At 40.2% G+C, this 61956-nt stretch overlaps 2 protein-coding genes across 2 annotated transcripts; one reads left to right on the forward strand and one right to left on the reverse strand.

The window, feature by feature from the left end:
- Positions 1-4023: 4023 nt before the first annotated feature.
- Positions 4024-43232, forward strand: znrf2b (zinc and ring finger 2b). The gene is made up of 5 exons (XM_017703914.2): positions 4024-4567; positions 25593-25688; positions 28000-28105; positions 29134-29208; positions 36236-43232. The coding sequence occupies exons 1-4, from the start codon at positions 4330-4332 to the stop codon at positions 29189-29191; spliced, it is 498 nt and encodes a 165-aa protein (XP_017559403.1). The 5' UTR covers positions 4024-4329; the 3' UTR covers positions 29192-29208; positions 36236-43232.
- On the reverse strand, positions 43121-54544 carry nod1 (nucleotide-binding oligomerization domain containing 1). The gene is made up of 11 exons (XM_017703913.2): positions 53958-54544; positions 51474-51648; positions 48820-50632; positions 48069-48152; positions 47892-47975; positions 46634-46717; positions 46093-46176; positions 44860-44943; positions 44616-44699; positions 44388-44471; positions 43121-43394 (listed from the first exon to the last, which is right to left on the reverse strand). The coding sequence occupies exons 1-11, from the start codon at positions 54120-54122 to the stop codon at positions 43322-43324; spliced, it is 2814 nt and encodes a 937-aa protein (XP_017559402.1). The 5' UTR covers positions 54123-54544; the 3' UTR covers positions 43121-43321.
- Positions 54545-61956: the final 7412 nt, after the last annotated feature.

Genomic DNA, 61956 nt, shown 5'->3' on the forward strand with positions numbered 1-61956 from the left:
CATCAATCTAACAACGCAAAGAACACTTTAATTATGCAAAGAGTTCTTTCAGTGCTCTAGGTTTCATATAGAACAAATTTCTTTCTGAAAGAACCCTTGAAGAACCATCTTTCTTAAACATATCACTGCTGTCGTTATTCAGTTTTTGACATAATTTGAAAATACCTGTTACCCTTTACCCTGTGTACAAATTTCATAATGAATGGACTAAAAGAAATGGCACAAAATGACTTGAGAAAAACTTACCTTGCTTGACTTACCTTAAAATTAAAGTATATTTTTTCCTTCTCCTGTAAAGTTACCATTTTGGAGATATAAGGGTTTCTTCTGACAACAGCGATATGCATATAACCTCAGGGCTTCCAGCGTAATGCAGGGGTTTGTGCAGGGAGATTTGTGTCCGTGTTCTCGTGCCTGAACCTGCTGCTGGAGCGCCGGGCCTCTGAAACCCTCTCTCAGGGTTTATTCAGAGTAAATGGCTGAGTGACGGAATAAGTGAGCGCCATTTGAAGTGCTGATGGGTGAGCGGCATAAGTAGACAGGCTAACCAGCAAATTACGGCTTTAAGCAGCTTCTGATGAAAACGTAATGAAATGAGCGCAGAGTTCTGACCACATGATCTCGGCTCACTGTCCTCCCAGCAGCCCAGCGATGATAAACATGCCTGATCACACACAGTGACGCCTCTCACTGAGCTGATGGAGAAATAACTCAGACTTTGAGGAAGCACATGTTCTCCTTTAGAGAACCATTTAAGCATGCAAATATCTTTTTGATGTATAGAACAATTGTCTGTACTAAAGAACCTTTGAAGACCTTCTATAAGAGTGAAGAGACTTAGATTCCTTTACAGTGGTGGTGATGGGAACCAAGGGTCGCCATGACTACAACACAAGTCTGAAATAATGAGTTTTCTTTGGGGACTGTTTTTATCACATGAACATTATAGACAGCTTTTTAAATGAAACAGTAGAAGCCATATCACCCCCTACGCTTCTTGCACACATCCCTCCACCATGAAAGGGTTTTAAGGCCAACATCTGAAAACTATCATAAAACAACTGTAATGCACTACAGGAAATGTAGGGGGCGATATGGCTTCTATTGTTGTTCATTAATACATACTGATCAGGTATAACATTATGACCACCTCCTTGTTACTGTGCTCACTGTCCATTTTATCCGCTCCACTTACTACATAGGTGCACTTTGTAGTTCTACAATTACAGACTGTAGTCCATCTGTTTCTCTGCATACTTTGTTAGCCCCTTTTTACCCTGTTCTTCAGTGTTCAGGACCCTATGGACCCTCACAGAGCAGGTATTATTTGGGCTGTGGATCATTCTCATCACTGCAGTAACACTGACGTGGTGGTGTGTTAGTGTGTGTTGTGCTGGTATGAGTGGATCAGACACAGCAGTGCTGCTGGACTTTTTAAACACTTCAGTGTCACTACTGGACTGAGAATAGTCCACCAACCAAAAATATCCAGCCAACAGCGTCCTGTGGGCAGCGTCCTGTGCCCACTGATGAAGGACTAGAGGATGACCAACACAAACTGTGCAGCAGAAGATGAGCTGTCGTCTCTGACTTTACATCTACGAGGTGGACTGACAAGGTAGGAGTGTCTAATAGAGTGGACAGTGAGTGGACACAGTGTTTAAAAACTCCAGCAGCACTGCTGTGTCTGATCCACACATACCAGCACAACACACACTAACACACTACCACCACGTCAGTGTTACTGCAGTGCTGAGAATGATCCACCACCCAAATAGTACCTGCTCTGTGAGGGTCCATGAGGGTCCTGAACACTGCAGAACAGGGCAAAAGGGGGCGAACAAAGTATGCAGAGAAACACATGGACTACAGTCTGTAACTATAGAACTACAAAGTGCTCCTATATAGTAAGTGGAGCTGATAAAATGGACAATGAGCGTAGAAACAAGGAGGTGGTCATAATGTTATGCCTGATCGGTGCAGAACAGACAGAATTTTCTATGATTGCAGTGGTAAAGAGAGACAAAGAGAAGACAGCAGAATAGTTAGATTGGTTGATTAATAGAATAATAGATTAACTGACCATATAAATAATCATTAGCTGCAGTCCTGGTCAGTGCTCATGTAGTGCTGTCCTCTCTCTGCTCTTCAACGCTGCTGATTTTCACTAGTTTGACCGGAAAAGAACTGAAGATGATGTGTGGATGGACGGGCTGCAGGCTGGAGAGGGTGAGTGCTGCCATCTGCTGGACCCTGTCTGACAGTGCTTCATCTAAACAGGACATTGCACTGCATTAAAATGTTGTGACTCTAATAATAATAATAATAATAATAATAATAATAAACAGGAATAACCTACAGGAGCAACATGTATGAGGGACATATTATTATAGTTTCTATGTACTTACAAATATAAAATACACACTATAAAAAGATGGTTCATTCACTGGTTCATTGCTTTAGTAAAAAGCAATGGTTCTATTTTAAGCCATTGGTTCTATATTTCATTTCAAGCTTAAATGGATCTCTGCATGGTGAAATGGTTCTTCATATTGATGGAGGATTGGGTTGTACTTGGTTCTACACAGCACCAAAAAGGGTTCTGCTATTGTACACAAACTTGACATTGCTATATATCAAATAAATAGAGCCATACACAATACATTCTCCATTAATCTCAAGAACCATTTCACTGTGCAAAGAACCATTTATGTATGCAAATGGTTCTATAAAAAACTCATATAGAACATATTGAATATCTGGAGAAGTTTTATTTTACATACTTAAATATGTAAAGTACTGATATGATATATTATTATTATTACATATAGGCAAGTGAATATCATACATATGAGGGGTTTATCATTATTTCATATGCGTGTTTACGTACATACGACAGAAATGGGCCCCATGATTATTACATATATTATTGCTGATGTTGTTGTTGTTGTTAGCCATAGGGATTTTGTACTGTAAACAGCTGAGTAGATATTAATTTAAAATTATAGACATGTTATAAGCTGTGGTCTCGCTTGCTTTTCTCAGTGCATTTAAATAAGCCAGAAACAGCATGAAGAGAAAACCTCACACAGTAACCAGCTTGCTTCCCTTTTCTGACTCACACAAACCTCATACCTTCCTCCTCTTCTTCCTCATCTTCTATTTCTGACCCTCTCTGTGGCGAGTCTGGTCAACTGCCCTGTTCCTCATCTCTTTCTCTCTTTCCCACCGAGGCTTTGTGTTCTGAAAGTGCTTTCTCTCTTACAGAACTATTTGCTGTGCTCTTGTAGTTCGAAGAATGGACCGCAGATGGCGCTGCTGTTTAACTTTTAATAGAATGTTATCACACAATATGCGACTTAAATCATTGTAATAACCACTGCCTGGTTATTAGTTATCATGTGCACTCTGTTTGTAGACGTTTCAGTTATAAAGTTATTTTAAAAACGTGCTTATTAACTTTACAGTCGGGCTGCATCGTCACACCAAAGTTTTTAATCACGCCCGTACTCCGGAAAACCCCGCCTCTTCTGGGTTTGGATTGGCTACCAGTTTATACAGCTAGCAGTAACGACGTCCTGCCATAATAAAGATGACAGTTATTATTATTATTATTATTATTATTATTATTATTATATAATAACACAGTTTGTGTTATCATTATTATTATTATTATTATTATTATTATTATTATTAGTAGTAGTAGTAGTAGTAGTAGTAGTAGTATTGTTGTTGTTGTTATTGCGGGAAGTAACGAATTGCTATTATGAAGAGTAGTAGCTGCAAAAATACTTCAAACACAGTAAGGACACTCTGGGGGGGCGCAGACCTCCGCCCCTCCTGCGCCATGATTGGCTAAACAGCGACGCGAGGCGCTCTAGAACTCTAGGGAGGAGTCTGACGTAATGTGGGTGTGTTTGTCCGAATACGGGTGTAAAATGTTAAACAAATTCCCCTTCCACCCACGACGCCGCTGTGTTTACCCCGCTAGGCTCTGACGTCATGTAACGTCAGGAGGAGCCGGGCCCCGCCCCTTCTTGCTCTCTCGCGCCTCCGTTTCTCTTGTGCGCGGCGTTTTTTTTTTTATTTTAATTATTACCGAGCGCGCGACGAACCGAACTACCTATTATACCCCACCGACCCCTCCCACCCCACCGAGGGGCAACATGGCGGCGGAGCGCGAGCGAGGCTCCTCGCGACCCGACCGAGCGCACGAGCTGACATGAAATACGCGTGCGCGGAGCTTTTTGGGGTTTTTAATCTTCATTTTATTTTATCTGTGTTTGAAGAAAAAAACCAACCAAACAAACAAACAGCAGCAACAGAAACATGGGCGCCAAGGCGAGCAGCCCGGCTAACGCCGCAAACGGGCGCGCGCGCGCGTACTCGGGCTCTGACCTGCCGCCGCCGTCGCGCACGCACGCGGACGGAGCTGGAACTAGAGCGAGCGTGCGCGTGCCCGCGCGGCGGGGGTCCGGCAGCAGCGGAGGGGAAGCAGGGGGCTCTGGGGGGGCGGGACCTCTGATCGGCTCACTTCCGGCTCACCTCTCACCTCACCTGTTCGCAGGTAAGAGCTGCGGACTTTTTACCTTCATGTCCAGTTGATTAGCTCCGCCTCCCTTTTCTCCGCACTCACTGGCCACTTTATCAGAAACACCCCATACAGGTGCTCAGCAGCTCCGCGATGGAGCTCATAAACACAGCCAGGCGGGCAGGAGCGGCTCTTAGAGCCTCTCTCCCATCATGCTTTGCTTTGTTTATATTGCTTATTTTAAAATAATAAAAAAGAATAATAATAATTGCTGTTTGTAGTAGTAATAATATTAGTATTGGTAGTAGTAGTGACAGCAGCAGTATAATCAGTATTATTATCATCATTCTTGTTATTATCATCATTGATATTAGTAACACCAATATTTCTATTTTTATTATTAGTAGTATTATTGTTTTTTTATTATTATTATGTTTAAAGCAATACTGATTAAAGGGCAAAGGGTTGCACATTAAGCCTTAAACAAATTGTCATACAGTACTTATTATATATTTTTACATTATTATTATTATTATTATTATTATTATTATTATTTGTAATAGTAATAATATTAGTTGCAGAGAAAGCAACAGTATTATTAGCATTAGCATTATCGTTATTATTATTATTACCATTATTATCATTACTGTTACTGCTAGTGATATTTCCATTATTATTATTATTATTATTATTATTATTATTATCATTCCTAGTAGTGTCAGTATTACTATTTTTATTATAATTTTATTATAAGAACTTATAAGAACTTTATTATAAGAACTATAATCGTAATAATAACCAATAATAATAATAATAATCATCATCATCATCATCATCATCATTGTTGTTAATGCTTGGTTGATTCTGGGTGATCTGACTCCAGGAGGTGTTGTATAAATCTGAAAGGATAGATTGATAATCTATATATTGATAGTCTTCCTCTCTAACTGTGTCCTGATCTGAACTGTCTGCTCTGGTTTGTGTGTGGATTCTGAAGCAGATCATCCTGTGCAGGAAACACAAGGCTGCAGGTTGTACAGTGTTGTGACAGTAAAGCAGAACAGTACAGTCTGCACATGAGGTTGTACTGCTGGGTCCAGATTAATGACCTCAGTCAGCATTGTGGGTGAAATTCTGAAGGTATTGGGTGAAAATATACAGGATCAAAGCTCTGCTCCTAGTGCACTTGTGGGGTGTTGGGGCAGCATGCATTTGAGTAAGGAAAGTGTGTTTGCAGTTGAGGAGGTGGTCAGTCCTGAATTCAGTGTAGGGATGGATGATATGATATGTCACCATTATCACGATTAGTTCTGTCAACATACTCATTTCTGAGTATAGGGGCAGTCATGTGCTGGAGGTTAGGGAACCAGCCTTGTGACCGGAAGGTCGCTGGTTCGATCCCCAGAGCCGACAGCACATGACTGAGGTGTACTTGAGCAAGACACCTAACCCCCAACTGCTCCCCGGGCGCTGTGGATTGGGCTGCCTGCTGCTCCAGGTAAGTGTGCTCACTGCCCCCTAGAGTGTGTGTGCTCACTAGAGTGTATGTGGTGTTTCTCTTCTCGGATGGGTTAAATGTGGAGGTGAAATTTCCCTGTTGTGGGTCACTTAATCTTAATGATGGTCAGTACTTCAAGAACATCGAACAACATTTAGACCAAATATAGCAAACCTCTAAACAACAACAACCAAATGGGTGGGGCTAAACTGCTGTAGGCTGAATGGGCGGGGTGAAACAGCTGTAGGTTAAGTGGGTAGGGCTAAACTGTTGTAGACTGAATGGGAAGGGCTTACTTGCTGTGGTGCTGAATGGGCAGGGCTAAACTGCTGTAGACGGAATGGGTGGGGCTAAACTGCTGTAGGCTGAATGGGAGGGGCTTAGTTGCCTGGTGGGCGCAGCTAAACATCTGGAGGCTGAATGGGAGGGGCTTAATTTGCTGTAGCACTGAATGGGTGGTCATGTACAAATGTATTTCTGGCTGTGACATCACAACCATGATGAATCCAAATCAAACAAATTTTGGGCTTCATTTGCATACTACACCAAACCCTGTCAAAACAAGTTTGGAAAACTCAGTTCTCCATGCTTCGGGCCCTATAAGAGACACTCACATGTGTATCATTAGGAAAGTGAAATGGTCCAGGATTCCTGATGTCAGTCAGAAACAGACCAGGCTCTCTGTTTGATATAAACAGGAAGAATTCCCATCATTCCAGTGTGCAGGACTGACAGTGTGGAGCTGTTGGCTCCCACAAGGAATCTGAGCTATGGGAAAAGCCTGGACACGCTGGGTATGTGCATGCTGTGGGGCACTGCTAAACCTGAGACTCCCGTAACCTTTGGCCTTTTGTGTGGGAATATCTTCAGCCACGTGTCATCCTGCAACTGCCAGTATGATCATCTGACACTTTTTGGAAGTGAAACAGGTTTTTATTGATGTGTGCCATCGCAGGTGGTGCAGTTTACCGCCCACGGCTTTCATTTAACCCTGTTCAGTATTTTAAATATATATATATTTGAAAGCACCTCTTACCCTTTACATTGTATGTAAATTTCATGATGCATGGACTAAAAGAAACGACCCAAAATGAGTTGGAAAAACGTCTGGTTCCACTGGCTTACATTAAAAGTCCAGGAGGCTTTTCCCTCTCCTGTAAAGTTGTCATTTTGGAGATACAAGGTTTTGTTCCGACAACAGCAATATGTAGAAATGCTGTATGAGGCCTGTATGTTGTTGTAAATTGTTCATTTATGTCGTATCATGTTGTGTACTGAGAATTTGGGTGTTTGGGATGTGCCTACACAGCGCACAGTGAAGAAAACATCTGGAGATGGTTTGTAATTTGTTTGCAATCCAGTGACTGGAATAATGTGAAGGCCTTGATTTTATAGCTCTGCTGAAACGGGTGAATTTTCCTCTTTTCCTGTGGTACCTTCAGTAAAGCCACAAATACGCTAGACTTTGGATCTGGTTGGATCATAAGATTGTCGACAAAAATCCTCCATGATGGTACAGTTAGCAAGCTAGCATGCTCGCTAACCATACACAATAACAACACAAAAGTGAAAATACAGTTTGTAGATAATCAGAGACGCAGGAGGTGGATGTGTTCCAAACGTGGACGTATTCCAAATTTCAGAGTTGGTTACGTGCTGCTGCAGTAATAAATCAATCAATCAATCAATCAATCAATCAATCAATCAATCAATCAATCAGCCTTTATTGTGAGTCAGAATTACATTGAGGGTGACCCTGATTTACGATGTAGCAAGTTAAACAGAAATTGAAAATAGTTCAAATGAAATTTATCAACGAAAAAAAAACTAAATCAGCAAGATAACAAGCTTTTAAAGAAAACATGAAAACTCAAATAAGAAATGCACATAAAATAGCAATAAAATATATAATGACAGCAAATTCAAAGCACAAGAACAAATAAATAAAATAAAAATAACTATAAACATTTTAATAATTAAACTAATTTGAACTAATTTGAACATAAAGACTTATATGTGCTAGTTGTAGAGTGGAATTTCATGTTTTATTCATATATTTTCAAAGCCTTAGCTTTGCACTGCTTGCCTTAATGTATTGTCATTATAGCAAGTCTAACATCGCAATTAGTAAGCTGGCAGTTAAACCACAAAAGAAAAGACAATGATAGTTTTCTGACTGACTGCGTATCATACAGTCTCTGTTCCGTGTGTTTATTTATAGCCAGTGGAGAAGAAAGCATAAAACTGTCATGAGATGCTGGTTAAAATAGCATTTCCTCCATTTATGACAGCTAAAACAGCAGCGCTGTGGGTCGAGGGCTTGAATTCAGCCTGTCAGTATCATAAAATTTTATCTGACGGATTAATTGTCAGATAAATAGTGCTGATTAACTATTTAATCATTATTTTTTAAGTTGCGCTGACATTTAATGATATACTGCACTGTCAGTAATTCATCTTGCCTATTATCTTAAATTCTATTGTGAGTGTAGTGACCTGGTACAAGGATTCACCAGATATTTTAACGTAACCATTGAACAAAGTATTTTTATGAGCCCGTGTCGCTAATGTCAGCTGGTTAGCTGGTTTCCCAGCTAAGGCTAATGCTAAACTTTCAGCCTTTCAAGGAAACCATGCATCAATTTGTAATGGAGAATTAATTAGTTTTTATAAAATATAATTAAATAAAACGTAATACATTAATTTTGACCATACACCACAGACAGGCACATGTCTCATATATAGCACATGAATGCTGTAATTACAGACCCCCTGCACTCAGATATGCTATTTATTAGGATATATATATATATATATAGACATTTGTGTGAAATGTGTTAGTAAAGTGCTCACTGGGTGTCTCTGCTGTCCTCACAGCAGCATATCTAGCAACTTTCAATTTGCATAATCATGCATATTCATAGCTGTTTGCATACTTAGCAAGTTTTACATGTTCAAAACTCTAATGCCATTTTTAGTAGATTCTTGGGTATAAGCTAGGTCTGAAGGGAGAAAGAGGCCTTAACATGTCTTTAATGACAGTGCAAACACGTACCCTGATAACAAGAAGATAGTGGACCGCTGTAGACCCGCTGATGGCAGAGCTGGTGGTCCACGGCTGTGTCTGATCCACTCGTACCAGCACAACACACACTAACACATCAGTGTTACATCAGTGTTACTGCAGTGGTGAGAATGATCCACCAGCCAAATAGCACCTGCTCTGTGAGGGTCCACTGGGGTCCTGACCACTGAAAAACAGGGTAAAAGGGAGCTAACAATGTATGCAGAGAAACAGATGGACTACAGTCTGTATTTGTAGTCAAATCAAGTCAAGAGGCTTTTATTGTCATTCCATCTGTGTACAAGTACACAATGGAGTGAAATTACGTTCCCCCAGGAACAACACAGTGCAACATACAACAAAGAGTACAAAGTGCAAACGTGCTGACATAAGTGTGCAAACAAAACATTAAAATAGAAACAATACAATAAATATGGTCAATTAAACAGACATTAGGCGCCTGTGTAAATAAATGTGGTGTGACAATAAATGTGATTTGATTTGATTTAAATGTGATTTGATGTGAATCGGTCACCCTCTATGGCTAGAACCATTCGGGCCTGGCGTGAAAATGAGGCCATGTAAGTCATTAAATACTAAATAGCAAAATAATTGAAAGGCTTCATAGTTTATAATACAAAATAAATCAATTTTATGGTATAGATTACAGTTTTAGTGGTATTTTAAATGTTTGCATGTTTAAATGAGTTTGCAAACAACTTATCACCCAAGCATCTACTGCATCCAGTCCCAAATAGCTGAATAAAGGAGAACCCTCATGATCTCCATTTAACGCGTGGTCAGATGGAAACTGTTTTCGCAGAACAGAAAGTAACTTCTTTTAGTGGACGCTTATTATATCTGCTCACTCTGCTGCTGAAGTCCTTTAACCCCTTAAATAGCCAGGACCTGCCGGCAGGCCCAAAGTTTTATTACACGCTTCTATAACCTAAGCATAGGTCAGCGAGTTTGCATGTGGTTGCTGAATAATAAGTCTTAGTATATAATAAGCCTGAGATTTTAAGTGGTTCAGTCACTGAATGTTAGCTGAATTCTGTCTGTTTCATTATAGTTCATTGTTGTTATGATTTATTGTCAAAGTCTGAAAAGAGACATAATTTCATCTTGTGGTTTCAGTGAATCTTGAATGATTTATTGCAGAACTGCCACTCCACACTCATGCCCCATACAGCCCCTACTAACCTTTTATTGCTCCTACCATCCTTATTGCTCCATACAGCCCTCTTTCCTATTCCCTAATGCCCCCTTCTTCCCTCTACTGTCCCCTACTGTACATAATTCCCCCTTCTGCCCTCTAATGCCCTCTCATGGCCCTAGCTGTCTCTCCTGCCCCCTTCTGCCCCACTGCCTTTTTCTTCTTCCCTCAACTGCCCATGACTGTACATAACACCCCATACAGCCCCATACTTCCTTCTACTGTCTATATTGCCTCATACAGCCTCATACTGCCCTCTACTGCCCCTACTGCCAGCTACTGTCCAACACTTCCCCATACTTTCCCTATTGCCCCCTTCTGCCCAACTACCACTCACTGCCCCCTACTGCCTTCCATCTGCCTCAACCTTTTGCCCCATACTGCCCTGTACTACCACAGCCCAGTTCAGGCAAGTGTATGATAATTGTGGGGTATAGCGATTTAGCATTGTGGTAATTGGTGGAAAATAAGTTTCCATCATGTTAGCCTTGTAACTCGAGTGTAAAACTAAAGAAGGAAACTTCAGACACCAGAAAGAATATTGTGGTCACTTTGTCATGGTAATACAGTCTTGTTCTCAAATCTGCCCCCATGTTATTGCTTTGTTGTGGTTCTAGCCAGTTAGATAATTCACACTGTGGTGGGGCTGATATTATATTCAGATCTTAGAGAGTGTTGCCTTCACTCAGAGGGAGATTTAGGCCTTTTTAATATACAACCCCAATTCCAATGAAGGTGGGATATTGTGTAAAACATAGATAAAAAACAGAATATGATGATTTGCAAATCCTTTTCAACCTATATTCAACTGAATACACTACAAAGACAAGATATTTAATGTTCAAACAGATAAACTTTATTGGTTTTTGCAAATATTCACTCATTTTGAATTTGATGCCTGCAAAACGTTCCAAAGAAGTTGGGACAGGGGCATGTTTACCACTGTGTTACATCACCTTTCCTTTTAACAACACTCAATAAGCATTTGGGAACTGAGGACACTAATTGTTGAAGCTTTGTAGGTGGAATTCTTTCCCATTCTTGCTTGATGTACAACTTCAGTTGCTCAACAGTCCGGGGTCTCCGTTGTCGTATTTTGCGCTTCATAATGTGCCACACATTTTCAATGGGAAACAGGTCTGGACTGCAGGCAGGCCAGTCTAGTACCCACACTCTTATACTACGAAGCCACGCTGTTGTAACACGTGCAGAATGTGGCTTGGCATTGTCTTGCTGAAATAAGCAGGACGTCCCTGAAAAAGACGTTGCTTGGATGGCAGCATATGTTGCTCCAAAATTTTAACTTGCACTTGTAGATGGAGCGACGAACTGTGTTCACTCACAGTGGTTTTCTGAAGTGTTCCTGAGCCCATGTGGTAATATCCATTACAGAATAATGTCCATTTTTAATGCAATGCCGCCTGAGGGATCGAAGGTCACGGGCATTCAATGTTGGTTTTCTGCCTTGCCGCTTACTTGCAGAGATTTCTCCAGATTCTCTGAATCTTTTGATGATATTATGGACTGTAGATGATGAAATCCCTAAATTCCTTGCAACTGCACATTGAGAAATGTTTTTCTTAAACTGTTGGACTATTTGCTCATGCAGTTGCTCACAAAGTGGTGAACCTCGCCCCATCCTTGCTTGTGAACGACTGAGCCTTTCAGGGATGCTCCCTTTATACCCAATCATGACACTCACCTGTTTCCAATTAACCTGTTCACCTGTGGAATGTTCCAAACACGTGTATTTTGAGCATCCCTCAACTTTCCCAATCTTTTGTTGCCCCTGACCCAACTTCTTTGGAACGTGTTGCAGGCATCAAATTCAAAATGAGTGAATGTTTGCAAAAAAAAAAAAGTTTATCAGTTTGAACATTAAATATATTGTCTTTGTAGTGTATTCAATTGATTATAGGTTGAAAAGGATTTGCAAATCATTATATTCTGTTTTTATTTATGTTTTACACAACATCCCAACTTCATTGGAATTGGGGTTGTAGTTGACGGGAGGGGTGGGAGGACCGGTGGCATCTGCAGATCACATGGTTTCGGCAGCAAGCCTTCACATGAGCTTCAAGCTGAATATTTCATGTTCCAGATAGACTGTATGAATATTATTCTGCTGTTAGGCCAGTGATGAGCTACAAATGGTGACCCCCGGGGCCCAAGCACTTTGAGCCTGTAGTGAATCTCTTAGCAAATCTGAGCGCTTTTTAAAATTTTAGTCTCAGATTTACACAGATTTATGCAGTTAAACAGGTCGGAGATTAAACTTCCTTGGAATGACAGCTGTATGAGTTACCTTGCGTTTACACCGGTGGCTACTTTTCTCCTTGTTACTCAATTCTCTGGTTGCTTATCACCTGTGGGCTCACCTGTGGGCGCACCTGTGGGCGTTTCTGAACTCAAGTTGACCTCTGGAGACCCTGATTTCCTTAATACCAAGCAAATGCCATGACAGTATGCCATACTTTACTGGCTAGCAGATACAGAAAGTCACCAGATCAGTTTCCTTCCCACAAGGTTGTGTTCATACCACAAATCAGATGTGTTCCAACTAAAACATAAAATAACAAAAGGAAAATCACTTTTCTATAAACATAATCCTTTGATGTATCACTGTCTGTGCAGTTATTATGAGAAGAAAACACTGTTTAGTTTTGCCGTCTGGTTGCCATCTATTTGGCAAATTGGTTAATCATTCTAGGGTAATACTGAAATCGCTCTTTAAGTATTCATTGCACAGTATCATGGGAATTCAGGATGCTGTAATCAATAACAATATAAGATATTGCTCTTTTTTAATGTCACATCAACAATCTAATATTTTCTTTTACTAGGTAATGTTACACCGGTCAGCTATAGTGTTTAGAGTTAGTTTTAGCATTAATATAGCTCTAGTGTTAGTTTTAGGGTTAGTGTTAGTTCTGTTGTAGCTCTAGAGTTACTTCTAATGTAGCTGTAGCATTGATGTTTTAGTTTTAGTATTAATGTAAGCTCTAGTGTTTATCTTTAGTGTAACCCTAATGTAACTGTTAACTCTAGTGTAGCTCTAGTGTTAGATCTAGTGTAGCACTAGTGTTAATTTTAGTTCTAATGTGGCTCAAGTGTTAGTGTTATATCTAGTGTTAGTTCTAGGTTTAATTTTAGTTCTAATGTAGGTCTAGTGTTAGTGTTAAATCTAGTGTTGTTCTAGGGTGAATTTTAGTTCTAATGTGGCTCAAGTGTTAGTGTTAGTTCTAATGTAGCTCTATTGTTAAATCTAGTGTTGTTCTAGTGTTAGTGTTAGTTCTAATGTAGTTCAGGTGTTAGTGTTAAATGTAGAGTTATTCAAGGGTTAATTTTAGTTCTAATGTGGCTCAAGTGTTAATGTTATAGTGTTAGTTCTAATGTAGCTCTATTGTTAGTGTTAAATCTACTATTGTTTTAGTGTCAGTGTTAGTTTTAATGTAGCTCTAGTGTTAATGTTAGTTCTAGTGTAACTGTTAGTAATAGTAACAGAAGTAATAGTGCAAGTTCTTATGTAGTTCTAGTGTTAGTGTTAGATCTATTGTTAATTATAGTGTTAGTCCTAGTTGTAGTGTCGCTCTGTGGTCGCTATACTAAACCCCCCAAACCAAAGTACTGTGTGGTTTCCCAGTCATGTACTGACTGACCAGTACGAGAGCTTATTCAGATGCTCATTATAGTCAGTTATCTACTCACTATGACTACCCTCTGTTTGTCTGGGAAACACACATCCTGCTTTTTCTAACAACACACAGATCACACAGAGGCTCATCTTTCACATGGACTGTTTTTATCATTACTCTTTACTTTATATTCTATTTATTATATTTTATTTTACTTTTCCCTTACCTCAGTACTTGTTAATAGTCTGTGTGCTGTCTGCTCTGCTCACCAAGACAAATTCCTTGTATATGTAACACACTGCATGATTCTTATCAGGTGTATTTTTCATGTTCTCTGATATGTCTTTACTACTTTGTTAACTGTCTTTAACTTACATAAAAAAAATCATATTTCTCAATTTCTGACACCACTTGAACGCAGTATTAGCCACTGTTAAGACGACAGCCTGCTAAAAGGTGATTGGCTGATGAGAAAGGCGTTTCAGACCAGCGAAGCAAGATGCAACATGGGAAATGTCATCTACAGTGGATGGGGTATCGCAGAAATTTGCATGATATTTGCATGTTAGGGCACTCCTTTTGATAAAAGTCCCATCAGGTACATCCCAGGGGAGTTTTGGGAGAACTGTTCATAATGTTGAAGACATGCAGCTGTTTACGTCTCTGAGCTCTGCTCCTTTATCACAGGGCTGTATAACACTTTATCAGTGTGTTTTAAACAATTGCTGGACATTTTTTATTCTGTCCCTTTAAGAATGACGACGTTTTCCATTTTGTTTTTGTTCCTAGCAAAACACTGTTCATCAGTGGTGGACAAAGTACACAAATCATGTACTTGACTTAAAGTAGAGACATCCAAGGTAAAATATTACTCCAGTAAAAGTAGAAGTTCCTCCCTTTAGACCTCCACTTGAGTAAAAGTACAAAAGTATTTTCCCTCAAATGTACTTAAGTATCAAATGTAAAAGTACTAAAAGATTAATTATGACTCTAATGACCTAGTATTATTTTTGTAACAACACTCTTGCTTCATCAACTCATTTTAGGTGAAAATACTCATGTGTCACTCCTGATAAAACATTCTTTTAATAGAATGTCATTAATTAGTCTGACACTGATGTCTATTAATATTATCATTAGCAAACAATTTCCATTAGGTAGAACTGAGTGGCTCTGAAAGAACTTTGCAAACAAGCAAAGTTTCAGTTTAAGATTTATTTGCAACTTAGTTACAAGTTTAAGTTTAATAAAAACACAGATTCACAAATGAGTTTTCCTTTACTATATTGCATCTGTAGGTCTCTGTTCATAAACATAAATTAGCAAATACAAATTTTCTATAAAATAAAATAGTGTTTGTATAAATTCAGAAAAAAGACACAAGTCAGTCACGACTGCATGTGTGTACATATTTCTATATTGTGGTCTATTTACAAAAAGTTAGGTTAGATTCCCACTGGGTCGGTATGTCCAACAGGTCAAAACAAGCCCAAAACAAAGTGACTGTGCCCTGATTGGTGTTCTTGCTTTGTGCTTCTTTCCTTTTGACATGTTACGTTTTTATATACACATAAACTAAAAGGAACGACAGATTTCTCATAATGTAGTGGAGTAAAAGTAAGATATTTGACTTTGAAATGTCGTGGAGTGAAAGTTAAACGTCACCAAAAATGGAAATACTTTAATACAGATACACGAAAAAAACTACTTAAGTACAGTAACAAATTACATTTACCTCATTACTGTCCACCACGGCCGTTGATGTCTTATCATATTTATTCCTCACGCTGGTTCGGAGCGCTGATTGTAAAACAGTAGCACATTCACATTGAGCTCTCAATACCAACTACGCTCTTGAAAAAGATGGTTCTTCCAGGGTTCTTTATTAAAGACAGTGGTTCTGTTTGGAACCCTGAACATTCAGAGAACCACTAGCATGTTTAAATAGTTCTCTGCATGGTGAAATGGTTCTTCAGATTGATATAGAATGTGTTGTAAATGGTTTAATATAGCACTAAAAAGGGTTCTTCTATTGTGACAAAATTCACATCGTAACAATAGCAGAACCCTTTTTGGTACTATATAGAACCATTTTCAAATAAGTTCTACATAGAACTATGTACAACACGCTTGGAGTGTTCAAGGTTATATATAGAACCATTGTCTCTACTAAAGAACCCTCGAAGAAGCATCTTTTTTAAGAGCGTAGGAATAAATGTCAGGTGTAAATTAGCAGAAAGTCAATTCAATATTATGGTTGTGGTATAGATATAATAATATATAGCTTAAAGGTTTAAGGATGAAAACTTTTTTAGAGTAATAAAAGCGTTCATTACAGATAGTTCCAAACCTGATGTCGGTCAGAAACGAAATCTGACTCTAATCCTTTAACAAAAATAAACCCCCAAAAACAAAACGTCTTTGTTTTTAAACTATTGTTCCTTTGTGTACAGCTTTAAGCTTTCAGTTCCACATTTCCCATCATGCACTTACTCATCTTTTTCCCCTTTTATTTGCTTTTACTGGAAGAAGAGGAACATGTTCCTGGCCTCTAGGCTGGTTTTACTTCACTGCTCTGTTCCTCTTTCAAACACAAGGCACTGTAGCTGTCCACTTTAAATTATCTCTGCTTATGTTCAGCTCAGTCTGAGTCTCCGCCGCTCCACACAGGCAGGGCGTCTCAGCCAAAACACCCTGATTCTAACATTCCTGACTGTTATTTGGATTTGGATTATTTGGAGCAGTGATCGCAAACCCTGTATCTCATCTAAAACACAAGTGTATTTCTGCATAACTCATTGTGTGAGGTGTAAACAGAGAGGTTCAGAGTGGTTTGATGTGAAGTGGTTCAGATGTCTTTACAGTGGTGCTGATAGGAGCCAGGGGTCGCCATGACTACAACACAAATATAGACACTTTATTTACCATCCAAAACCACCAGTCAGGGTTGGGAGAGCTACTGAAAAAGTTGTAGTTAGCTACTTTGTTGCTACTTTCTCAAAATTTGTAGCTAGCAACAATTTAGCTACTTTTCCAGAAAGAGTAGTGGCTACTTTTCAGCTACTTTTTGAAAAGTAGCGGCTACTTTTTAGCTACTTTCAAAGCGCGATTGTCAGAATGTTTGTTTGTGAATCTCGACCTGACACATCAAACAAGCCCAACTGAAAGTGTGAACAAGACACTGCATTTAATCCTGTGCCAGAAAGAAACACACAATTGAAAAGGTGCAAATATACAAAAAGATCACCAGAAAGTGTAACCAACAATTAAACTTACACACCCAAAGGTGTGATATCCAACAAAAATTAAGACTTAAGGCGGTCGATCATGCCAGGTTTTTACTAACAAAATTCAACAACAATAACCAAATACAAACCAGAAAATTTTGTGCAAAGTCTTGTCTACTGTTGAAATAAAACTGCTCCAATTCAAACATTTCAGCAAGATGCACCAATCAGGCATAACATTATGAGCACCTCCTTGTTTATACGCTCACTGTCCATTTTATCAGTTCCACTTACTCTATAGGTGCACTTTGTAGTTCTACAGTTACAGAATGTCGTCCATCTGTTTCTCTGCATACTTTGTTAGCCCCCTTTACACTGTTCTTCAGTGGTCAGGACCCCCATGGACCCTCAGAACAGGTACCATTTGGGTGGTGGATAATTCTCAGCACTGCAGTAACACTGACGTGGTGGTGGTGTGTTAATGGTTGTTGCACTGGTCTGAGTGGATCAGTTTTTAAACACGTCAGTGTCACTGCTGGACTGAGAATAGTCCACCAACCAAAAATATTCAGCCAACAGTGTCCTGTAACCACTGATGAAGGACTAGAGGATGATTAGCTCATACTGTACAGCAAGAGATGTCATCTCTCTTTTTACATCTACAGGGTGAACCGACAACGCCGGCGTGTCTAATAGAGTGGACAGTGAGTGGACACAGTGTTTAAAAATGAGCGTAGAAACAAAGAGGTGCTCATAATGTTATGTCTGATCGGTGTACGTACAGACATGCACGTTCAGAGTCTTTATTAAATTTCAGCAAATCTTTAGCCTCAGAATCCTCATCAGTGACTCTGGCTCTGTTTGGGTGAGAATCAGCCCTGAATAATCTCTGCACTGCTGCAGAGCTGCTGCAGCTGCACAGAAGAACTAGATTTTTGGAGTTAGCGCATAACTGCTAGTTCACCAACCTGAAGACTGACGCACAGACTGCTGAATCGATAATTTGGAGATGAATGGACTTTACATTAATTTACATTTACAAATCACTGGTTTTCTGATACGCTTAATGTGCAGCAACTTGCGAAAATGAAGTCAGCTTCTCTTTCTCCGGCTTCTTGTTCGAATTCTCCCACTCCACCATAAATGGCGCAGCAGTACAATCTGACACCTCAGGCACCATTTAAGGTGGAACAGGACAATTCGAACGAGAAGCCGGAGGACGAGAAGCGGGTTCAACCTCATAAAATGTCAAACATTGAGAGACATTTTACAAGAAAGTCGCAGAAAAGTTTCCCGAGATGTGAGAAAAGCAGCTACAGCTGAGCTGAAGGTTAAAACAGAACAAAGAAAGTCTGAGTTTGCGTTTATATTTTTAGCCTGTATATCAGCACATAATGAGATATACTTACAGCCAAGAGGGTAAAACGGACATAAAATGTTGTGTCTCCCAAGGTGGTTAGATTTTTGCTGAAAGAACGGCTCTTCGTAATATTTCGTTTGCGACCCCTGAGTTAAGCCTGCTAGTAAGGGGTGATCGGCGCGTGGGGCGAGCGCGTGTCCATTTGCTCGAGCTGTCTGCGGCTCCGTCAGGATTGCACACCGTCAGGATCGCCACCAGCCCAGTAAAGCTTCACAAAACATTTGTAGGCACTACAGGTACTAGCTACATTTCATAAAACTGTAGCGGCTACAGCTACTAGCTACTAATATTTGTAGTTAACTACAAAAAGTAGCACGCTACTTTGCTTCTCCCCATCCCTGCCACCAGTGACCCTTCACGAGTCTTCTGAGTTTATATGGAATGTTGATGAGTGAAAATAGAGGAAAATCTGAAATAATAAGTTTTCTTTGGGAACTATTTTGCCTCACAGCGCCCTGCATGTATCCCTCCACCATGAATGGAGTTTACGTTCTCAAAACTATCATAAAACAGTGTCTCAGTCATCAGGCAGTGAATTCATAACCATTTCATGTAGTAAGGAGTTAGGGAGCTTTTAGAGGTGGATGTCCGGTTCCAATCACCACGACTGTGAACAGTTCTGACTCAGTAAGTTTGTCTAGAACGGAGAACCACTCTTAACGACTCTGTTTACATCTTAACCAGTTAAAACATGTCTTACAATAATATTTGTTGGAGATGATCATAATGTGCTGCCATCCACTCACCTACTCTGGTTGTTGTTGTTTACAGGCTCTGTAACTGGTCTTTTTTGATACATGCATGCGTTTATATCGTAGACACTCGATACACATCATATACTTAGAAATAAGTATCATGATGGAATTTTTCACAGTGATAATAATACATATTCATATTGCCCAGCCCTACCTCTAACCTCAGGAAACAACCCTCTCTCTTTTGTTTACACACTGTTTGGTGCAGATGTAATGATTTTTCTTCCCATGAGGCCGTTCTTCTCCAGCATCAGGTGTGAGGGTTATTGATCTTCCTTCTCTGTGTGTGAAATATCCCCCTGCTTGCTGTCCGCAGGCTCAAACACCTCCTTCCCCATGAATCCCTGCCAATACACATGCTCAGGGCAGCTGGAAGAACTAGGGCTAGTCGATAAATGACTAAATACTTAGAGGAGATATAGTCAGGCTGGGCTGAGAGTCAGCAGGCCAGACCACATGATACAGTACCATCTCAGTACAGTGTAGTTTCTGTATGATATATTGTGATTTTAATAAACATTTAAGTGAAAAATCAAATCTACAGTTTTTTCGCTGGAGCTATGAGGATAACACTGCTAACAAACACTAGAACTCCCTTTAGTAAAGAAAATGGCTTTGCATGGAACCATGAAAACCCAAAGAACTCTCTGCATGACTGAAGTGTTCTTTGCATGATGAAATTGTTCAGATAGATGGAGAATGTGCTGTTTTGGTGCTATGTAGCACCAAAAAGGTCAAGTGTCAAGCTTGTAACAATAGTAGAACCCTTTTGGTGCCGTAAAGAACCCTTTCTGAAATGGTTCTGCTGTAAACATGATCTATGAAAATGGAGAGATGTGTTTTTGCAAACAAGCTGTTCATGTACAACACATTCTCCATCAATCTGAAGAACCATCAGGCGGAGGGTTCTGTGTGTGTTCTTGGTTCTAGATAGAACCATTTTCTTTACAAAAGAACCCTCTGAACAGCTGCCTTTTTTAAGAGTGTTCACTACAGCTGCACCACCTTAACAGAGAGCTGAATGTGGTTTGAGCAGGTTGACAATGTGAAATTGGAATTTCCACATTACAATTAAAATATAAAAAATAAATGTAGTACTAGTAAAACTTTTTCCTGCTAAAATTAACTGTGAAAATCTAAATGATTACAATTAATACTAAAGCGTTAAATGCTAAAATATAACTGCTAATAACAAGGCTTTAGCACGCCAAAACGCAAACCTATTCACTCAAAAAATATGGTTCTTCAGGGGTTCTTTAGCAAAAAAAATGGTTCTATATAGAACTATGAACTATCCTATATCCGATCTGCTCTTGGTTGGTTAGTGTAGTGGTTAACACCTCTGCCTTCTACGCTGTAGACTGGGGTTCAATCCCCCACCAGGGCAAGCACCCTACACTATACCAATAAGGGTCCTTGGGCAAGACTCCTAACACCACCTTAGCCTACCTATGTATAATGATCAAATTGTAAGTCGCTCTGGATAAGAGTGTCAGCCAAATGCCGTAAATGTAAAAAGCTAAAACCGCTCACCACTCAGGAAAATAAAAACCTGCACAAGCACGGCGATCTTCACACTTACTAAATCTCCTCCGGTTTCTGTAGGAAGCGTCGTGTGAGAACAGTTTTCTGTACGTACCAGATACTGTATTATTTTGTATTCTGTACCAGATTAAAGTATTAAAGATCTCTGCAGTTCTTGCTGGACCAGCACTGATGGCCGGTTTAGTGTTCTGTAACATTGTCAGCAGGAGACAAGACTGTTGCAACACAAGATGTTCAAACACAGATGTTCAGAAAAAATAAACGTTATAAACAAATCTCGTGGTTGGGTTCGTCCAGGCTGCAGATGATTTTGGCCCGATGGCCTGTGTACTTACATATGGAGCTGTTTGATAACTGCAGTTTCCTTCCAGAGAGTTTTTATAGATGTTTAACAGGTTAAAGTCCTTTAAACAGAGGCATCTTGGCTTGTCAATTAAGAGGAAACATGGCTGTGTTACTGACACTGGCAGAGCTGGAATGTTCTGGAAATCATGGCTGGAATATAAACATCAGAATAATAAAGTTAACCCTTAATGTATGTTTGACTTTTCCCCAAAACAGAATGGATTTACAGATTTTCATCAGGTCTGCAGTTCATGATTATTTTTGCAATTGATTAGGGCTGATTATTGATTATTATTCAGCTTAGACTCATATTCACAAATCTAGAACCTTCAGACCTAGAGTTATGCTGTTTTCCTCCTGAAACTGGTTATGTACTGTATTACAGTCTGTCAGATTGACTGTGTGGGTCATATGAACATTATAGAGGCTTTTTTAAATGAGACAGTAGTAGCCACATTGCACCTTACACTTCCTGTAGTGTATTACAGTCTGTCAGAGTGACTGTGTGGATCATATGAACATTACAGAGCTTTTTAAATGAAACAGTAGAAGCCATATTGGCCCCTAACCTTTCTGTACTGCATTACTGTCTGACAGAATGACTGTGTGGGTCATATGAACATTATAGAGCTTTTTAAATGAAACAGTAGAAGCCATATCGCCCCCTACACTTCCTGTAGTGTATTACAGTCTGTCAGAGTGATCCACACATACTGTGAGGATCATATGACTATGATTGAGCATTTTTATTATAATGCCCATTACTTCATTTTGAACTATCAGAAAGAAAATTATAGCACTTCATTAAAAAGGTTTCAACTTTTAAATTTTTACCTGTTACCTGTACTGTAGCCATTAGCTGAACATTAGCTAATGTCAGCTAACCATGTTAGCTAACGTTAGCTTAACCCCTTAACATTCACAACTTTGATTACCCACTAATATGACTTAATTATAACTCTTTATTAATTTTTTAACTGTTTTTCATTTAGTTAAATAAATATCTGGAAATAAAGCCTGAGGATGTGTACAACCCCAATTCCAAAGAAGTTGGGTCAGGGGCAACAAAAGGCTGGGAAAGTTGAGGAATGCTCAAAAAACTCCTGTTTGGAACATTCCACAGGTGAAGAGGTTAATTGGAAACAGGTGAGTGTCATGATTAGGTGTAAAGGGAGCATCCCTGAAAGGCTCAGTCGTTCACAAGCAAGGATGGGGTGAGGTTCAACATTTTGTGAACAGCTGCGTGAACAAATAGTCCAACAGTTTAAGAACAACGTTTCTCAACGTGCAATTGCAAGGAATTTAGGAATTTCATCATCTACAGTCCATAATACACTCCAATAATCTGGAGAAATCTCTGCAAGTAAGCGGCAAGGCAGAAAACCAACACTGAATGTCTGTGACCTTCGATCCCTCAGGCGGCACTGCATTAAAAACCAACATCATTCTGTAACGCATATTACCACATGGGCTCAGGAACACTTCAGAAAAACACTGTCAGTGAACACAGTTCGTCGCTCCATCTACAAGTGCAAGTTAAATCTGCCATGCAAAGCGAAAGCCATATATCAACAACACCCAGAATCGCCACTGGCTTCTCTGGGCCCGAGCTCATCTGAGATGGACTGACGCAAAGTAGAAAAGTGTCCTGTGGTCTGACGAGTCCACATTTCAAATTGTTTTTGTAAATCATGGATGTCGTGTCCTCCAGGCCAAAGAGGGAAAGGACTGTCCAGATTGTTATCAGCACAAAGGTCAAACTTCAGCATCTCTGATGGTATGGGGGGAGTGTTAGTGCCCATGGCATGGGTAAATTGCACATCTGTGAAGGCATCATTAATGCTGAAAGGTACATACAGGTTTTGGAGCAACATATGCTGCCATCCAAGCAACGTCTTTTTCAGGGATGTCCCTGCTTATTTCAGCAATACAATGCAAAGCCACATTCTGCGTGTGTTATGGGTACGGGTACGTGCAGGTACTAGACTGGCCTGCCTGCAGTCCAGACCTGTCTCCCATTGAAAATGTGTGGCGCATTATGAAGCGCAAAATATGACCCCGGACTGTTGAGCAACTGAAGTTGTACATCAAGCAAGAATGGGAAAGATTTCCACCTACCAAGCTTCTATAATTACTGTTCCCAAACGCTTGAGCGTTGTTAAAAGGAAAGGTGATGTAACACAGTGGTAAACATGCCCCTGTCCCAACTTCTTTGGAACTTGTTGCAGGCATCAAATTCAAAATGAGTGAATATTTGCAAAAAACAATAAAGTTTATCCGTTTGAACATTAAATATCTTGTCTTTGTAGTGTATTCAATTGAATATAGGTTGAAAAGGATTTTAAAATCATTGTATTCTGTTTTTATTTATGTTTTACACAACATCCTATTTCATTTTAGGGAATTCCTTACATTCAAGCAAAGTCCTGCTAGGAGCTGTGAGATCGGTGTTCAAATATTATTGCCGTCACTGGACACTTAATGACTGTTAGTTCAGGGAGCTTCCCTGGACCACAGCCTGGAACGTCCCACAGCTCAGCAGAACCTCAGATACCCACAGCCTGAGTCACCAGAACTCACAGAGATGGACAGATGGTCTCTCTTTCTCTCTCTCTCTCTCTCTCTCTCTCTCTCTCTCTCTCTCTCTGTCTATATATATATTTCCCTCTCTCTGTCTCTCTATCCGTCTCACTCTGTCTCACTCTCTCTGTCTCTTTCTGTCTCTCTCTGTGTCTCTCTCTTTGTCTCTGTGTCTCTCTTTCTCTCTCTTTCTCTTTGCCTCTCTCTGTCTCTCTGTCTCTCTCTCTCTCTCTCTCTAAAGTTAATAATAATAAAAAAATTTATGAAACTAAATACAAACCAAGATTAATGTATGATAATGTAATAATTAAGAGGAGAAAGTGTTAATCATCCATTAATAATATAAAAGTATATGTAATAATAAAACAAAGCCTATTGAATATGTGTATGTAGTTTATAACAAAAAAGAGAAAAAAAGTTAATTATCAAATATATTGATATATTAAATACGAAGAAAAAAGGGACATCTATATTACAGATATACATATATAACTGTGAGGAAAGGCTGTGGTTTGGCGGTCACTCATTGTCCCAGAGCATATGGCATATCTGGCTGCAGTGGACGCTGATGGACCATCTCCTAATATAATTACTAATTTATCCTCATCTACCAACGTCCTGAAGTTGTTTATCTGTTTTTCAAATTGGTTAAAAAATTTATTTCTAATAGCCTCATATTTTGGGCAGTTTAGTAGGAAGTGCGCCTCTGTCTCTACCTCACCTGTCCTGCAGTGACCACACACTCTCTCCTCTCTCGCTAACCAGGACATTTTAAACCTGCCTCTCTCAATGGCCAGGCTGCGGTCACTGAGTCTATATGTCTATATTTGGTGAGGATCCGTCTCTCTCTCTCTCTCTCTCTCTCTCTCTCTCTCTCTCTTTCTCTATATCAGCCTGATATGGTTTTATCGGTGCTTTAGCTCAGCAGTGAGTCAAGTGACTCAGCAGTGACTCCCTCATTGCTTCCTGGAGTTTACTCTGATGCTCCAAACTCTCTGGGGAATTGTGGGAAATTGTGAATGGTTGTGGGGAATTTCACAGAATTTGAACTGTGAGTAATTAATGATAATTGTTGCAAATTGTAACTATGAATACTTACGGGGAATTGTGGAAAATTATGTGTAATTGCAAAGAATTGTGCGAAATTTTGAGGAATTGTGGGACATTTATAGGGAATTGTGAGTAACTGTCATGAATAGTTGAAATATGCAACAGATCTCATAGGGAATAGTAGGGAATTGTGACAATGTACAGTTGGTGTGTTAACATTCCAGATTACCGAGGTGCTCACACACACACACGCATACACACACACACACACACTCACTATTTCTCAGTTTATTTCTGAGCGAAACAAATTTATGCTGAAAAGAATGTGCTGGTATCTCTGTGTTCATGTCTAATAAAAATACTCCAGTGCAGCAGAATCAGGAATAAAGCTCCACATCATGAAATCTCAGATTTCTCCACCAAATGACTTCATTTGATTATTTTAGTATAACGCAGGGCTTTTGTTAAAAACACACTAAATACACAAATGTAACTGCAGCAGCTGTTAACACTGCAGTGGAATATAGACAATGAACACCAGACAGCCTGATGCCCCTGTTTGGGATTTTTATGTCTGAAAGTAGCCTGATATTTATATTTTGACAAAAAATGTTGCTGTGTTTGATTATAGTTGATTATAGAAAATCGTGATGATTGTAATTGATGCACTTGAATCCTGATCTGATGGATACATTAACTCAGCCTATCCTGTGTGTCTCTGTCCAGGTGTGAAGTGTCCAGTCTGCTCCAAGTTTATCTCCTCAGATGAGATGGAGCGCCACCTTACGGTGTGTTTAGCGAAGCCCAGAGTGACATACAATGGTAAGGCTGTGTGTGTTTGTTTTCCTGCAGGGAGTTTCTCGGCAGGGGGCCAATATTTAAAAATATCACAATATTATCTTGTTAATCATCAGCATTATTTATTACATTTTTCATATTCACTATTTATCTGGTAATGGATGTAAGTAACCGTCGGAATGGGTGTTGTGTTACCATGGAAATGGGTTTATTGTAAAATAATAGGCAGGTTAAGCAGCTGGCCTGCAGGATGTAGCTGTTAGATAATGCTAAGTTAGGTCATATACAGAGCATTTTGTGTGTAGTGTCACTGGCATCAGATCTGAATTTAACAGCTGACAAAAAATTGGAAATTAGTATAACAATAGAATTGAGTGTAGTGTAACTATGGAAATGGGTGTAGTGTAACTATGGAAATTAGTGTAGTGTACAATGGAAATGAGTGTAGTGTAGCCAAGGAAATGGGTGTAGTGTTACTGTGGAAATGAGTGTAGTGTACAATGGAAATGAGTGTAGTGTAACTTTCAAAATGGGAACAGTGTAACTATGGAAATAGGTGTAGTGTAAATGTGGAAATGGTGTAGTGTTACTATGGAAATGGGTGTAGTGTTACTATGGAAATGGGTGTAGTGTAACCAAAGAATTAGGTGTACTATAACTATGGAAATGAGTGTACTGTAACTAACGAAAAAGGTGCAGTGTAACTATGGAAATGAGTGCACATCCCCACTCACACTCCCCATCATCAGTTTGAAAGTTGGGGATTAAAGTGGATGTTGAAAAATGGGGCATGTCCCTCCGTCCCCTGTGGAAACCACACCTCTGTCTGCTACAGTGGAGGCTGCAGTTAGGCGAAGGTCAACAAACTCCACTAAACTTCACTGTGCCAGCCAGAAGTGCACAAAGCCTCAGGGTCTGGCTCGAGTCCACAGGGTCAGGGCTTTGAGGAGCAGCTCCTTTGTTTGTTTAACCCCCTTTCAGGCTTCTAACTTTGTGATTAAGGTTGTCTATCAGTAAGTTCTGAATCCAGTGCATCGCACACACAATTTCAGCTCTCAGAGGAGAGAACAAGAAGATTTTCAGCTTCTCTTAATCAACAATAAGGTGGAATTTTTATTAACCGCAGGGGAACCGTCCCTCACGCTTCCAGAGAAATCCTAAAGAGTTGGAATCTTTCCTGCAGGGCCCCTGAGTGAGCGTCTGTTTAGCAGTGATTAAACATCGCCCTCTGCTGGCCGCTGTATCCATGTTATTGGGATTAGTTTAGTCGTGTGTAACCACACCCCTATATATACACTATATATATATGTGTGTGTGTGTGTGTGTGTGTGTGTGTGTGTATATATATATATATATATATATATATATATATATATATATACATACATGAGAGAGAGAGAGCGAGAGAGAGAGTTCACAATCAGATTGCTCTGTAAAGACTCACTAAACAGCAGATTCGTGGCCTCATCAAACTCGTCAACACTGTTTCAGTATTTCAGTTTGCTGGGTCACATGTGGTCACTGAGTTCCTCTCTGATGGTGTAACACTGTAATATCGCTTCCTGCCTGGAGATCACACCAAATTAGTTCTGCTGACAGGCAGGTTAAGCAACTAGCAATTTAAGTCGTTTAAAGAGTGTTTTGTAAGTAGCATCACTGGCACCAGATCTAAACTGATTTTTAACATTTACCCATAATTCAGTAGTTGAGATTTCTATACAGTGGTGGTGATAACAACCAGGAGTCACCATCTTCCTGGCCTCCAGCGTATTTCTGCATAACTCATTGTGTGAAGTGTAATCAGAGAGGTTCAGAGTGGTTTGGTGTGAAATGGTTCAGATGTCTGTACAGTGGTGGTGATAGGAACCAGGAGTTGCCATGACTACGACACAAATATAGACAATGTATTTACTATCCAAAACCACCAGTGAACCTACATGAGTCTTAGGAGTTTATATGGAACATTGATGATGGAAAGTAGTGGAAAATCTGAAATAGTAAGTTTCAGGGACTTTTTTTGCCTCACAACTCCCTGCATGTATCCCTCCACCATGAATGGAGTTTAAGTTCTCACAACTATCATAAAACAGTGTCTCAGTCATCAGGCAGTGAATTCATAACCATTTCATGTAGTAACTTTCTGTAAGGGCGCTTCTAGAGGTGGACATCTGGTTCCTATCACCACCACTGTGAACAGTTCTGACACTGTAAGTTTCTCTAGAACAGAGCGTTTCACACCAAACCACTCTGAACCACTCTGTTTATTTGGTGGACTTCCCCTTTGAGGCACTAATATTTCTCTCAACTATAAGACACTGTATGTTTCTCTTTTCAGAGGACGTGCTGTCAAAGGAGGCTGGAGAATGTGCAATATGTCTGGAGGAGCTGCAGCAGGGCGACACCATCGCTCGCCTGCCCTGCCTCTGCATCTACCACAAAGGGTAACACAGCCCTGCGCTTTGCGGGTCACCTATCAGTGTCCATATCAGAAATCTGACATCTTCTCTGAACTTGCCTGAGCACAAATCTGAAGGAACTTTTAACATCTATTAAACCACCCTGCTAAAAAATACAATAGAGAGCTGGTTCATGCTGGTCTTCTGCTGGTTTAGCTGGTCAACATGGTCATACTGGCTGACCAGAATATCAGCATCGAATCACAACATAGAAGAAAGAAAGAAATGTCAGAAGAAAACCTTGTATCTCCATTTATGTTGTTTTTCAGTTTATGACATACTTTGAAAATACCCGTTGTCCATTAAGTTTCTTTGTAAATTTCATGTTGAATGGACCAAAGGAAATGGCTCAAAATTACTTGAAAAGATGTCTGGTTCCATTGACTTACATTCTCCTGTAAAGTTACCATTTTGGAGATACAAGCTTTTTTTCCTACAGCAACGAAATGCAGGGCACATGGCTAAAAAGTGAGATTTAATTACTTAATTCAAGTAACGTCTATTAATTAAAGTATTCTATATCCTTTGAGGCTGATATATGTCAACAAGCTCTGTTCTGATTGGCTACCCTCATACAAAAAGCAGCCCAGACTGAAACACTCCTTATAACTTCTGCATAAGTGGGCGGGGCTAAACTGGTGTAGGCTGAATATCTGAATGCATTGTTTTTTGTGAAATCAGAAAGAGTTATTTTACAACAGGCTGTTTTTTCAGCTTATTTTCCGTATATGGTCTGTAAGGGTTGAGGAGAGAACAGTACACTTTGAAATGAACATTTACATAATTTAGCAAATTATGCTTTAAAAAAGCAAGGAAATTTGGTTTTCCATGATGTGGAAGCAGCTCAGCTCTGCAGAAATTATGAATTGAAATTTGAAAAATGATCACTTTTATAAATACATGAAGTTCTACACATAAACTGTGTGCTCTGAATGGAATGCTAAGCAGAGTAAGTGGTTTGGCTGGGTGTGTGTGTAACTGTAGGTTTAACTGTGTTAACTCTCTCCACACAGGTGCATTGACGAGTGGTTTGAGGTGAACAGATGGTGCCCTGAACATCCTTCAGATTAAAATTCAGACTAACACAGGTAATGAGGTTTGTTCATAAACTAAAGAAGAATCTATCTCTGAGTCTTGGGTTCAGTCCCATTTCACCCCTCACCCCTACCACTCAGCTCTGTTTTGTAAGTTCTCGCCTAGGTATAAGGTGTCTTGATTCTTGTTGAGATAGAGGGGTAGGGTGAAGTGTTGGGGCTAACATGACCCTCCAAACAGAGGTTTTTCAGAGCCACTCCAAACAGAGTGATATGAGAAAAAAAGAAAAACAGGCAAGAAACCCACAAATATAAGAATTTTCTCTGTTAAAAATTTACGATAACCATCATATTATCTTAGTTAAATGTTGTTTCAGTGTATTATGGTCCTTTTCTTCATAACATGCATAAAAGTCACTAGTAGTGCTGATGTCTCAGTAGCTTGCTAGGCTAAATTTCCCATTCCACCTTAAATAATGCAGCAGTTACTTTCTGGCGCCTCAGGCATCAGAACTGATTCAAATTCGAACGAGAAGCTGGATAATATCTGACTTCAGCTTCATATCACTGAAGAATTAGGGGTGGGTGATAATAAATAATTGCCCCCTTCTTTGAAGGCATATGGTGCCCTAAATGTAACAGTGAGGAGCTGAACTTTACCCTCCTCTGCTGTCACTGCAGACTGGTAGCCTACAGAGCAGCGCTAGAAGCTGTTGAAGAAGTCTTCTTCTTCTTCTTCTTTCGGCTGCTCCCTTTAGGGGTCGCCACAGCGGATCATCTGCCTAAATCTTGCCCTATCCACTGCCTCCTCTACTTTCACACCAACCATCTCCATGTCATTCAACCATAAACCTTCTCTGAGGTCTACCTCTTCTCCTTCTACCCGGCAGCTCCATCTCCAACATTCTTGGACCAATATATCCACCATTACTCCTCAACACATGTCCAAACCATCTCAACCTGGCCTCTCTGGCTTTATCTCCAAACTGTTCCACCTTCACTGTCCCTCTTATCTGCTCATTTCTAATCTTGTCCATCCTTGTCACTCCCAACAAAAATCTCAGCATCTTCATCTCCGCCACCTCCAGCTCAGCCTCCTGTCTTTTAGACAGAGCCACAGTCTCCAAACCATACATCATAGAAGGATGCACTTCTGTCTTGTAATTCTTCCCTTTCACTCTTGCTGCTATCTTTCTGTTACACATCAGCCCTGACACCTGTCTCCACCCACTCCATCCTGCCTGCACCCTCTTCCTCACCTCTGTTTTGCACTGTCCATTGCTCTGGATGGTTGACCCAAGATATTTGAAGTCATCCACCTTTGAAGTCATACACCTTTGCGTCTTCACCTTTCCACATGCCTCCCTCTCATTCACACACATGTATTCCGTCTTATCTCTACTGACCTTCATTCCTCTCCTCTCCAGTGCAAACCTCCACCTCTCCAGATTCTCTTCCACCTGCTCCCTACTATCACCACAGATTACAATGTCATCTGCAAACATCATGGTCCATGGAGCCTCCTGCCTGACCTCATCTGTCAACCTGTCCATCACCATTGCAAACAAGAAGGGGCTCAAAGCTGATCCCTGATGTAACCCTACCTTCACCTTGAAACCATTTGTCACTCCATCTGCACACCTCACCACTGTCTCACTATCCTCATACATGTCCTGCACCACCCTAACATACTTTTCAGCTACACCTGACTTCCTAATACAGTACCACAGTTCCTCTCTTGGCACCCTATCATATGCCTTCTCTATATCCACAAAGACACAATGTAGCTCCTTCTGACCTTCTCTGTACTTCTCTACCAACACTCTCAATGCAAAAATTGCATCTGTGGTACTCTTTCTGGGCATGAAACCAAACTGCTGCTCACTGATCTGAACCTCTCGCCTTAGTCTTGCTTCCACAACTCTTTCCCATACCTTCATGGTGTGGCTAATCAACTTTATACCTCTGTAGTTACTGCAGCTCTGCACATCACCCTTGTTCTTAAAAATGGGGACCAATACACTGCTTCTCCACTCATCAGGCATCCTCTCACTCTCCAGAAATTTGTTAAACAACCTGGTTAAAAAGTCCACTGCCTTCTCTCCTAAACATCTCCATACCTCCACAGGTATGTCATCTGGACCAACTGCCTTTCCATTCTTCATCCTTTTTAAAGCTGCCCTCACTTCCACCTTGCTAATTCTCTGCACTTCCTAATCCACTATCTCTCCCCCTGTTGTCCTCCTCTCTGTCTTGTTTTCCTCATTCATTAGTTCTTCAAAGTATTCCTTCCATCTACTCAACACTCTCTGTTCACTCACTAGTACATTTCCCTCCCTATCCTTTATCAGCCTAACCTGCTGTACATCCTTTCCAGCTCTCTCTGTTTAGCCAAACGATACAAGTCCTTTACTCCTTCTTTACTGTCCAGCCTCTCATACAGGTCATCATAGGCCTGAGCCTTTGCCTTTGCCACCATTCTTTTTGCTATGCGACTAGCCTCACAGTACTCCTGCCTACTTCCTTCATCTCTCTGGTTATCCCACTTTTTCTTAGCTGCCTTCTTCTTCTGAATACTCTCCTGTACTTCCTCATTCCACCACCAACTTTCCTTGTCTTCTTTCCTCTGACCAGACAAAACACCCAACACATTCTTTCCAGTTTCTCTCACCACCTTAGCTGTAGTTTCCCAGTCATCAGGTAGCTCCTCACTGCCCCCAAGGGCCTGTTGCAATTTTTCCCTGAACTGCCTGCAACCATCCTCCTCCTTCAGCTTCCACCATCTAATCTTTGGCTCTGTCTTCACTCTCTTCCTCTTCTTTATTTCTAATCTCATTCTACAGACAACCACCCTATGCTGCCTTGCTACACTTTCCCCTGGTACCACTTTACAATCTCCAATCTCCTTTAGGTGGCATCTCCTGCTAAGGATATAATCCACCTGTGTGCACCTCCCTCCACTCTTGTATGTCACCTTGTGTTCTTCCCTCTTCTGAAAATACGTGTTCACCACAGCCATTTCCATTCTCTTTACAAAATCTACAACCATCTGACCTTCCACATTTCTGTCTTTCACACCATACATACCCAGCACCTCTTCATCCCCTCTGTTCCCTTCACCAACATGTCCATTGAAGTCTGCACCAATCACTAATCTCTCCTCTCTAGGGACACCATCTACCACTACATCCATCTTTCTTCAAAATTCCTCTTTCTCCTCTAACTGCTAACCAACCTGTGGTGCATATGAACTGACCACATTCAAAATCACATCATCAACCTCCAACTTCAGGCTCATGATCCTGTCTGACACTCTCTTTACATCCAGAACACTTTCCCCAAACTGTTCCTTTAGGATTATCCCTACTCCATTTCTCTTCCTCTCTACACCATGATAGAACAGTTTGAATCCACCTCCAATGTTCCTGGCCTTGCTTCCTTTCCAGCTGGTCTCCTGGACACACAGAATATCTACCTTCCTTCTCTCCATCATGTCTGCAAGCTCTCTGCCTTTACCAGTCATTGTCCCTATGTTCAGAGTCCCTACTCTAACCTCCACACTCCTGCCTTTCCTTCTCTCTTGCTGCCTTTCCTTCTCTCTCTTCCTCCTCTCCTCTTTGATGGTCTTCGACCTACAGTAGTCCAATTTCCACCGGCACCCTGCTGGTCAACAGCACCGGAGGTGGTCGTTGTTAACTCGGGCCTCGACCGATCCGGTATGGCAATCATATTTGTGATCCGCATGATAGTTTTGGCACAAGTTTTACGCCGGATGCCCTTCCTGACGCAACCCTCACCATTTATCTGGGCTTGGGACCAGCTCCAGAAGTACACAAAGTACACCCCTCATGGCTGGTTTAAGCTGTTGATGAAGTAATGCTCTTTTTATTTGAGGGTCCCATTTCAGAGGGACAATTTCAACTACTATCCTATAACTCAGTCCCAAGTGGCCAGGAGACACTCAAAAGCAAGGGGTAGGGGTAAAAGGAAGTGGGACTGGGCCTTGTTCTCACTTGAAGGCCTTTAGTCTGGTGCTAAAAAACTTCCCATGCAGAATGTTTGTCTATAACTCCTACCTTTTTTAATTCCACTTTTGTACCCACTGTATCACCACCTACACTCTTAAAAGTGTTCTTTAATAAGACAATGATGCTGTCTAGAACCATGACATTCAAGACGCCATTTGCATGGTGAATCATAACACCAAAAAGGATTCTTTAATTGGTACAAGCTTGATATCATAACAATAGCAGAACCCATTTTGGTGCTATACAGAACCATTAAAAAAGAACTATATACAGCACATTTTCCATTAATCTGAAGTCAAGTCAAGAGGCTTTTATTGTCATTCCATCTATGTACAAGTACACAGTGGACTGAAATTACGTTCCTCCAGGAACAACACAGTGAAACAAGGAACACAATGCACAAAGTGCAAACGTGCAGACATAGTGTGCAAACAAAAATTAAACTAGAAACAATAAATACGATAAACAGACATTAGACACAGTAAACAGACAGGACAGTGCAGCACTGACACAGCACTTATTCTGGACATGAGGTAGTGGAATAAGGTGCAGAGATATTAACATGCTGTAATCTGTGAGTCACGCAGTCAGATGACAGACAAAAACACAGCAGTTACTGAGGTAAAAAAAACCTGAGTAAAACAGTGTGAACACAGTGTAGCAGCAATGTTCCAGATAAAGCATCAAAAGAGTTGTATGTGTGGAGTGTGTGTGTGTGGGGGGGGGGGACAGAATGAAAAAAGGAACCTTGGCTACTTCTGCTGTAAACATACCTACCTCTTATAGCAGTGCTGCAGTATCTAGAGTAAGGATTTACAGAAAAAAACCCTGCTGATGATTAAATTTAAGAGGAACTTTAGGAAACAAAGGGACCAGTGAAGCATCATCACCAAAATCATTTTTAAAATGCCCTGTACGTGTGAATACACTTTATCTCACATTTACTTTCAGGAAGTCTAACTGTGATTGTAGGACTTCATTTGTAGTCAGTTCATTTATGAGGTCATGTGTGACTGAATGCTTTATTCAGAGAATAATTTGCATATATTTTGTATCAAAACTAAATGCTTTTTTGACTGGTTAAAAAAAGCCCACAAAGATTTGCATTAAATTAGTAAGACTTGCTTTAGGAAAATTGTTTATGTCTGCAAACATCCAGCAGGGGGCGCTCTCGATGGTTCTACTCTTCAACAAAAACACCATGCTTAGTTTCTCTTCTTTTATTATTCCCTTTTCCTGAGTAAAGCACAGATAAAACCAACCCAAACCAACACAGACTGCAGAAAATAAGGGGTGATGTGAGTCGATGGTAGAAGACTACGCTGCTCCTTCAGCACCAACCAGCTCTAATCAGATCAGATTTAAATTCCAAAACAGATTATTCACAGTAGTTTGAAAATGAATTATTTTGCCCAAAACTGAGCAAATAAAGAAAAACTGAATACTAGGAAGCAAACGTTAGCCTGCCAGTTACACCCTAATGCCTGCATGTCATTCAAGCCCAGTGGCATGCGAGTTTATACTGACTGTATACTGGGGCAAATGTTGGGGAAATGCTGCTGTTTGCACTTCACTGTATTTTTTTTGACATTATTATCATTAATGTTTTACATTATGCAGCTGGCCATTCTCTGTTTGGAAGGGAAACCATGTCACAAAGTTTTAGGGCCTAAAAAGATGCTTACAATTTCAGGCACAGCTCCAAAAGTCAGTATGTACATGAGCTAAGATTAAATAACACTTTTCCTTTATGATTTTCAGATTTTTCTTTTTTATCCTGTTTCATAATTGCTCTGCATCTGTAAAACAGCTCATCACAAAACTTTTCAACATTTTTAATATGAAACAATAAAAAGTTTAAAAGGTTTAAACTTTGTATATAAAATTAGTATAAAACAGATTCATGTTTACTTTTTATATAATTAATGTTTTAACACATTTATATATATATAAATATAAATATATATATATATAAATATAATTCATTTTAAAAATTCTTTTGTCGCAGAGATTTTGACCACTGGTGTTATCAGGACTCTTATGTTACATTATAACATAGTATTTTCAGCTCTATTTTATTCTTTGGGTCAAGGCTCATCAGAGAGGAAGCATTTCAAGTCATGAGAAGATGAATCACACTCACTCACTATATTTCATTAATTCATTACATGTGTCACATGTTTTATGTGCTTTAATGACTGGGTAACTAAAATTTTGTCTAAATAATGCCAATATATATCATTTTTATTACTGATTTTAAATAGTTGCACAAGCTCACCTTATTAGCCAATGAGTCGATTTAAGCCGATTTATAGAATCCTCAGGTTTAACCAGAGTGTCACTGGTCACTGGTGTTACATCACATTCACACAACACCAGTGACTGAAAAACATGTTTGGAATTAAGCTCCTTTTTGCATTCATGATAACAAGCGATGTTAATGGGCACAGGAAAAAAGTGGTTTTATAAAAATGTATCCTCCTGAATTCCCACTCCAAATGGAGCACAACTCAGCTAAAAATGAAAAATGTTAAAAATAAAGGTAACTGGGTACGTTATGCTATAGCTAACTTTAACATAAGCACAAAACATTACTGTTCGATTTTGAGATGATGCTGTCTAACAAAAATCTAGGCTCTATAGTATAATGAGTTAAAGTATAGGTATTTTTTCACGGCATGGTACCGGCTCGACTCAACTTGTTGACTGCTAAGAGAGAATCGTTACTGTCACCCTAAATACATATGCTAACGTTGGCTACTCATGTTTTGTCTTTGAGCAGGCAGACATCGTTTTTCAGCAGTCGTCTGTCTTGCTGCAGCTTCTGGATAATATTTGCCTCCTTCACATAAGGGCACCTTCATGGGGCATGGGTATGACAACAAGCTACATTGAGGGGGCGCTATATCTGCAGTGGAAAACGTAGAAGCTGGAACCAAATGCTTGTCAATTTGAGCCACCATGCAGTAGAGAAGTGGCTCATAGTGTTTAGTGCTCAAAATGTTGGATGACGGTAAACAATACTGCTCACAGCCATTTTTGGTTTGTTTCAGGGATTCTAACATGCAGTGAAAAGTGACGTAGCCTCGTAGCAGACAGCAATGTGAAGTCCACCTCCTGTTCCCTTCCCGCATGACTGCTGGACTACTTGTCTGTAGCCGCTACAGGAGGGTCAGCTCACTACCTTCCACACCAGCCGCCATATCAAATCAGAGTGCCAAAACTGACTGAAGCAATCTTCAGGGAAACTCCTTCCTGTGCTCGTTCTTCCTTCCTGATCATTTCACCGCAACCCAGGAGCCACTGAGGGTCTGCAGGACATTTCTGAAACTGGACGCTGGACTCTGTTGCACAGATCTTCAATCAGGAGAAGGGGACAGAGGCCATTCTTCAGTACATTGCATTTGGAGACACTATAGTGCCATCTATAGACACTACACCGGGCTGTCCAGGCAGTGTCCCTCATCCTGCTTATATTAGGCTCCGCCCACCCTTCAAACCCAACCATCCAGAGCCAACTGTCACACTTTAAGGAATACTCCAGGGTAGTCTTTCTGCTAAATCTGTACAGTTGATTGTGATTAACTACAGTACCTTTCCCTGAACTCAGAACTCACCGAGGTCAATGCCCAGATGCTGAATTCTGCGAGTAAATGTTTAAAATACATGACCAAATGCAAATTAGTAGCTATTCTACTCTGAAGGTAATTGTGTAGAATCCCACTACCTAAAACGGGAGCAACCTAAAGCAAACCTAATGACCCGGTTTAGATCTAGCTGTCATACAATTTTAACCACTTGGGTTCACACTCAATCAAATGCTGATCAATATGCAAATCAGCTCATACAGAACAACCAGCATAGTGCATGCTCACACTGAAGTCATGTGTTGCAGTGTGTATGGCTCCGCTGGTAGCTGGTCCTCATCGCTGCCTTTTTGGCCGATGGGTCACGTTTAATCAGGCAATCAAATGTGGAATTTGAAATGTAATCAATGCATAGCTGAGGCTGTGCCTCAAACATATGTGTAGAGGTGGGCAATATGGAAAAAGTATATTATTGTGATAGTTCAAGATATTTTCACACAATAAATCACAATATTTATTTTTTCACACATTTGAACCATTTAAAATATGTTATAAAAACTGTGAATATAATGATTTTTATTCAGTATTTAGCACTAAATCCAGTTAAACTTGACTAATTTTACTGTCTTTATAGTGAAACATGCAGTTGGACAGTGTCTATAGGTACTGATGATACACCCGATATGTTCAGAAAAGCATATTTATGATATTGTGACATAATTTATCAAGATAAAGATGTATATTGTAATATTGCCCAATTGAAATGCAAACATAACAGTGAAAAAAGAAATGAGATTTAAATGTTTACACATTGACGTACAAAATAGTCAAATTGAATATCTCAGATTTATAGCTGCGTTTACAAACACCGACTGAAGAATTCATGAATGTTCTTGCAGAAATACATATTTTATGTAAATGTTTACTAATGGAATTCATCATCTGCCTTCTGATTTCTAGTAGAACTATGTTGTGAGTCAAAGATTTTTCTGGTCTTTTCGAAGCTCAGGGAATCGTCATTGTGTAAATTCGGCTGTGTGCTACAGACACAGCAGAAAAACGCTGGCGTGTTCCTCCGTGGCCCCTCCTACGACTGTCCGCTAGTGCCTTCATCTTCAGATCCCAAGGGCTGGTCTGGGAAGGGCGGAGGTCCAGCTTTTCTTAGCCCCTTCCATCCTGGACCAGTCACATGTAAGAGAACTGGAACCAGCCATAGTGAGATTAAAAATGCCCCGCCCCCTCCCTGTCATTCACAGATGTTTCCATGGCTCTCACTCTCACTTCCTTTAGACCTGTAGCAATATCAGTCAGGGGGGCGTGGCTCCAGCCTGATCGGCCCAGTGCGTGTTTATCACGTTACAACTGATATGGTTTATGGGTTTGTGTAGCTGCCTAGTTCAATAATTATGTCATATGTATGTGAACAATAGTGCAATACTATCACTATCTTGAGCCTTAATTCAACAAGGAGGATGCTAACCTCAGTGTGGATGATGCTAGCCCTGCTCTGACCATCACAGTTTGTAACCTTGGCTCATCAAGATACTGATGACTTACTTGTTCCAGATTTGGCCAGTTTCCTTCATCTGTGCCTCCACATCTCTTCTGCTGGTGTTCTCTGTACCTCTGTGGTGTCTTAGTTAGTACTGCATAGATATTTGATCTGACTTTGCTCCTGAAAAGAGTTTGATAGCTTTCTAATCATTGCTGTGATTGTTCTCCAGGTCTCTGAACCATAGAGGTTTGATGTTAGGATGGAATATTTTTAGTTTTTTTAATCAAATTTTCATAAAATGTTAAATACCACTTCCTGTGGTGAACCATCCAACATAGAGCATGCCAAACTAATGCTAATCCACCAAGGAGGACGTTAAACCCAACCCTAATGCTTATCCACTATGGAGAATTCTAATCCCAACTCTAGTCCCAGTCCACCATGGTGGATGCTAAACTTAACCCTAATGCTAAACCACCATGGATAATACCAACCCAACCCTAATCAACCACAGAACATGCCAAACTAAATGCTAATGCTAATCCACCATAGAACATGCCAAACCCAACCCTAATGCTAATCCACCATAGAACATCCCAAACCCAACCCTAATGATAAACCACTACGGATACTAAACCCAACCATAATGCTAATCCACCATGGAGGATGCTAAACCCAATGCTAATGCTAATCCACCATGGAGGATGCTAAACCCAATGCTAATACTAATCCACTGTGGAAGATGCTAAACCCAATGCTAATACTAATCCACTATGGAGGATGCTAAACTCAGTGCTAATACTAATCCACTGTGGAGGATGCTAAACCCAATGCTAATACTAATGCACTGTGGAGGATGCTAAACCCAATGCTAATACTAATCCACTGTGGAGGATGCTAAACTCAGTGCTAATACTAATCCACTATGGAGGATGCTAAACCCACTGAGCCCAGAAATGGACTTTCTTTGAAACGTGCACAAGTTCAAGTGTTCAGAAACACACAATTTGTTCCCCCCATGTGAAAATTTCTCGCACTTAAATTTGACGTGTGCATGTGCAACTTCCTAGTGCTCACATGAAAATATTTGATGCAAACATGAAACTAGAGCTCACGAGAGTTTATGGTACACATGTTAAACTTTCCATTACTGCCAATTTCTGATATGCACGTGTTCCTTTCTAGTGCTCATATTAAAATTTAAGTGTCCATGTGAAAGTTTCTAGAGGTCATGAAAATTTCTGGTACGTGACAATTCACATGACAATTTCCAATTTGCCCGTTTAACTTTATAGTGCTCATGTAAAAATTTCTGGTGCACACACAAAACTTTCTAGTGCTCTTCAGGATTTCATGTTTGCTTCTGTAGCTGCGTCTGCTGTGCCATTGAGTCTCAGATCAGAGAAAAATCTGTGTTTTAGCTCCTTTTGTATGCCAGTTATCCACACTTGAAGAACTTGATGAGGGTTTTAGAACTTCTCATGGACTTGCTGTTAACTTCAGGAAGTACATTTCCTTTGTTTCTTGGTCTATAAGGGCAAATCCACAGAAGCAACTATAAGGGATTAGTGTTTACCGTGTGGGTTGTTAGGCTGTAGGACAGGGCATCGCGCAGTGGAGATACTGCAGATGACGTTGATAGCCAAGCGAAGACGGACACTGTTTCTTTAGCTCAGGTGGAGTTTACTGTGAAGGCCTGGTGTAGTACTGTATGAGGAAAGTGCCAACAAAGCTGTGAAATGCTGCTAAACTGTATTTTCAAATGGGAAGATGACGCAAAACTCATAAGCATTTAAGGATAAAAGCTTTCTCCTAGCAGAACTCCGGGCAGGACGTTCCTCATCTTTCCAACGCTGTTGTGGACTCATGGTGGACAGGCTGCACTAGAAAGTACCTTTCATTCTGTAGCATAAAGCAATTAATAAATTTGTTTGTTTCGTAGGGTTTTCTTAAATACTGTAAGATCTTTATCCAGTCAGTTCCATACATATTTTGACGCCAACAAAGTTATTGTTATTATAGTTGTTTACCACCGCGTATCAAGTCGACTACATAATGACAGTGCTTAAAGTGCAGACTTTCAGTTTTAATTTGAGAGTATTTGCAACCAAATCAAGTAATTGGTGTGAATTACAGCCATTTTCATACATCCATCCATCCATTTTCTAAGCCGCTTCTCCATCAGGGTCGCGCGGGGGTGCTGGAGCCAATCCCAGCAGTCATTTTCATACATAGTCCCCCATTTTTAGGGCCTCAAAAGTAAATGAACAATTGGCTGCTCAGCTTTTCCATTGTCATCTATGTTTACTTCCTTCGTTATTTCTACATAAAAAGACTACCACTGACATTTGTAGAAATCTGTTGCTGTTAGCTCACATTATAATGACAAAAAAAGCTTCACTTCCGGTCATTAGGCTGAAAAATCTAAATAAATCCACCAGAGAAAGAGCAAAAACATTAGATGTGGCCTAATCAGGTTTTTGGTACCTTCTTTAAAGAAGAAAGAATGCACTGAAGACTGTGGTGAATGGCATGAGAGGTCTTTCTCTAGTGAAGAAAAATCCTTTGACAACAGTTGGCCAGATCAAGAACGCCCTCCAGGGGGTCGGTATATCTGTGTCAAATCCACCAATCAATAGAATACTTCACCAGAATAAATACAGATGTCTTGAATACCATAGCAACCACCTAGCAACATGCTAGTACCCGTCTTGAATACTATAGCAACCACCTAGCAACCACCTAGCAACCACCTTTAAGTGCTTAAGCTGTGCAGTCATGCTACATTTTCTTCAAGAAATACACCTTCCTAGTTTCATTTAAGCTTCAGTACTTTTTGCTGTGGCACAAAACTAAAATAATAACTTTGTCAATGTCCAAACATTTATGAGTCTGGCTGCATATTCTGCTGCTTTACTGGAGTCTAATCTGAGCCTTGAAGTCTAAAATCCTTTAAAGATCAAGAACGTCCTCCAGGGGGTCGGCATATCTGTGTCAAATCCACCAATCAATAGAAGACTTCACCAGAGTAAATACAGATACAATACAAATACAGCAAGTTGTAAAGTATTGGTAAACCTCAAAAACAGGAAGGCCAGATGAGAGTTTGCTACAAAAACATCTAAAAAAGCCTGTGTAATTCTAGAACAACATCTTATGGACCAATGAGATGTAAATCAACTTGTACCAGAATGATGTGAAGAGCAGAGCATGGAAAAGGGAAGGAACTGCTCATGATGCACAGCATACCACCTCAACTATCCAGCATGATGGAGGTAGTTTTATGGCCTGGGATTGCATGACTGCCAATAGAACTGGTTTCAATGTGTTTTTGGTGATGTGAAGGGCAAAAAAACAGCAGGATAGCTTCAAAAATCATTGGACGGTTCTTCACAGTGCAGATGGTCCACGACCTGTAGACTTTATAGCAAAGAAGTGGAATATTCTGCGATGGTCAAGTTAATCATCTGACTTCAATCCAATTGAGCATGCAGATTTTATGATTGTTAGCTTGTGTAATTACTTTTGAGCCTCCAAAATTGGTTGGGGCTATGTATAAAAAATGGCTGTAATTCCTACACCAAGTACTTTCAAATGAAAATGAACACGGACTGCAAAATTGCTGTTTATTCTTTTTACCATTATTATTATTTTTCTGCCAAATCTAGCAACCATGTTGAATACCATAGCAACTGCCAAGCAGCACTCTAGCAACCAACTTGAACACCATAGCAACCATTTAGCAATATGCTAGCAACCACCTTGAATATCATAGCATCCACCAAGCAACATACTAGCAACCACCAGGCAACAACCCAAAAACCACCAGACATATCATACCTACAACCTAGCAACACAGTAGCAACCCCATAGCAAAGAGATGGAATACCATAGCAACCACCTAGCAACACCCTACTAACCACCTTGACTGCCATAGCAGCCATGTAGCGACACCCTAGAAACCACCTAGCAACACTCTAGCAACCATGAAGAATGCTATAACAACCACCCAGCATCACCCCAACAACCACTACACATATCATACATACAACCTAGCAAAACTGTAGTAACCTCATAGCAAAGACCTGGATTACCATAGCTACCACCTAGCAACCATCTTGAATACCATAGCAACCACTAAGGAACACCCTAGCAAACATGATGAATGCTATAACAACCACCCAGCAACACCCCAACAACAACCAGACATATCATACCTATAACCTAGCAACACTGTGGTAACCTCATAGCAAAGACCTGGAATACCATAGCAACCACCTAGCAACACCCTAGCAACTGCCTTGAATACCATAGCAACCACTTAGGAACACCCTAGGAACCACCTAGCAACACCTAGCAACCATGATGAATGCTTTATTATAGCCACCACCAAGCAACACGCTACCAATCACCTTGAATACCATAGCAAACACCTAGTAACACGCTAGTACCCATCGTGAATGCCATAGCAACCACCTAGCAACATGCTAGTACCCATCTTGAATACCATAGCAACCACCTTTAAGTGCTTAAGATGTGCAGTCATGCTGCATTTTCTTCAGGAAATACACTTTTATAGTTCAAGCTTCAGTACATTGTGCTGTGGCATAAAACTAAAATAATAACTTTGTCAGTGTCCAAATATTGAGTCTGGCTGTATATTCTGCTGCTTTACTAGAGTCTAATCTGAGCCTTTAAATCTAAATCTACCTTCTCACACATTTTATTGTCTTTTACTGGCCTACTCTAGCCTGTTGTCAGCATCATGCCTAATTTGCTAAGCTGAGTGGACTTAAGCTGGACTGAAGGCCTCTTCACCAGCCCTGCTTACGAAATACAAAGAAAGAGCATCAGGCTTGAGGCACACACATTTTTAATGATTTAGATACACAGTAAGTTGTGACATCATTCCATTTGTGTAAAAATTCTGTACAGAAATATGACATTAAAAAATTGCATTGTTACTCATTTCAGTGTCTGTGTTTCTGGATGACGTGACAGGGAAGGTCTGTAGTGGTCTAACGAAGACAGCACTTGGCTGACCTCCCTCCATCTTCTTAGTGGAAGTAAAGTCTTTTCTCACTCTCAAACTGCTTCTTTTCCTCCTCAGAGACCGGATTTCCCTTCAGGCTGTGAAGAACAGTAAGCATTAAAAAGGACAATCTGTTCATTTTTCCACCTACACGAGTCTTCTGAGTTTATATGGAATGTTGATGATGGAAAATAGTGAAAAATCTGAAATAATACATTTTCTTTGGGGACTATTTTGCCTCACAGCTCCCTGCATGTATCCCTCCACCATGAATGGAGTTTAAGTTCTCAAAACAATGATAATACAGTGTCTCAGTCATCAGGCAGTGAATTCATAACCAGTTCATGTGGTAACTTTCTGTGAGGAGCTTTTAGAGGTGGACTAAATAAATAAATAAATAATATTAAATTAAATATAATAATAAATAATATTTAAGTAACCAAGTTGGGTGTAGAACCACTTTAAAATAGATAGTTCTTCAAGGGTTCTTTAAAGCAAAGGGAATGGTTCTGTATAGAACCATAAGTTCTATAAAGATCCATTCCATACTCTGTGTGGTGAAATGGTTCTTCAGAATGATGGAGAATGTGTTCTATATGGTTCTAAAGAGCACCAAAAACACATTGTCACACTAGCAGAACCCTTTTGGTGCTACATAGAACCATTTTCAAAAAAGGTTCTTTATAGAACTGTATACAAAATGGTCTCCAGAAATCTGAAGAACCATTTCACAATGCAGGGAATCAATTAAGCATGAAATAGACCTATTTAAAACGTACGGTTCTATATAGAACCATTCCCATTACTGAAGAACCATCTTTTTTCAGAGTGTTTGTAAACATTGTTAAAGTCTTGTCGTACTATAAAATGACCCCATTTTGAATACGCTGTTTCTGTGATGTCACAAAAAGTGACACATTTGCATATCTCCGCCTACTCAAACTGAAGTTATAAGTTTGTGTAGAAATGAATTATGACTGTTTTTGGTTCATAAAGAACACAAAAGTTATAAGTTGACCTCTGGGATAAAATACTAGGAAAGGCTTTTGAATATATTGAGTATTTAAAGTGTGTGACATTTCTGCTCTTACATGATTTCTTTAATGGTCGTGTTGCTGGCCAGACCTTCAAACAGATGCTTGGCTCCTCGAGCGGTCAGCTGATTGTCTATTAACCTGCAGAGGTTTCAAATGTAAACATGTTTTACTGCAAAGCTGAAGTTCATATGTATGTCTACTGTCGCCGCTCTGAATACAAGCAGCTCATAAATAAGTGCCGTATTATAATGTGTGTCAGTGTAATAACCTATGGAGTCTTACAGGAGGTGAGTGAGCGCCGAGTTACTCCGTAAAGCTTCGCCCAGGTCTGATGCAGCGTCGTCTGAAATTTGGTTTTGAATCAGCCTGAGAAAAATAAAGCGGAAATATTTAATTCTGAAGAAGTAACAGTGTAAATTACAGTGATTCTGAAAATAATGAATACATTAATTATTAATACTGATTTTGTGTGATTTGATTAATGTTCATAAGTGAGCTGAATGCACTGTAAGAATCTGAGCTGCACCAGAAGATATGAAGGCTGGAGTTCTCCTTTAGTGCTCTCGCCAGACTTCTTCCACCCCGAGAGGAGATGCCATTCGCCGAAAGACTGACAACAACAAAGGAAACAGATCATTTACAAACTGTTTTGTACAATTAGTTTCTCTGCATACTTTGTTACCCTTTTCTTCAGTGGTCAGGACCCCCATGGACCCTCACAGAGCAGGTACTGTTTGGGTGGTGGATCATTCTCAGCACTGCAGTAACGCTGATGTGGTGGTGGTGTGTTAGTGTGTGTTGTGCTGATTCGAGTGGATCAGACACAGCAGTGCTGCTGGAGTTTTTAAACACTGTGTCCACTCACTGTCCACTCTATTAGACACTCCTACCTTGTCAGTCCACCTTGTAGATGTAAAGTCAGAGACTACAGCTTATCTGCTGCTGCACAGTTTGTGTTGCTCATCTGCTAGTCCTTCATCAATGGTCACAGGACATTGACCACAGGACACTGTTGGCTGGATGTGTTGGCTTGGTGGGCTATTCTCAGTCCAGCAGTGACACTGAGGTGTTTAAAACAATTACCCTGATAGCAAGAGGAAAGTGGACCACTGTTGACCTGCTGATGGTAGAGCTGGTGGTCCACTGCTGTGTCTGATCCACTCAGACATAGCACAACACACACTAACACACCACCACCACATCAGTGTCACTGCAATGCTGAGAATAATTAACCACCCAAATAGTACCTGCTCTGTGAGGGTCCATGGGGGTCCTGACCACTGAAGAACAGGGTAAAAGGGGGCTAACAAAGTATGCAGAGAAACAGATGGACTACAGTCTGTAACTACAGAATGAAACTATATGGTCAGTGGAGCTGATAGAGTGGACAGTGAGTGGAGAAACAAAAGAGGTGAAAGAGGTGGATTTGTTTATTTTGAATATGTATATATATATATATATATATATATATATATATATATATATATATATATATATATATATATATATATATATATATATATTTAAATGTGATGTTAAAAAAGTGGTTTTACTTAACTATAAACAAGTATGGTTAACAAATAACAACTACCACGGCCTCCCAAAGGCTACTTAACGGCACGTTTTGTTTTCTCTCTCTGTAAATCTCACACCAGAGAGGGAAACATCACGCCCCCTAGTTTTCTCAGTCAGATTTGAATTCGAAGAGGAATCGATCAATCGCCTTTAATTCAGCTGTATGAAAGGCAAGTGTGCTCACCTGAGGTTAGTCAGTTTGGGGTGATTCTTTAGAGCTTCAGCAAAAGCTTCTGCACCTTCATCTCCAATACTGTTCCCCCACATTCTACAGGGGATACAACAGCACAAGTTACTTTCAACATCTGTCTATTGTACATGCAGAGCATATTCATTTAAATCTTAATTTTCAGATTCAGCTTTCATAAGGACAGAGTCTCTGGACACCAGGTCAAATTCCTTTTGTTGATTTGCCGTAGTTAAGTGCATGTATGAATTTGGCTGAAACGCCCTATAAATTCTCATCTTCCATTTCCACGTTTACGCAATCCCCAAAATCACTCCATCTCCTCCCTGTTTGTCAGTTCTCTCTTTCAGTCCTAGTGGGAGGAGGTCTGGCCTTTTACCTCCAAGCAGACACTGCCCAAAACTCCAGCCCTCAAAGTTCTCCCTTCATGTTACCACCATAAGATGAAGACATGGTACAAACAAATATGTCAACCAATATAATTTGACCAGGGGTGCCCAAACTTTTGACTGTACCTAAAAAAAAAGCATAGTCTTACCCTACATCGAAGATAGACTTGCTCTTCTGAATAGCTTGGGCAAGAAACTTTGCACCCACACTAGTGATGTGGTTGCTGCCAAGCCTGCACAGATAATACATCACATAAATACATATACTTACACATACATATAGTATCCATCAGTTTACTTTTATGTAGTTACTAGAAATATACTAAATAAAAATATGCTTGAGTATGCCTGGCTTATACTGACAAACATACACTCTAAGTATATTTGGCCATATATTTGTGCTTTTGATTGAGGTATAAATAACTTTACAGGAGAAGGAAAAAAACTACTTTACTTTCAATGTAAGTCAATGGAACCAGACATTTTTCCAATTAAATTTGGGCCGCTTCTGTTAGACCATTCAACAAGAAATGTACGCTCAATGTAAATGGAGATACAAGGTATTGTTCTGTCAGCATCAATAATTAAGCATTCTTGTCTTATACATAAAGTTTACTTGGTTTGCAGTTTGGGTCGGAATAGCTCAGATTCCAATATAACGCAAATTCCAATATCAAACTATATCTTTGATGTGTTTTGGTTTGAACTACAATGTTGATTTGGATTTTATGTTCTTATATTTTGGCGTCATATATAATATTTGTTTAAAAATTCTGATTTATGAAGACAAACGAGTATGTCTTGTGAATTTTTATATGTGTAGTCCACTACACACTACTGTTCATACTAGTTTACCTTGTGTATTTAATGTACACATAAAGGTAAATTTGCAGTAACAAAACGTGGTACACTTTAAAGTGCAAAAAAGTATACTGAAAAGTGTACTTTCATGAACTAAAAAGTGAGATGGAAATATATAAGTAGTACACTAACAGTAGTATAAGCTCATTTTAGTGTAGTACTCAAAGTTTACTACTCTTGCACCTAAAGTACATTTAAAAGTATACTTTTATAAATTAAAAAGGGGCCCAATTTAGTCCAAGGTAGCATTGAAATAGTACATTTAAAAGTATACTACTAGTACATTGATATTAGTATACTTACTATACAAAGTATACTTGGGAAATACACTTGAACTTTACTTAAGTTTACTTACTTAATGAGTGTATGAATATATAAGTATACTTTTTTGTAAGAGATTACAGACGATCTATATTATTTGGCATTTCATGTGTTTATTTTCTGATCACTGAGATGAGCTCTGCGGACATTTTTGCAAAAAAACACTACACTACACTGTTGTGAAAGTTGTTAACTGAATTTTGAAACAATTTTACAACAACTTACTTCAAGGTCATCAGATGAGGACATTCTTCGATTATCTGAGCAACCATTTTGGCTCCAACATCTGTGATGTGATTCTTGTAAAGTCTATATTTAATAAAGCAAAGAAATGAGGGTCATTTACTTTATACTTTATATACACTGCGTTAACCAAAGCTTGCCTTGCTTATGTCAACTTACCCCAAAACTCTGACGATTTTGTGCCTGATAAGTTCTCTGGACAAAACCTCAATACTACTGTCAGTGAGCTGATTCACACAAAACCTGATAAAGATAATAAGACAATGTCTGCCAATAAGATTACTACATTATCCTGTACAAATAACCGCTTTATCAAAACCTTGTCCTGTTTTTACTTTATTCCACCTTTAAAATTTGCTGTTTGCCCTTATACACTGTATAAACAATTCAAAAATGGACCAATAGTAATATTCAAAAATAATTATTAACAAGAAACAAAATTATGTGTAATTGGTCAGTAACTCTACCAATTTCTTCAATGGCATAATTAAATAGTTAAGATGTCAACAGAGTTGTTCAGAGTGGTTTGGTGTGAAATGCTCCGTTTTAGAGAAACTTACAGAGTCAGAATTGTACACAGTGGTGGTGATAGGAACCAGACATCCGCCTTTAAAAGCTTAGTTACTACATGAAATGGTTATCAATACACTGCATGATCTCTGAGACACTGTTCTGCAATAGTTTTGAGAAGATTTTTAGGCATAAAACATATTTATAAATGCAAGTAAATAAAACATATTTGTGTTGTAGACATGGCGATCCACAGTTCCTATCACCACCACTGTAAATAAGACGGTAAATTAACCATTTCACAACAAAGCTCTCTAAATCATACAGAAAAAAGTATTTCTCTACATTCTTAACATCATTTGTCCAAAGTAAAAATTTGTTCAGCTCAGTTCCTTATTACCTGACCACAGTCATTTTGCTGAAGGAAGGTACCAGCTGCTTCACACCATAGTCACTGATATTATTGTTGTCCAGATCGACTCCCAAAGACTTCTTGTGGTGATGCAGCACAAAGTTCAGGGCGCTGCAGTCAGCTGAGTAGATGTTACAGTAGGCGAGCTTGATGTAATCCGCAGAGATTCCTTTGGCCGTAAGCCGAGCAACATCCTCACTGTGGGTCTCAAATATGCACCTCAACGTCCACAAGAAGTTGGGCATCACATGTACCTTACTGCCCTTGATATCTGTGCTGGGGTACCGAGGAAGCCCCCTGAGATGAGTCTTCACGCTGGTAGACAGGTAAGATTTTAGGGACACATGCTTTTTCTTCAAACTAAGTGGTGATATGAGATGCTCCAGGAATGCCGCATTGGATTTGGACAGGAGACCACAAAGAAAAAGGTTGGTAAACTGAAAGTGCTCATTGGTTTGGAAAGGGTCTGTATCTCTGGCACATGAGGACCTTCCCAAACAAGAGAAGCAGGACAAACGGGATGACTTATTGTACTCACACTTGGCGAAGAACTTCAGGATTTCATTGGGACTGATGTCCGAATCGAGCACCAGAGAGAAGGCGGTCAGGAATGCCTGGAGCGTCAAGTGGAGAAACTCGAATGTAGCACCCCCTCCGCAAGCGTCATAGTGACTGACAGGCCTCAGGAACCCAACCTGAAGGTCCTCCTCGCTGAGTCCACAGGATGTCAAGTCCTCCTCGCTGTAAATGAAGTTGCTCTTCTCCAGCCCTAGAAGGGCAAGCTTAGCAAAGGCCACGAGTGTCTTCAGCCCTGCTCTGAAGGTTTCTGCAGTGCTGCGTGTGCTCCTCTTCAGCAGTCCAGGCCTTTTTGTGATGCGGCCCAGGAACACCTCAGAGAGTAAGAGGAACACGTTTGTGAGGGTGATGCAAGAGTCCGGAAGCTCATAGTTGTCATACATGGATTGAAGGTGCTTGAAACTCTTGAAGATGATCCAGCTGAACAGAGGGATAGAGCAAAGACCACAAAGGTGGGGATTGGCGTCCAGCTGCACGGACACCACTTCCTTGTGCTCCTGCTTGGGGAAATGCAAAGCCATGTATCTTTTGAGATGGTCTGGTGAGAACCCTCTGAGAACCACTTTCTTTTGGATGACCCTGCTCTGAACCTCCGTGCCAGTGCGTGCCGTCAGAACCTTGCGGGAACCTCTGAGGAGTTTCCCGCAAAGCAAGTTCATGAGAACCAAAAGTGGATGAGTTTTTTCCTCAGGTGAAACCACCTCTGGTACATTGTCCATATCAAAATCCATTTGGATTTCATCATATCCATCAAAGGTGAAAAGTACAGTCTCTGGAAATCGTAGGATGTACCTGAAGACCTCGTTGTCAGGGTCCCCATCTGGATAGCAGTTGTGCTTGAAAATAAGATCCTTCACAGAGATCTCATCCGTCTCCTTGAAGGCACTGAACATCCTGCATCTGAACTTGAAGAAGAACTTTGCTGTGGTGTTCAGCTCCCTTTTTGACCACAAGTTCTGGAGTTTCTGGAGCAGAATGGACTTGCCCACACCGGCATCACCAGTGATAAAAATGGTCTCGGCCTCCTGGTTAAAGACACCTTGTTCTCCTAGAATATCGTCCAGACTCTCCAAGTAGCCCAGACTCTCACCTTTGTCGTTGAATAGCTCCATCTGCGTGTCCGTGTAAAGTTCATCCAGAAGAGTTTCCTCCCGCTGAGAGTACGAGGTGAGGAACCGGGTGTCCCTCCCAAGCTCACTCCTCAGCTTCTCACTGTATTTGCTAACTGGGAATATATCAGAATATTAGTGCATCAATTGTTAACTTAGGGCTTTTTTAGACAGGTGTGTATTTTTGGTCCCAGGACCGTTTGCTCTATGAGTTCAGTTGGTCAAGTACGAAAGCTGGTTTCAAGCCCAGGAGTGATTCAGAGAACTGATCTCTGGTCCTCCTAAAATCAGTGGTCTGTGCTTTTTTTAGTTTTCCCACAATTTTCTCACCAATTCAGTTGTATCCAGTTCTATCCACTAGTTAAGACTCCCCCAATCACACAATACCACCAGCACTAGGAGGGTGAAGGCCAGCACAGGCTTCCTCTGTATGGCAGGCCTTTGGGCTCAAAACATGTTGGAATCTCTGTGTTAACATGTATAACATAATTTTGTATTAACATGTAAATGCTCTTTGTGTTAACAGGCAAAATATTTGCATGTTAAAACATGTTAAGACACTAGTTTTCAGTAACTGGATTTTGTTGCCATTGGGAAACCTTTGTGAATGATGATGCTTTACCCACACCTACTGGTGTGGCATTATTGCTCAAACAACATACAGAACAAACAGATCAAAAAATGGAAAAAAACCCTTTTTAAATTTATTTTAAAACACATTCTGAACAAAGTATTTTGGTAGAATTTTTTTAGCATATGTCATTGAACAGCTGAATGCGCTCGGAGGAGACCACCAGTTCTGTTACATTAGCTAACAGACATCTGCCTTGACTAGTATTGTGCTGAGTAATGGGGCGGGGTGGGGGGATATGGTGCTGAACCGGTCCTGGGTGCGGACTCAAGTATTCAGGACAAGTGTGAAAAATTCTCTTAATTATTTGGATCCAGCTCACTCACTCGGGTCTGTGTTGATCACAGGTAGATCTTTGATGGAGTCTGCAGGCTTATACTGAATAGTGTTGAACCACGGTCGGAGGTCAACGTATGCATCGTACGCCTCATGGAGAATATGAATGAAATACGCACAGGCTTCTTCTCCTTTGCTCTGGACCAGCTCCAAGATTTTCCGCACCTGTTCAGAAACACGTGTTCATGTGTTTGTACACATAAAAAGTCATTTTCAGTTATGTAATATAATTCGATAACACCAGCTGTGATTATACAGCTGAAAAAACATGATAAACAAACCAACAGAAATACTGTAAAATGACTTACTCCAAATGTATTTTTACATTGACCTCCATTTAAGGCTAGGGGTGGACAATATAACTATATTTCATCATTATCGTGATAAATTATGTCACAATATGCTTCTCTAAGCATATCTTCTGTACTGTACCGCATGTTTTGTTATAAAGTGAACAGATTTAGGCCTGTTCAACTGGATTTAGTGCAGCAGCTTGTAAACCACTGATTACAAATCGCTGTAGTTTTTATTTATTTATTTATTTTTACATGTGACACTACATTTTTATTTTATCTGTGCCAAATGATAAAATCTCAGAAAATCTAAATACCGTGATGCATATTGTGTATCTTGAAAATGTCTGTCGAATGGAATTTGCATTGTATTGATTTTTTAATTTTAAATAAGTTACACATCCTCGAAAGAGAACATACGTCAGCACATTTTAATACACAATTACTGTTTAATTGCTATATTTAACATATTTTTCAAAAACGCAAAATATAAAATGTGACCTGTGCATGAGTTATAGCACACAATATACTGTATGTTTAACAGAATTTGTTTAAATATATATGCACCCCGCAACCTAGAAGGATATGCGGTTCGGAAAATGTGTGTGTATATAGCGTATATGTTGTGTTACACAGCCTTTAGGAGGCTGTAGTGGTTGTTATTGGCTAAACTTGCTATACTCATTTATAGTATAGAAAAACATCACATTGTGTTTTAACATAAAACCTTAAAGTCCAGTCGCCCTTTGCATCATTGTATCAACGTTTCATGATGAGCAGACCATCAGAAATGCTTCACAATTACTTACAATATTCAGTTCACCTCTGAATCTCAGAATAAGCCGGTGAAGAAGTCTCAGCTCAGACAGGCTGAGGGCTTGTCTCTCTGACTCACACAGGTGAGTAATGCATTTAAACAGCACCGTGAGTGATTTTCTCATGAATGGATCAGACACAGCAGACAAAAATGGAGATACTCCATTATGCTCACTGTGACAGTATGTATGTACACATGCATGTAACAAGGCCTCTGGGTCCTGTATGAGTAAAGTGGGTGGGACGTATGCTGCACATGCCCCCAACTCTCATGACTGGCTTTCTTTTCTAATATAAATTTAAGCTTTATAATTTGGAGGGCTTACCTGGTTATTTGTAACATATATACAGAGAAAAAAGAGGCAGTAGTGCTACAACTTAAAAAATACTATAAAAACTCTGAACATAGTGATTTTTATTCAATATTTGGCAGACTGGACTAATTTTGTTTGTTGTCTTTGTTGTCATGATTCCAAGATAACAACTTTTGCTATCTCAAGATCACAAAATAATTAAGTCACCATCTCAAGATAACAATCTAGACAATTCTAAATACCTCATGGCCTCTCTGGACCTATGGAGCCCCACTGGTGACATCCTGTAAGTCGTGGCTACGACTTCGTAAGGTGTGGGAACGAGATCATGCCTTATTAAGATGTTGTCAAGGTTGAATTATCTCGTTCCCATGCCTTACTACATCATGGCCACAATTTAATAAAGCATGGGAACGAGATAATTGAGTTGTGGCTACAGTTTAGTAAGTTGAGGGAACGAGATCATGCCTCATAAAGATGTGGTCAAGGTCACCTTGACAAGGTGACCAGTGGAGCTCCATAGGTCCAGAGAGGCCATGAGGTATTTAGAATTGTCTAGATTGTTATCTTGAGATGGTGACTTAATTATTTTGTGATCTTGGCATGGGAACAAGATAAAGCTGTGTTCAAGGCATAATTATCTGATTCCAGCATCTTACTATGTCATTCGCATGACTAATAGAGGTGTGGGAACGAGATAATTAAGCTTATAATTTATCACGATTACGCTTTATCGCGATGCCGATATACGCGATCATACCGCCCAGCCGTAACGTATATATCGCTATTGTCGGAACAAAATCTCGTATCTTATAAATGGTAACTTTACAGGAGAGGGAAACAACTTACTTTATCTTTAATGTAAGTCAATGGAACCAGACGGATTTTTGGCCATTTTTTGGTCCATCCATCATGAAATTTTGACACAATTTACAGGACAACAGACAATTTTTAGTTGTGTCAAAAAAAAAAGAAAAAACAGGAAAAATGGAGATACAAGGTTTTGTTCCGACAGCAGCGATATGTTCTGAAGTGTTTAGTTTATCAGCACCTGGTCAGTTTTGGTGGCCGAGCGTTGTATGATCTCGATGTCCTCATTGCAGATGAAGCCATTGCTCTTCAGGTTGTCCAGAACACACTGCGTGTTCTTCACGTGCTCCACTAGAACCTCCCTGTGTTTGGTCAGTATTCTCAGAAACAGAGTTCCGTCCATCATCGCAGCCCTTCGGACATCCGCTCACTGCCAGCTGACGGGACCTGTCACTCCTGCCATCGAGCTCCTCGAGATCCTCACCCAAACACACTCCTCGCAGACCAGCGGGGTCCGGCAGGGGCTCGATCTGACCTCAGCCTTGAATTACAGCAAAAACCCCGGAACGAGCTGGACAGGAAAGCGAAAGTGAAACCTGCGGCTGAGAAGCTCAGATCTGGGACGGAGTGTGTTCAGATATGGTGAACCCAGCGAAGCTGCTCTGCTCGCTGTGTTTTTCGAGGAAGTGAAACTTTAAAAAATGGCTGGTCGCTGTTGAAACGTGATCCCGAGCGACTCTCCCTGCTTCTCTTCTCTGCTGCTGCCACCTCGCTGAAAACACGAGGATCAGCTGAGCTTCTGATTGGAACTCTCCGTTCCACCTTAACGTCCAGTCCCAGTGCTGCTCTGTAGGCGACCCAGCCAGGGGGGGGGGGGGGGGGGGGGGGGGGGGGGGGGGGCAATTATTTATTATTGCCCACCAATAACTCTTCAGTGAAATGAAGCTGCAGTCAGATATTCACCAGCTACTTGTTCGAATTTTCCTGTTCTACCTTAAATGGTGAAGCAGCTATATTCTGGCGCTTCAGGCGTCAATATTGCCGGACTATTTAAGGTGGAACGGGAAAATTAGCTAGCTACCGAGATATTAGCATATTATTAGCAATGTTTACTCTTGTTATGAAGAAAACGACCAAAATACACTGAAACAACATTAAAATAAGATATTACAGTAGTTATCGTAGTTCTTAACAGAGAAAATTCTCACATTTGTGGGTTGCTTTGGTCACTCACACAGCCATCTTGATGTTTGGAGTCTCTGAAAAACCTCCGTTTGGAGGCTAATGTAGCCCTAACACTTCACCCTACCCCCCTATCTCAACAAAAATTGGGACACCGTACCCCTAGACAGAGGGCTAAGGGCTGAGTGGTAGGGGCGAGGGGTGAAATGGGACTGGGCCTTAATGGCGCAGCAGTTACATTGTGGTCGTTGCATTAAAGGTTGCTATAAATTGTATTAAGGTGCACATGGGACCAATCAGCGTTTGTTTACCCAACACCATAGAAAAGATATTTTCCGATTCAGCGGAGTTGAAATGCATTTGTTTATTGATAAGATTTTAGAACTGAATTAAGGCTGTACTCTGGTTTGAAGCACCGCAGATGAGAAAATTACTTCACTAAAGTATAATTAATGACAATTTCAGCAGCGCATGCAGAGCTTACGCATCCCATTAGTCTGCCCCAAAAGTGCTTTTAAACATGCTGAATACCTGTAGCGACGTTTATTTCCAAAGGATTTTTGCTGATAATGTCATGTTTCAGTTTGTCATTGTAGGCAACTAAACCAAAAATGTTGGCAGTGTTTATGTAGAGGACTGAAAAATAAAAGGGTTTATTAGTTTCAGTAAAATAGGGACCCTCATATTTTTTGTTATTTATTTATTTGATTTGATTTAATTACATTTTGTTTATTATGAACATTAGTACCCTGTTTATTGTTGGTGACAGAGCTCAGAATGTAAAATCATTTAGTTTTTTAAGACAAAGGAGCTATATTTATTTCACCCATTAGAGGGCGCTCTTAGGTTGAACCAACAGGAAAACGGGCTACGTGGGTAAAAGGTCGAGAATACACCTTGCACCACAGGCTGACGACCCTCACTTCTGTGTTGGTTTTCCTTGTTATTTTAGACGTATGAAATGCTCTTGTTTTATACATTCGAAACAGTTCAACTGTATGCTAAGATGTTCAGGAAGCATTGTGTCATACCACAGTTCATATAAGGGGCATCTTTGTGAAGTTGTATTGAGCGAATGTTGTAATGTGAGAAATGCGAGTGCTTAACAAACAAGTGGTTAAGTAGATAAGATAAGATAAGATAAGTTAAGATAAGATAAGATAAGATAAGATAAGATAAGATAAGATAAGATAAGATAAGATAGGGCTTTATTGTCATTCACATCACATGTGGTACATGAGGTGGAACGAAACATTGTACTCACGGTCCAGTTAACTCCCAAAGTGACAAACAATAAACAATAAATAGAAGGTGCTTAAAGGGGAGGACAGATAACAGCAGCATGGACCACAGCAGTATGAGTATGAGGTAGAAGGTGTACATCTTAATACTGGTAATGTATAAAGTGCCCTGTGTAGGCATGATATAGTGGAGGCATTGATTCAGTACAGCAGCAATAAATAAGTGGACATGAAGTGCCATTGCAGTGATTGTTCAGTTGGAATTTAAGAGTCTTACAGCTTCAGGGTAGAAGCTGTTCCTCAGTCTGGTAGTTTTGCTCTTAATGCTCCGCAACCTCCTACCTGAGGGGAGCGGAACAAAAAGTGTGTGTGTTGGATGGGTGGGGTCCTTCATGATGCCATTTGCCCTTTTCCTGCATCTAGAGGTGTAAATGTCCATGGTGGTGAGAAGGCTGACTCCAAAAGTCCTCTGTGCTGCCTTCACCACCCTCTGCAGAGCTTTCCTCTCTGCCATAGAGCAGCTTCCGTGCCACACGGTGATGCTGGAGCACAAAACGCTCTCGACCACACATCTGTAAAATGAGGTGAGGAATGAGCTCCCAAGTCCAGCACGCCTCAGCCTTCTGAGGAAGTATAGGCGCTGATGTGCATTGCTGATCAGGCTGGAAGTGTTATTACTCCAGGTTAGATTGTTACTTAGGTGTACGCCCAAGTACCTATAACTGGAGACCACTTCCACTGCAGAACCTGTGTCCTGTGTAGGGGGAGGGGAGGGATGGTATTGCTCCTTCTGAAATCCACAATCATCTCCTTTGTCTTCTTCATGTTGATGCAGAGATTGTTCTCACTACACCAACTCTCCAGGTGTTCCACCTCCTGCCTATAACCAGACTCATCACTATTTGTGATGCATCCAACCACTGCCGTATCGTCCGCAAACTTTACAATATGACAGCCTGGATGGACGGCTGAGCAGTCATATGTGAACAGTGTAAACAGGACGGGGCTCAGCACACAGCCCTGAGGGGAGCCGGTGCTGAGGATGATGGTGGAGGAGGAGATGTTGTGGATCCTCACAGACTGCAGCCTGTTAGTCAGGAAGTCCAGGACCCAATTACAGAGAGAGGTGCCTAGTCCAAGTGTGTGGAGTTTGTAAGCCAGGGTCTGGGGAATCATTGTGTTAAAGGCAGATAAAGAGCATATGGACGTAAGAATCCTTATTCTCCAGGTGGGTGAGGGCAATGTGGCCCACAGAGGAGATGGCATCCTCTGTGGATCGGTTTTTCTGGTACGCGTACTGATGTGGATCCCCAGTGACGTCGATGTTGGCTTTGATGTGGGTAATAATCAGTCTTTCAAAACACTTAGTGACTATCGGGGTGAGGGCTACTGGCCGATAGTCATTCAGTTCTGTCACTGTGGAGTTCTTGGGGACTGGGATGATCTTTTGAGCGGTCTTCAGGCAGGTGGGGACAACTGCTTGGATTAAAGAGGAGTTGAAGATGTCTGTCAGCACCTCAGAGAGTTGGTCTGCACAGCACTTCAGCACACGCCCTGGAATGTTTTCCGGGCCAGTAGCTTTACGGGGATTAATCTTTGTAAGGATAGCAGAAACGAACTGTGTTTTTCATCTATATTTTCTGTAATTCTGTGTTCTTCTGAAAATCCAAATTATGTACGCACAACATAAGAGATATTTTTTAGAAAGTAGTTTCTTTTAGTCATTTTGTGCATCTGTGAAAGCAACATTTAATTTCTATATTAACCCATATGTTAGCTATCTGTTAGCAGCTTGTTCTGAAATGGGAGCACCCATGAAAACAATGAGGTTTGTACTAAGCTTTTCTTATTGTGATGTGTGTTCCAAATATGCGTTCTTAGTAAGAAAAATAGCTCAGCCTTAAAAATGCAATATCAGCTTTATTGCTAAAAGCAGTCTGTTTTCTGTTGATGTTTATTTGAAACAAAGAAATTAAGATAAGGGCTTCGGCAAATAAGTAATCCAGAGAGTCAAGACAAGGCAACAAGGACAATGGTGACATCCAAACCACGTCAGATGCTTATCTGGGACATTCACAAAGAATTACCTACACTGAACCTGAGACAGCTGCAAACCCTTGCGGTGGCCTTAGAGAGTGAACAAACAGAGGAGGCTCCAAATGTGTCTACACTCAGTGAGGCAGAACTGTATTACTACATCACAGACTATTTCAAAAGTGAGAAGTTGCAGAGGCTAGAGGATGAGGGCATGTCATGCTTGCTCCTCCTCTGTGACATGATTAGCCAACTTATAGTTGGTAATGATGCAACCCAACTGAAAAGTGAAAGCACACAGACACTGCAAAGCAAAAGAACAGCACAGCTAAATGGGACCCCAGGTCAAAGTGACAAGACATCTTCAGATATGCCAGTGGCAACACAAGGCACTTGCATATCTGCTGATTTCATCAGCATGTCAGCCAACATGTACAGAGATACTATTATGCACATTTCAGCTGGTAGAGGCTCTGTGCCTATGTATAGGAGAAGTATATCATCAGTAGGGTCAAATCAGGTGGTAAGGCTGAAGTAGCAGCTTTTCTGCCCTGTAGAGAGTTGGAAATTTAGGGGGGCCAGATATCAGACTCAGGATCCAAAATCAATTACAATAGTATTTGTAGATTGATGAGGGTCTGAAAGATGGATTCACAGAGTCAGAAGTTATTAAGTTTGTACTGAGAGTCACAAAACCAGGTACTTTCAAAGAGTTTCTGACAGATAAGGTTGAACTTACAGTTGGTGGGTAAAAGCACCTACTATGATTTCATATTTGAGACAAAAGTAGCACCGCGCTCTATCAGGAGTTGAGCAATGCTGCAGTTTGAGAGGGAGACACCTCAACAGTTCGCATACTGAATAATGGGTCTCAAGCAACATGTACTTCTTGCATCACAGCAGTGTAGCTCTGAGTTCAATTATGACAGAAGGCTAGTTCAAGGCGTGTTTCTCCATACACGGTATCAGGGTCTAAATTAAAAAAGCAACAACATTAGATGTGACATAAAACCCTACCTTACTGATCCACAAGTGACAGATTTCATCTTAGAACAGATAACTAAATCTGCGACAGAAGAGGCAGAAAGATAACAATGCTTGACTTCCACAGGGATTACAGAGACCAGTGACAGTTCAGCTCAAGAGGTTAACACTGACCAGATTAGTCAGACTAAATTAATGCAGGTCGATTGTGAGTTACAAACCTGCTATCATGCAGCTGACAGCTCAAGTGTCAGCACTAACTAAAAGTCTAGAGAAAATGGTGACCTCAAATAGTAGTGAGATGCCTGCTACTCACCCACAGTCCGCTCCTAAAATCCAGCCACCAAGGGTTGCCGTGAAGGTCAAGTATCAGTAATGTATGCAACAGGGAAGAGAAAAACGTACCCATTGTTTTCTCTGTGGCCAAGCTGGGCATAGAGCCGTAGGGTGTCTTAAGAAGTCTGGGTCGGAAAATTGGGTCACTGGAAATGGACAGCCAGTGACCTATAGCAACCAATTGTCCCACTCCAGTCGTAGTTGCAGTAAAATAAAACCCCCAGCCGGTGGCACCATTCAAGCTGGGTTCCCTAAAAGATGTGTTTTTATAAACATTTGATGAGCATGTGGAAGATCTCCAACGTGTATTTGAGCGGATATGTGAGCATGGAATAAAACTGCGGCCAAAGAAGTGTGAATTATTTAAACAACAAGTAAGATACATAGGCCGTTTGGTTTCCAGTGATGGGGTTCAAATTGATCCTAAAGATTTAGAGGCAGTCCTGCAGTTGAAGGAGAAGACAACAGAGGTCTATGATGAGTGTGAGGTGAGTGGAAGAGTGGAAGAGGAATCTGTCTTGTGAAGGTCTACATGGACTGTGGGACCAAAAGAACTATTCACATATCAAAATCTTGGCCAACCCTTGTGTCAGCCATGGACACTGGGAGTAAATGCTGTATGTACTATCTCAGGGTAGCTTACACAATGTCACCAGAATTTTGTTTCTATCCTCAGGCAATGGCTTGGGTCCTGTAGACTTGACTCTAATGTAAGATGTCCAGAGCCATCTTAAAAAAGTAGGGGAGAGTGTAGAGGACTGAAAAATAAAAGGGTTTATTGGTTTCAGTAAAATAGGGACCCTCACATTTTTTTGTTATTTATTTATTTATTTGATTTGATTTAATTACATTTTGTTTATTATGAACATTAATACATTGTTGTTTATTTTTGGTGACAGAGCTCAGAATGTAAAATCATTTAGTCTTTTAAGACAAAGGAGCTATATTTATTTCACCCATTAGAGGGCGCTCTTAGGTTGAACCAACAGGAAAACGGGCTACGTGGGTAAAAGGTCGAGAATACACCTTGCACCACAGGCTGACGACCCTCACTTCTGTGTTGGTTTTCCTTGTTATTTTAGACGTATGAAATGCTCTTGTTTTATACATTCGAAACAGTTCAACTGTATGCTAAGATGTTCAGGAAGCATTGTGTCATACCACAGTTCATATAAGGGGCATCTTTGTGAAGTTGTATTGAGCGAATGTGGTAATGTGAGAAATGCGAGTGCTTAACAAACAAGGTTAACAGAGGTTAAGTAGCAGAAACAAACTGTGTTTTTCATCTATATTTTCTGTAATTCTGTGTTCTTCTGAAAATCCAAAGTATGTACGCACAACATAAGAGATATTTTTTAGAAAGTAGTTTCTTTTAGTCATTTTGTGCATCTGTGAAAGCAACGTTTAATTTCTATATTAACCCATATGTTAGCTATCTGTTAGCAGCTTGTTCTGAAATGGGAGCACCCATGAAAACAATGAGGTTCTTTGTACTAAGCTTTTACTATTGTGATGTGTGTTCCAAATATGTGTTCTTAGTAAGAAAAATAGCTCAGCCTTAAAAATACAATATCAGCTTTATTGCTAAAAGCAGTTTGTTTTCTGTTGATGTTTATTTGAAACAAAGAAATGAGATAATTGTATTACAATCTTAATTTCAATACAGAGGTTCTCAGACTTAGGGAAATTAAGATGAATATAGGCTTGACTTCAGATGTGAATGTAATGTGGAAATGCATTTACTGGAGTTACAAACGGTTTTGTGTATTTAATAGCACTGAACATGCACAAGACATTTCTGAGTTGAAAAAAAGGTTGAGAATAAAGCTTGCCCCACTGGCTGACAACACTCACATCTGTGTTGGTTTTCCTTGTCACTTTAGAGAGACAGAGAGAGAGAGAGAGAGACCACCTCCCGCCATCATACAGCCATTCGCTGTTATGATACCATATTGTGCACAGCTCAGGTTCCCCTAGGCCAACATTTACAATTGTTGACACTTCTTACCCGTTCTGCTGAACTTTGGCAGAAAAGGAAAATTACTGATAGCTGAAATGCTATCTAATAAAATGTACACCTTGGAAACTTTTTTTTCAGATAAATAACTCATTTACACTTAAATTTAAGGTCATGTGACACAAGTTGTGACTCAGAGATGGAAGCTTCTTTATCAATAAAACAAAATGTATGCGACAACATTTTTTCATACTAATCAGCAATGGGGAATGAATACAGTGATAGAACACACACAACTGTGCAAAGCTGCATTGCGAACACACACAGGCTCTGAAAAATAGATTAGAAGTACAAAAATAGTGAGTATTTGATTAAAAATTACATGTTTAATAAGCCACAATGAATGATTTAAGAAAAATGTAGGACTTAGTAGAAAAAGAAATCTCTTCTAAGTGCCAGGAGACTTATATGTATACTATATATAGTATACTATATAGTATATATAT

The sequence above is a fragment of the Pygocentrus nattereri genome, chromosome 24, assembly GCF_015220715.1.
Source record: "Pygocentrus nattereri isolate fPygNat1 chromosome 24, fPygNat1.pri, whole genome shotgun sequence".
NCBI lineage: Eukaryota > Metazoa > Chordata > Actinopteri > Characiformes > Serrasalmidae > Pygocentrus > Pygocentrus nattereri.

What these genes read in the sequence shown, in the direction of transcription:
- znrf2b (XM_017703914.2), top strand. Translation starts at nt 4,330, where the DNA reads ATGGGCGCCAAGGCGAGCAGCCCGGCTAACGCCGCAAACGGGCGCGCG. An exon ending in CTCACCTCACCTGTTCGCAG is followed by an intron (nt 4,568 to 25,592) that starts GTAAGAGCTGCG and finishes GTCTCTGTCCAG; the next exon opens with GTGTGAAGTGTCCAGTCTGC. An exon ending in CTCTGCATCTACCACAAAGG is followed by an intron (nt 28,106 to 29,133) that starts GTAACACAGCCC and finishes CTCTCCACACAG; the next exon opens with GTGCATTGACGAGTGGTTTG.
- nod1 (XM_017703913.2), bottom strand. Translation starts at nt 54,122, where the DNA reads ATGATGGACGGAACTCTGTTTCTGAGAATACTGACCAAACACAGGGAG. An exon ending in TCGGCGCTCACTCACCTCCT is followed by an intron (nt 44,472 to 44,615) that starts GTAAGACTCCAT and finishes AAACCTCTGCAG; the next exon opens with GTTAATAGACAATCAGCTGA. An exon ending in ACGACCATTAAAGAAATCAT is followed by an intron (nt 43,395 to 44,387) that starts GTAAGAGCAGAA and finishes TGTTCTTCACAG; the next exon opens with CCTGAAGGGAAATCCGGTCT.